This window comes from Poecile atricapillus, chromosome 2, assembly GCF_030490865.1.
Source record: "Poecile atricapillus isolate bPoeAtr1 chromosome 2, bPoeAtr1.hap1, whole genome shotgun sequence".
In the NCBI taxonomy this organism is placed as follows: Eukaryota; Metazoa; Chordata; class Aves; order Passeriformes; family Paridae; genus Poecile; species Poecile atricapillus.
The window spans coordinates 42102083-42174171 of NC_081250.1; the positions used below are offsets into that span (position 1 = coordinate 42102083).

A 72089-nucleotide genomic window follows, 5' to 3' on the forward strand; every position below is an offset into this window, starting at 1 on the left:
ACCTCTGAGATCATCGAGTCCAACCTGTGACCGAACACCATCCCGCCACTAGACCGACACTGAGTGCCACGTCCAGTCTTTCCTTAAACACCTCCAGGAGTGGTGACTCCACCACCTCCTTGAGCATCCCATTCCAGCGTCTAATCACCCTTTCTGTGAAGAAATTCCTCCTAATGTCCAACCTAAACCTCCCCTGGCACAGCTTAAGACTATGTCTTAAGGTTAATAATGCTCGATGTACACATTTACTGCATACACATTTATTGCATACATTTATACATCCATTTTTCTTCCAAGGTAGTTGGCGTCAAAATGCAGCTGATAGAGGGACATGGACCCTTATGGCAAAAATGTCTATTGCTGCCAGTGTACGAGAACAAAGGGATATTAACTGTTAGGGACTGGCGTTATTTGCATGCAATCTACTGCATTTCCAGGCAGAAAAGGTTAAAAAGAGAACTGCCAAGGTTTAGGAACTATCTGTAGTTCAGTGAAGCTTTAAATCAAGTTAACAGCCTCACAACCCTTGGGGGATTTTCATAATTTCCATAATGTACAGTGTGTTCTTCACTTCCCAATAGAAGCCAATCAGTTATGTAAGCAAATTGGCTGGACAATTATGCAAATGAAAAAATAAATTTAATTGATTCAACAGAAAAGCATGCCGTTTGTTTCACCTGGAATTAATTTTAACTCGTTGAGGAATGAACTGGGAGAGGTCATCAGCAAGTGTCAGTGCCAGATACCAGCTCCACTGCTTAGGGTACACATTTCCAAACAGAACACCCCCATCCTACCCCAGCACAGGAAGTAATTCCTGCTTTTTAGCTAAGATTCAACATTTATTGTGCTGGTGGGAGTACTACTGTGACTTTATCTGGACATGATATTCCCTATCCATACCCAGGACACATCCCACTAGCTCAGCAGGAGCTGCACAGATTTCCAAATGGAAAGCTTGTTTTATACCAGATAAAATTACCATCTAAAAAAGTTTGTATTTAGACTTCTTGAGCCCTAACAGAGAACTTTAAACAGTCTTGCTTCTTAATTATAAGTTGCTACAAGTGGCAGATGGAACTGTTATGTCATTGCTCGTTTGTTTCTGTTTTGATCCTTGGTCTGTGGAAGGTCAAAAAATAGCATCAGTTTCTCCAATCCCATCACATGAAAAAAAAAAAAAAAGTTATGTAGGAGTCAAGACTGAAAAATATAGAGCCGGATTTGCAAAAACAAAGCCTCCAATAAAACCACAAAGATGCAAGACGCATCTGGAGAATGCGAAAGGACGAGAAATGTGAATATTGGCTTTTACTGTGGCTAAATTTCACTAAGCTAAGGAGTATGACATTGAGACATTAGTAATTAAACTTCTACTACTATAGCAGAGACATTTAATTTTACTATTTCTCCTCGAGCGAAACTCTCACGAACATCAATATGAATTCTTCAGTGAACTGAGCACTGTAACCCTGGCTGTAGCCTCCACTTCCAGTTAAAGCTGGAAGCTGGCCATCTCCACAGCTGGGAGTTTCAACCCAATTTATTCACGGGCATTTGCTACATTTGTGTGCTCTGGTGTGGTGAAGAACTTCATAGTCTGACTCATTTCACACTTAACCAGCTCATGCCATGTATCATTCTCAAGTGGTTACAAGATACTAAACTCTCCATCTCTACTTTACTGCTTGCCTATCTTGCTGCGTATCTAAGAGGATTCATTACAGGAATCTGAAGAGAATTAAATTACTTAATGAAAGTACAGACTCAAATATTTTGAATGCTTTATATAAATATTAAGAAACTTTTATTAACGACTCCTCCAAAATGCTCGCTCTCCCTCCCCCACTGCTCTTTATAAAACACCATAAAACGATCAAGGTCCTATTTCCAGCTTCTCACCTCCATCCCACATTTTGAAACTCTCAAAATTATCAATATTTTGAAGTAAAACTGTGGTAAGTCTTCCAAACCACATTATTCTGTTTTAGTTACAAGAAACTGTCCATACCCAACAAAAATAATCCTTCCAAGAGCATAGTGTGTAATCAGTGAAAAGTGAAGAAAGATTTTCAGAGGGAATTTCTCACACATCTAACAACATACTGAAGGAGCACACCAAGCTACCGAGCTACTAAGCACAGCACAGGGAAGTTTTTATTTGCACATTTTTCTGTCTCTCTCTGCAAACAGGTAAGCATATATTTTATTTCCTATATGAAAAATTACACCAAAAAGGTGCTTAATGTGAAACATAGAAGTTCTTTCAGCTTAACTTACACTGGGAGAAAGCAAAAGTATGGCTATTGTCTACTGAGTGGCTGGCTCTGCAAAACTGCATTGCCTCTCTTGTACTTAACTTTATTCTTCAGGATATTTTTTCCATCTTTCCAGGCTTGTTTCCATTCCACAGTGGAGTTTTGTCCTGTTTAGCACATGGAATTTCTGTTACCAAAATACCAAGAATGTTACTCAAGAAACCTTTCTGGCCTTCTGATACACACCAAAATGACGATATTTGCATTGTATTTCATGTGGACCCAGACAGAACAAAAATGCGAAATACAGGACTTAACAGCAAAGTTGTTTCAACTGCATACTGGTTTATCATGGTGTTACAGGGAGAAACACTGTATTGACACAAACACCAGAAGCCTCTTGTAATAAAACTTCTGAGCAACAATGTGGGAAGCTTGCTTTGCTTGTTAATATAAAACATGACTGAGATTACATCCTATCAGCTGAAGATGATACTCAGGAGATGGAGCCAAAACATTGCAAAAATTTTACACGGTTCCAAGTTAAGCTTGAGGGTCAATGATTAACCTCTGTCTGAAAAATAAAGCAATATTTGGAGTTTTGTTCTAGGGAAGATCTAAGTGAAAATTCAAGGTTGCTTACAGAGGAAAAAATTCCACTGTCTCTAGAACATCCCAAGTTTTGAAGCCATACAAATTACAAAGAGAATTTTGTCATTCTGTGTCTGTCAAACACACTATTAGCCACATTGGATACCACTCACAGAAACATGGGATTTAGCTGAGGGTCAGATAGCCTCTGTCTAATTCCAATGGAGATTAAGACACAAAGGATCTTACAAGAACTAATTAGCAAAAATTACTCTGTTTTACTACCAGTTTGAGTTTGTTGGAACCTTCTAAAATTGCTCTTTTCACTAATGCTGGAGTGGCTGCAAGAGCATCAGTTTAGATCCCTCACCTGAAACCTGATTTCTACTTACCCAGTCTTTCAGCTACTGAGAAGCAAAATCAGCAGAATCCAGTTGGATTTGATCAGGTGGATACCCTTATAAATGGCAGAACCATCTTCATGAATGTGAAGGGGCAGAACCCCAAGTTTGTTTGGACCAGTGCCAACTGTACACTAAGACTGAGGTGAATGGCTCCTACAGAAATGCCATATGGTACCACTGGTACTGGATTTACCATTTTTTACAAGGCAGGCAAGATGATCTCTACAAAAGAATGATAGCCTGTGAGAAGACAACAGCCTCTATCCTAGCATTTTTCTGTACAGGTGGCACAGGAGCAAAGTAGTAATCTGGGTTGTCATCACATTCAATCCCCTCTCTTCCAGCAGTAACATCCTAACAGACTGGATGAGAAAAAGTATTAAAAAAGGTAAGGACCTTGCCCTGAGGAGGTCAGAAATCCAACAACTGATGATCAGATTCATGACATCAGATTAATGGCATAAAGCCCCAAGACTGAAGTGGCAACCTCCCCCAAAGAGAAAAACCCTGACACCAAAACCCTCCACACAACCATCCAGAACTAAGGTCATGATGGCTTTCATGATTTAGAGCTGCAAAGGACACCTGCAGTAATGCTGCAGGAACTGGGTAGAGACTTATGCTACCCCAAAGCAGAGGTATTTTTCAAACACTGAGGTCCTGTGCCACCATCTTAATCTCATTTATGATGGAACAACCTAAAAACTCATGAACTTTTATACCCAAAAGAGCTTAAGAACAAAAGGCTTTAAAATGAATGGAGAGCAGGGCCACAAGAGCTGTATTATTGCCAAGTTTGTGAAGGTTGGTGCCAGAGAACTAAACTAACAACACTACAAAAGTGGCAAGTACATTAAGTATCAATTTTGTATTGTTGTATTGTACTGTTGCTGTATTGTTTCACCAGGAGAGATTTTCTGGTATTAAATGTTTGGTTCTTCTTACTCAGGCTGTAGAGTTTGACTCAAGCAATTCATGCTCTGAATGTGATTCAGGATTTTCAAGTGGAAAAAAGCAGAAATCCTGAAGAACCAGGAATGGTGGAACAAGCTTGCTCGAAGTCTCCATCTCATCCTGAAGTTGGCAGACCCGAAAGATGGGCAAACCCACCTCTCTCTAAGAGCACAATCAAGGGAGAAAACAAGTTTTCCTTTCCAGTGGAAGTATCCATATATAGAAATGTGAAACCATACACAAGCTATTACCTATATCAAATAAATATCTAATTAAATTATCAACTAAACCTTCAGCTGTGAACAACATGTAGGCTCTCAGTTCTGTGAAGAAAGGTATCCTAAGTCAGGCATGTCTCAAGCAATTTTGAAGTTATTTTATTCTCAGTGCTTTTTATTGGGCTTTTGGACAAAAAAAAATAAGATCTAAGGTGCGAACAGTTGGGACAGTGACCTCACAAGTTACTGTGAGGCAGACAAAAGGAAACAGGTATTACTTGTACAGACTATGAATGAATGTGGAAAATGTCTCACTCAAGAACAGCAGATGCACTCAACCAATGCACTTACCTACACTTGTACCTATGCTTACACTACACTTATAGAATTACCTGCTGGGAGAAACAAGCTAAGTGTTAATTCTTTGTAAGAATGGTGAACGTAGGTTCTGAGGCTGCAGCTTCTTCATTATCTGGTGATGCCGTTGCCAAACATCTATACAGGTCAGTGTGACAGTTTATAAAAAAACAATTACTCTTTCTGTGCTACTATCTTCATTATCATCAATATAGTATTTAAAACCACAACTTGAGTTTGAAACCTTGCTGTAAATCAGCCAGGCACAATCCGAACAGAGTGGAAACTATTTAGTAACTACTGAAACAGCCAGACCTTCTCAGCCCATTTCATATTCTCTTGAAGCCATTTTAAAGCAGATGAATGCTCCAGGCTGTAAACTTCTTCCATATTAACGTTCATGGTCATATGCTTAAGAAAAAGCTTAGGATCAGATAAACGAGCTGCCTGGATCAGCCTCTCCACTGCCTCATGATAGACATTGTTATTCTGAACTGTATCTTCAGATCTGTAAGGGAATTTAAATGAATATAAAACTAGGTACCATACAGGCTCAGTGTCACTTACCTAACACTTTATACTGGCAAGAAAATTACAAAAACATGAAAATAATGCCTTGTATTTTTCACTAATAAATATGCTAATTTCTAGACAGATTATATTATTGTTCTGAAGAATTAAAAAGTTATACAAAGTGTATTTTTAACATATTTAATTGCAATGAAAAGTAATAGTCTTTAATGTCGGTGTAAAGTAGCTCTGCAATATTCACAGCACATTTCAGGAAAAATGTCTCTGGGCTGGAAAATTCAGTAAAGGAATGCAAACCATTTAATAAACTGGATACAGCAAAAATTCATGTACATGCTTGAATCCATAAGGTTTACTCAGTTCTGGCATGTAAACACTTCTGGAACAAGGCTGTGCCTAAGTGAAATGACTACATTTTTTGCAAGAGGAGAACTTCCTCTTTAAGAAAACAAACAGATATACAGTAGCATATACATGGAAACAAGAGGTAAAAACACTTCTCACTTATCTAAGGAAGAAAATGAAGAGATGTATTCTTTGAGAAAGATAAGGAAAGCAAGATCTATTACTTACATGATGACATGATATACAATCAAAATGGTACATATCTGACAAACTTACCTTTTCAGTATTATTTGAAGAGTCTGACTAATAATCCTTGAACTTTGAATATCACTAGCATTTGAAACAAGAAATATTTCAATGGTCAACAGCATCTCAACTTCAGATAGGTATGATGGAATCTTCAGAACTTTGTGATAAAAATTTCCCTGCAGCTCTGGGTAGCAACCCAGTGATAAAGCATCTGAGAGTAAATGCAGAAACATGAGGAATTAGAATTACCAATACTAAAGATAGATCTGTTTTCTTCTGTGTGATAAAATGTGGAAAAACCCCAACCCCTTAATGGATTTTACTACTTCACCTATGAAATGGCCTGATTTGAGAACACAGCACACAGCATTCACACGTAAAATTCGCAGTTGTAAAATGGTTAAATTTTATTTTTCAATGAGTTTCATCAGCTATGATTAAAAAGCTCTGTCAGAAGTCTGGGAACACCAAGTGTGTGATAAAGTGCAATTTAGGCAGGTCAGACAGGTGTAAACCATGGTCAAAGTGAGGGAACATTTGAACAGCATCTCCCGCTTTGTTCCCATGTCTTCTGCCAAGTGATCCCAGCAACCCAACATATACAGCATTTCTAAAAAATAATAAAAAAAAAAACAAGAAAAAAAAATAAAAAATGAGGAAGAGCAGTCATTTCAATGTTAACAAAACCAAGTACCTGTCTCAGAAAGGATGGACACTTAAAGCAGTCTGCTAACCTCAAAAATTCTAAGACAGAATCAAATAGTAAATAATGTGACAATATGGAGAGATTCTACGCAGTGGCACACCCAGTATAACCTTAGCTCAGAAATAGGGAGTTACAAACAATTACAGACTATTAGCTTTTTGTTGAAAGGAATTTTCTTATAGTTAGGATAAACTAATTAGCCAGACTTCTCAAATCTTAAATATTAATAATTTTACCACCACAGAGATGGTGGTACACTTCTAGACAGAATTATCAGGAAATCTAATTTGCCTAGATGAAAAAGTGAACATGATGCACTTTTCAACCATTTCAGGGCTCACATATCTGAAATTCTGAAGCTGAATGTAAAGAATTAATTTCATCACAATTACATTGATGTCATGCCAGGTAGTATGCACTGATTCTTATTTTCAACTCACCATTTCCTAATAAATATTTTGGTTACAAATAAATTCCTGAGAGTGACACAGAAAGTACTGTTTTTCTTTTTACTCATACTGAAATGTTATGAGCACGTTATCCAAAGAATGGAAGGTGAGGATATTGTTTAAGAAGTAACTTACTTTTGTAATAGGTCCTAGCTTTGGACCATAAAGAACTTCTTCCCAAAGCTGTGATTAATCCTCTAAGTAAAGCAAAATCAATAGCAATCTTTTTGGAAAGCATGAAGTCTACTGCAGAAGACGAGACCCCGAGGTTCTTGTTCTCAAAACAGGCATTTATCAGCTTGTTAAAAAGGCAGCTGTATTGAGAAGCATTTACAATATCTGAAATGAAATCAAGAATATTAACTAGTGAATTAATTCAGACGTAAATCTAGTTGAAGGATCATTTCTCAATCAGTACCTAAATCAGAACTCTTGCCTCTATCAGCAAGATGGAACAAGTTTGGGATAATATGAATACTTTATTCATCAAAAGTATTTTCATACAGTAGTTCATTCATATTGTGGAGGAGAAGTGTTAAGGTTCAAGTAATAATCTGCTGCCAAAACCAATAGAATCAGATTTGCTCAAGCCTATAAATACAATCTTCACCTGATCTCTCAGAGTTAACATTTCCAGCAATAAAAATCCCCTTGGTTTTCTGCTTCTGCTCTTACTTTGAACTGTCTCCTTATTGGCAGGACTGAGCAGCCTTGTTGTATTCACCTCATAACTCAAATAAGTAGATCCTTTCAGTACTCTCTAAAGTAGATAGACTTCCAACCAATCTCTCCTAACATATCTAAAAGCATACAGTGGCAGTAGACTGAGACTTACACTCAGGAATCAGTGGAGCCTAAGTAATTAGGTATCTCATTCTGAAGTACTCATTCAAAATTTGTCAGATAAATTGAGACTGAAAGAGCACTCGGTTCTTAACATGGTATGAAAGCAATGTTAGGTTAGCTCAGCTGAAGAAGAAAAAACCCCACCTCATTAATTTGAAATTAAGATGAAATGAAATTAAAATATCCCCATTTTATAGCACTGTATACACTGTGTATGATCCTTAAAAATGTAATTTTTCTTTCCTGTTTCCCTGTGTAACTGAGCAAAAGAGGATGGGTGTATGTGCACATCCAATGTGCATGCACAAGTGCAGCAAGAGCTGCAGAGCACAACACATTTTAACTGTCATTATACTATTTGGAAATCAGAAACAGGCTTGTATAAAACCATCTTACCTCTTCAACGAAGTTTAGCTAGAGAACACTACCGTTACACCACAGAATCATCTGTTATATTTTTAGCTCTTAACACAGTATCTTTACTTACCAGAATGTTTCTGCAAACCTGGTAAGTTCTGCAGAACTTCAAATGCCTGCCTGTACAAACTCTTCCTCAAGTATTTATGCACTATTGCACATAACAGATTATGTCGATTGAGGATGTCCATTTTATTACAGGGCCACAATGGTGCATCTGTGATCCACTCTGACTCTGTGGCAAACAACAGTTCAGTGTTATATCTAGGAAATGGAACTTCTGTATGTTGAGACTTTGGGCCATTAAAAATTTACCGTAAACTGTACCATGACACAAACTTCAGAACTGGACAGAAAGTCCAGCTCAACTAATTAATAATTCATTCCTTATAACCAATACTCCTTAGACTGATTCTCTGAACCTATATATTGTAAATCACCCCTTTTGTGAAATATAACTGCAGTAAAATGGACTATCAATGGCATATATAGATATGTATCTATGTATAGCTATAAAACTGAACAGCAAATTTACATCCTCAATATCACTTTACAGCATACATTCTATCCTTTATAATTCTGAATTTCTTCTCTTTTCAGCAGAATTCCAAAAAGCCATATGTAATATTTTCAGAAATATGGTACTGTTTTAAAGGAATTATATTAAATGTGGATACTGTGAGGGGCAAAGAAACACTGCATTGATCTAAGCCAGAAATGTGGCACTGAATGTCCCCTGGTTCAAAGGAAAACTACAAGGGATAGCGTCATTTTCCAAGCTGTACTCCTCCCTCATTATGGCAGATTTTCGAGTAGAATGGTGCTGACAGCAGAATACTGTGAAAAACTTCTGAAAAATGAGGCATTGATTGTTGTATTTCTTATACATATCAAGAGGAATACTAACCAGTAAGATGGATCACATTTTCTTTGCTGCCCCAGTATTATTAATGGTATTTGGTAATACAGATCAGCTTGTAACTTTTATCTGAAATTTGTCATAGATGTGAATTGTTCAAATTTAAGTCAAAATTAAGGTAATTAGTAATGTAGTAATGTAATTAGTAACTAGTAATGCAAGATAGGCTTACCTCTCAATACCCTTGTTGCTCCATCCAAATTTCCAGAATGAAGAAAGATTTCTGCAGCTTTAGTAACAATCTGACATCTGGATGCTGACCTCCCTGCACCTACAAGTCCTTTCAAGAGTGTAAAATCTATCTGTAGCTCATGCAGTTTATCCAAAACCTTCCTTCCCTAGTGTAAGAGGGAAAAGGGAAAGGGGAAGGGTCAGAGAAAGCAACAATATCAGTGAACACAGTGTGTATTTATATAAAATAGAACAGATTTAGTTTAGTGACACAGATTCATAGGCATCAATACAGTTATCCAAACTGAATCAGGGGTGAAGTATAGTAAAATGTCTAATGAAGAGTTTAGGGGTTTTTTACCATGTAGGCAAAAAAACTCTATCAACCTACTGTCAAAGTGCTCCCAATACACTATTACCTATAACATTGTTTTTATTTTATAATGTTCAATATAGTATTTTTAATATACTTTGTAATTAATTTGTATTTACTTATTTTATTAATATTTTTGTGATTCCATTCAGCACTACACAATCTACAAAATTCTAAAAGATTATACAAAGAGTTTTCATTTTGCAACAGAGACGTAATTCTTAAACTGAAATAATTACTCCAGCATAAGTCAAAGAAAACACTGATGATTGCATGCAGCAGGACAATAAACTGGAAGAAGTTGAGCCTATCTGGCCAACACTGTAACAACCAACAATTTCATCAGATTCCAGATTGATATTTAGACTGGCTTCCTACAGAAACTTCATATTGAAAACTTTTTGGCTGTCCCTTGCAATCAAAAATGGAAGAAAAGTAGCAGTCTCAAAGATAATTAATCTCTGAATCTAGAAGAGAGGATGACTGAGTCAAGGTGAGGTATCAAAATCATGTCCCCCAGCAAGGCAGGGTCAGGCAGTATTTGTCCCACCTGGCTGCACCTTGCTGGTCAAGCAACAAAGACAAAACTTCAAACCAGATGTGTTTCTGCTCTTGCTTGCTTGGGTGCATTCAATGATGAAGTGGCTTATTAAAAACTGTGGTCGTGTGTAAGCATGCATTGTGGTGGTGGAACAAGGCCCATGGAGGCAGAAGGAAAGAGAGGTTTAGGAAAACAGAGAAGTTGAAAGAAAGTCACTTATTAAGAAGCTAATTTTTTAACAAAACGCTTTATGCATATTTACAGATACACTGTGGACTGGTATGTGCTCAGAATTGGACACTTTTGAAGGCCGATAGGCATCTGCAACCTTTTATTTCAGCACAACCCATAAAATACGCTAACATTAACTGCACTTAACATTTAAGCTGTAAAGAACCCATTCAACTGTAGATTTATGTGGCTGAAGGGGAAAATTACAAACCAGAAAAACTCAGGTGAAACTTGAAATCTAAGTGCAAACCAGAAATGAAATACAAAATTAAGGAAGATCTCCATCTATTCCACACTTCTGGCAAAAGAAGGGCCCACTAGTTAGTGGTCTTTATAGGAAGATGAAAAGTATGCAGCTGTAAATAGAAAAATGACCCTTAAAGGAAGGGCACTCAATTAAAATGCAGGTGTGGAATGAGATCCTTAATTGGACTAGAACCTCTGTGACCAGTTCTCTGAAATATTAAAAAGCTGAGTGAAAAATAAACCACAGCAATGTCTTTCAAGAAAAGGATGAAACAGCTGCCAAAGGAGCACCGATGTTACAGAATTCTCTGCAAGTAAATATCCAGAAAGCAGTCTAGTGTTGCTTGAAGAGCTGTCTCCATGCAAGACATACTCATGTTGCATGTTTTTTTGAAGTACATCTGTTTTATGAACTTTTCTTACCTCTTACAAACAATATTCTCTTCAGGATGAAGAAGCATACATATTTTACCCTCAAGAGCCACCAAAGCTCTGCAATAAAGGAGTTTGATGTTCTTCAAGGAAAAACTATATGAAAAGCACATTTCAAGTTTCAGGCAGACTGACATACTCATAAAACAGCACAGGGCATGTCCTAAAGCCAAAATTGATTTGGGCAGAGCAGGAAGAACAAATCCATTACCACCTTATTTTCAGGACTACCTTTTGGGCAAAAAAGACATGATATCAAGTAGATACCACAGGATTAGTGATTTATCTGATACGTGTAACGGGGTGAAACTGGTAGAGAGAGGTAAGAATGACAGCTTCCTGAAGCAGAGATAAATTTGGGATCTGCCAGTTCTGATAAAAATAATTCAGAGCAGAACCTCATCCACACTCTGATATGGTCAACACAGGTTGTCTACAAAGCTGTTTGAGGATCTTGATCAATAATCTCTTGAGAAGCAGGATTGATACCTAACACACTCTCAAAGAAACAAAGGTATTTTTCTCTAGACATGAAATAAATCATAGCATTGTAAGAAGCATCTACTTTTAGTAGCTCATGTTGTACAAGAATAGCACTACATATGCTTTTCAGACCTTGCACCTCTGAAATTAGGACATGAAGATGAATCTGCTTGAAATACCAGGTGTTGTGCAATCCAAGATCAGGCTCTCCCTTAAGACGGATCTGGAAAACAGCTAAAATGTGTGAAGGCACAAACATTATATTCTGAAGAAGACAGCCAAAACCCAAGCCAAACTAAACCCTTCAGTGGGCATGTGAGCACTACCACTCCTCAACGCCAAGAATTTAGATTCTCTCTTCTGTGGTCGGAAGTATCTTAACTGTTCTAACTGCAAAGTTCTGTGGAATGAAAATGCCTGAAAAGTTCTAGTGCAGTATTGCTCAAGTGCTAGTGGAAAGACCCTTTCTCCTTCCCTTCACTCTTCAGCAGTACCACACTGTGCTGCAGCTTGAGAGGGACCTGCTGAAGGTCACTGCCATTCAACTCAAGAAGCCGATGCTACAAAACTAATGAATCATGAGAACAGGTATCCTGCCTCTAGACTGATACCTTAAGATCAGACTAAGCACCTCTATCAAGTATTTCCTGGGACTTGGCTTGACCCTAGAAACAGACTGAACAGTACACAGGATTTTTACATAACAGAATTCCTGAAGGTCATCCCCTAGAGACAATCGTACAAAAGACAACTTAAGTCCTCAAAGTGAACCAGAAAGGGTTCCGTGATGGTAATTTGCAAAAAAAGCCAAACCAAAACCTCAAGAGACAAAAGGGAATGAGAGTATTTGCTTCTGTTCATAAAAGTGCATGCTCAAAATCATCTTGTATGGGATGAGGAACATCCACATACAGCATAATTATTAGCTGAAAGGATCAGGCCCAAGTTCAGAATGTGATCACTGACCAAAACACACTCACTAGGGGTTTATATTACTTTGTATGCTATCACTTTTCATACTGCTTTCTGTAAGAAATCTGGTTTGGTATGCATTGGTTCCTTCCAGGATATAAAAGACAAATTTAACACTGAAATGGATCTTCCTGCTGTGAAATTATGACTAATACTGTCTGAGGCCTAAGTAAAACATCCAGTCAAAAATCTAGTCTCTTAGCCCTGGCCCTATGTAATATTTGACAGCAAAAGTATGATTGTAAAGGTATTTCTCTGTGATGTCTGAGTTTTGCAAGATTCACAGAACTTAGATTTAGTGGAATAAGAGCATTTCCAGCAGTGTTCTGGGGAACAGGCAGTTCACCAAGTGCAGCCTTGCTACGCTGCTTTTCTGTCTTTCTGGTCTTATTCCATTTGAGGTCAGATGCAGAAGCACCAGGGCAGCAAACTGCCCAAACTTCTCTAAATATCACTTGAGTTGGGAGGTCTCAGAATGCAGCATGATTGCCAGTAGGTGTGAGTAAGTGATGTTTCTGGGAAACAATCCCATCAGCACCTCACCCCGGAATCTCAGGAAGACCTGTCTCTTAGTTCAGATTCAAGCTCAGCTCAGAAAAATCATAAGATGAACATGAGCAATCAGTTTCAAGGTTGCAAGACCAAGTTATGATGGGCTCCACAGAAGACTACTGCTCAGAAAGGCACAATAAAATGCTTTATAAAATGTTTATATGAAATGGACAGTTAGGAAGTACTAAGATGGCAGAGAGGCAGGTAGCACACCAGTCATTCCATTAGATAAACACGGTTTAGTATCCAGAAGAGAAATTACTAGTACTTTTTTTCTTCCAGTCAGGTTCCTGTAGTTCTGCATACCTTTATCCACTGCAGTACTTTGTGATACGAATACATTACGCTTATCCCAGTCCTTCCAATGAAAAGTCTGTCTGCTTTATTATGGTGTGGATTTTTCACTACTGGAAAGAAAAAGAAAAAGGCTTTTAAGTTTGTTTTTTTAAAATTTTACATGTAAATGCAAATTTAAAGAAATTACACATTTCAAAAACACAATAATTGTGAAAATACTAAATACATTTTCCAAAATATTTGCCATTGAAAGTAGCAACTTCCTAAGTCGTAACACCAGAAGTAGGGTAAATAACTATAGTTTATTCAGACAATATTTCATAGCAGTCTAAGTCATCCATAAAATGCTTGGTCATGTAATGGCATAATTTAGTAACACCATTATTTGTAAAGTAAGAATTACATGTTCTGGCACCAAAAAGAAATTTTGGTAATTGCAGAACTGAGTAATTACAATCTCTTTGGAAGCACTGTGAGACTTTCAGAGCAGTGCTCTCAAAGCAGGGTAAGAGCACAACAATCCATTCAGCTGTGGGAAGAAAATATTTTTTTTGCACAATTCCAAAATAAAAATAAGTAAAATACTTTAAAATATAATGTTTGCTTTATACTGATCTCATATTTGCAATTCCTCTTTTTGTGTATGGTTTATAGTGGATTTAATTTATTGGTGTAATAGCACATACATACAATATATAAATAAATAAACTGTGGGTGACTGCTCAAAAATTTTTTACTGGTGGAGGTGCCTATCAGCTGGGAGACCACTGCTCCAGGGAAGACAGACTAAGTTCCAAGCTCTGACAAAATCTCCTCCCGGTGTCAGAACTGGAAGCTCTAACAGCTTTTTTATAATATAAAAGTCTACGGTCAGAAAGGATATGTCACATATCCGGAATAAATATGCATTATGTTTTAGTAGATAACACAGGTTGAAAAATATCTAAGTAATCCTTTATAAAATGATTTAACATCCCACTGATACTTCACCAAGCCTCGGTAATCTGCAAACTTACTAGGGAGAATGATACAGATATGCAAATGAAAGGGCATAGGGAAGAAAGAGGCAAGAAAACCTGCCAGAACTATTAAAACATTATGTTCTGGAGCACCATCAGCCCTTGCAGAAACCATTGGTTCTTCAGAGGGAAAAATAATTCTAAAAATCCAACTTAAAGAAAAAGGTACAAATTATATATATGATATAAACTGTTCAATGTATTTTAAAATACACAACTATATATGTATTTACAGCACTAAAGCTTATTTATGCTATTAACAGTGTGACACTTCACATGACAATACTTAAATACATTTGCCATTTTCCTGAGCATAGGCCATTTTTATTGAAAGATCATGAATTCTGGGTTCTCTTTTTGATTTCACAAAACTCTACTGTTCTCCTTCAGAATCTTCCTTGACTTTAAGTGTAAGCAACATTTTACTGCTACTGGAAAACAACTTTTACTGAACATTACAGTTGATTGTATTTACACTACAAAAAAATCAGAATATTGTAACACAAAATTAACTAACAAACAGAAAACTGTAAGAATTTATTTTTATCTCTTTTAAAAATTCCACAAAAAGCACTTCTTCCATCTTAATTTTACCTGCATCAGCAAAATCACAAAAAGGGACTCCTGGTCTGTCTGTCTCAGAATCTTTGGCTAGAATTTCAGCAATAGATACAAACAATTTCTGAAGATCATCAAAATGTTCACATCCAGTTCTTGCATTAAGATATAAAGCTCCTAGCTTGGTCCAGTCCCTTTTTTCCCTGCAGTGCTTTAAAGAAGGCAAAGGATAAATATAAGCAAACTTGCTTCCAGACCAAACAGAAAATATACTGAAATTTGAGATATGTACTTGTGATAGACTTAAAGGAGAAAAAAAATGGAAATTAAATGCTACTGCCAAGAACCTTCATGTTCATATGGCAGTTACGTGTTGGCAAACTTGCATGGACTGCTAATTACTTCTATCCCTCAAGAAATTAAATTCCTTTTTTTATGTCATCACCCCAATCGAGAAATCTCAGAACTTATTAATCTTATTTAGGAGCTGTCCTTTATCAGGGTTTTTTTTTTCCCATGATGCATGCTGAATTTATGGTTATCTTCTACATGAATTAGTCTTTTGCTTGCCAGATCACTTGATGACTTTGGTGTTAAAGGAGTAAAAAAATCAGTAGTGCTTTTTCCCTTTTTATAGTTCAATTTCTGAATCTGCACAGGATTTGTGATAATATGTAAACTATATTATATTTATGCATAATGAGTAATCCGACCTTGAATATGAAAGACACAAATGTCCAAATAAAGAATGTTTTACAATATTTTCTTACTCTTTAAAATACTGCTTAATGTTGTCAATTGCAGCTTTTGCAATTGCGTGTTTTTATATTAGATATGAATTCTACCTGCTAAATAATGTATTAAATGAATTTTTGGTGAGGAATGATGTACCACTACCAATCACAAGCACAACAAATGTAAAGCTGAGGAAATAGCTGGTTAAAGTTACAAAATCTTTGAATTTATGCAAAACTACAAGTATGTAAATTAAAATACTGACATTACAGAAAGGCCAAAGACAGTTTTCTCCTGCATTTAAGCCTTCCCAAACATGTTTTTGCATAAAAGTATTTTATCATAAGCTCACTAGACTTAATAATAAAGCTCACTAATTAAAAAATATCTAGAAATTGCTATTTCATGCAGGTTTAAAAGAAATCATGAAGAATGCACATACTGTACCTGAATTTCAGCCACAGCCAAGTTGAAGTCAAAAATCCATGTCTTTTCAAAATATCTTTCCTCAAATCTTCCATATGAAAAAAAATGAATACTTAAATTTTAACACATCCTACTGAACTAGCAGAAGGTGAATAACCAATTATCACATATGAACATTAAACTGATGTGATTTTTGATGCTATTTGCATCATATTTGCTATTCATGTTACACAAACTGCACACTGAAAACACTCATTCAAAATCTTGCCAAAGGAAGTTAGCGCATGTATTAAATAATTGAGCAGAGATATTTTCACAGATGCTGTGTATTTGGTTTCCACTAATCAATCCACTAAGAATCAAAGGTATGTTTATGAATCACAAATTTAGTTTCTCAATGTGTGTGTGTGTGTGTGTATGATGCAGATGATACAAAAATGAAAAAGGATCACAATCTTGTTCAAGAGATGGGGAAGTATCAGCAGTTTTTGAACAGATTTGACATTCTGCCCAGCATATCCCAGCAGTACTCAAAAAATGACCCTCTCCTCCCTAGCAGTACTGACACAAACGTTTATGTAGTCACACTGTAAAGGAAACTAGAAAACTACTTCAGAGTATAACTAATCCTAGAAGGGTTGTTTATTGCAGAAGTACCATTTGCTTATGTGGGCCTAAATGATATATTAAACCATGATGTTTCTAATTTGGCTAGCTATAAAAACTGCTGTCAAATTTGGCAGTAGATTGTACAATGTACAGATGATTGATATGGAAAAAACTAGTAATTGTGGTCAGAATCTAAGTTTTAATTTAACAATGTTTAATCTTTGAAACATGGTAGATTGACAGAACTTTGAAATAAAATTAGGCATGATATGATAGTATTTTCATCCAACACATCTTTTAAATATTCCACATAAATATGTAAAAATAGATGCTGAAGAAGGAACTAGGCACCTATAGTTAGAAAATAACTCCTTAAAGACATACCTGGATTTTATGTTCAAAACAGTAGTCATTTCCCAACTAGAAACTTGCAATTGCTGAAGTAACTTAATAATGTAATCAAAGTGTTCCAACTCAAGGAACATACCAGCACCAATGAGCTGCAATATCAAAGGTAAGAAAAGTGAGCACACAAAAACTTGTGATGACTTAACATATCTTCAGAGGTAAGTGGCAAACAACACATCACAGTGAGCATCAGTCAAAAATGAAGGAATAAATGAAAACTGATACAACAAATTCAGATTTTAGTATTATTATTAACATAATATCAGTATTATTAAATCATTTTAGTATCATTATTTAGTATTATTTAAAACTTTTAGTATTATTTCAGTACTGTTTTTAAATTGATATGTTAAAGTTTTAAAACAGGCAATGTTTTTCAGGAATTCCAACAAGCAGCAGTAGTACAAAAACGAAACATACCTTAGAGAAGGTATTGATTAATGTAGGCACAGCATTTCTTATATTCAAAGAAGCCACATGCTCAAAAACTTTCAGAAGAACATCTACAGCTGGCTAATATAGACAAAAACCCCACAATCAGTTTGCAACTCAGTTCAATTAGAAAGGTAAGAGATTTTATAATAGGGTATTCTGAATTACTCCCCTCACCCAAGATTTGAGTACCAGAGTGAAAACAAGCCTAGTACTATAAACGGCATAGTATTCAAAAAACTAAAACTATGAAACTAAGATTTAAAAAATAGTACAAAGTCACCTACCAGTATCTTGATTTGTACAATTACATTCAATATTTGGAATACTTCCTGCAACAAACAGTTGTTGAGTAATGAAACAAGAAGATCATTCAGCACTTCAGAAGCAAAATCCATACCAGGAGTAACTTCTTTGTAATACTGCACAAATATTTGAACTGAAAAAGCAATTAAACTGAGTATCACTTTGGGGTTAAGTGATGCTACCTATTTAAACAGGTTATTTCCTTATATTTTAGACAAAATGTAACAATGCTTAATTGTCCAAGATATTATGGGACAGGGATATGGAGAAATATGGAAGAAAGGATCCAGTTTGAATAGTGTTAACCTTACCAGAACCAGACTGACTATTCTGAAATATATTGTATCATTGAGCTGAGCACTGTAAGCCCTGTAGGTTCCCAGAAAGTTTAATTGATTTGGTGCAGCACAAGAAGAATGCACAAACCCAGGTTAGATTTGGTACATGCATCAAGGTATTAAGGCCTCTCCAGACAGGAAGCTCTAGGAAGGGCTGTGTTAAAACTTGTTCCAGTGCCACCCTTCCTTGATAAACTGGCCACGTACTGTGGCATGCTGGTATCCAGCATTACCCACATTAAGACTCACATGTTCAGCACGGGAACACTGCAGCATACGGTGCAGCTGAATTCCCCGTTCTCATTCTGCTACACTCTAAGAAGCTTTCAAAAACTTAAAGACTGCTCAGGACCAGTATAAAAGGAATCACTGTCCAGATGATTAAAAATTTAAAAACAAAACAAAAGCCCTTTCTGACTGAACTCAGAAGATCAGATGGATCTGAATGCAGTCCCTAAAGTGTGTTAATCATAATTGTTATGATCATAATCATAGTGTAAGGACTAAACTAAAGGTGTTGGGAGTGGGTGCAGTAGCAACACTTAATTTCAAGACCTTCCATTCTCAAGTTTTTGGGCTCTTGATGTTTGGCCAGAGTGCTGAACAGCACCTTAATAAAATTTGGGTTCTGTTAAACCGCCTTCCTGCCCTATTTACATATTTCTACTCCCAAGTCTAGTTACAGTCAGGTTAAGTTCATTTTAAGTGGAAGTACGATTTCTAAGAACCTCCTGAGGTAAGTGTGAATCTAAATTTCTAGCCTCATTGGGAAACTGAACCAAGAAAACCCAGGGATTGAATGTATTCCTTAATTTGAAGTAGAACTTTTTATTCACTGTTAAAGTGGCAACCACTTCTCTCTTGACAGCCTATTTAATTTGCTTTAAATAAGCTAAGTAACAAAGATTCATCAACAGCAACTACTATACCATACCTGCACGTCTTAGGAGGCCTGATTCTTTGATACTAATGTATGTCCTAAGAATTGCCATGCAAGTCTGTAAAAAAAGAAAAAAATTGCAGTAAAATGTAACTTCTATTTATGCCAAACAAAAAAATTACTCACAAACATGAGTTCTATTACATAATGAGCTTTACACTGCTTCCATGTAAGCCATACATACTGATAAATTATATAAGAAGGTAATGGGGTCCGTAGGCAAAGGCTCTGTCAAAAGGCCAGCAAATCAAACAGAAAAATAATGCAGACAAAATGTTTGGGAAAGAGGCTGCTAGGACCACAAATGCTTGCATGTGTGTGTGTATTCTCATAGCACACAAACAAAATCAAACAAACAAGATAATTTGAAAACGCAGTTACTACAGAATTTGTATAAATGTGGCAGACTGTAAACATAGAAAGGGAAGCAAAAATGTGAAAGTGAAACATTGTAAGCAAAAATTACATGAATGTACCAACTAAGAAGGAAAAAAAATCATCCAGAAATGAAGCTGGTAACACCTATTGTCACAAAGAATAATTTAAAAGCATACAGAATAAAAAATTCAGAACTAACTTGACTTAAAGAGCCATTTCACCACAGACTGAATTGACTAAAAAAAAAAAAAAAAGAAATCCACACCTACATATTTTAATGCTATTTAGTATTGGAATATTCTTGTCTTAACATCTTAAGCTTTCAGCTTTGTGATACACATTTTGCTCCATCTCTCCAGATGACGAAATAAAGACTACTGATATTATATCTTAGAATTGCAAGTTAGGGAAAGCCCTCACCCCCTTTCAGAAATTCTCTGTCACTTCTAGAAATTTACAGTCTTTCTGCACAACAATGTAAACTGGTCATATGAAATAAGATTTTGTGACACAGTTAAAACATCAAAAGACAGAAAATGCCCTAAAACAGTAGCCATGGTATTAAAGAACTGAATCAGGTTTATTTTTACATGCAACTTCAAAATGACACAGGATTCACTCATGAAGTTTGTTATACAGGAAATGAATTATTATCAAAGCAGAAGATACTGGTTTATGGCCAAGACATCTTTCTTATTTTAAAACCATTAACCTGTTTAGATCATCAAGCCAAAGAATACAAAAATTGTACATCTAAGTATAAATAAAGCTTAATGTTTTTATTTGGACGCAGTATCTCAAAAAATCTCAACAAAAAATGTTGAGCTATACTCCAAGATATGCCTTTCAAAAAATCATGTCAAAATTTGGATTAATATACGTGAAGCGTCACTTCTGAACAGGTTAACTCACTTGATCCAAATCTATACTCCCAGGTGGCTGAGGGCATTTCCAGAATAAACTTTAGCACATGCATACAGTATGGAAATTAGTTTGCTTTCTTTTGGAGTCCGTTTTTCTCCTTCTTTGGCCTGACTCCCAAAAAAAGCCAAGATTGCACCTGGGGCTCTGACTGTTCCAAGTATTAGTGAAATCGCTTGGACAACCATTTGTAGTATTCTTCAATCATGGGACATGCTGTATGACATTAATAAAAGAAACTAAATGTGTTATTCATTTACACCTTCTAGAAAGCTTCAGTTGATTTAGTTGTTCCAACTTTCAAAGGTGTAACTGCGCCCACAGACTATGTAAAAATGTGAGAATCTTCAAATTTTGAGTTAGCTGTAATAGATTTTGAATGAAGGTACATGAAAGAGATTATTCCTATTTTCAAAGGGCAGTATCAATCACACTATTCTAACATCTATCAGTTGATTCCATGACTCATTTAATATGACAATTTAATAAAAAAAAGTAATGAAGGCCTCTGGATCTTATACAACCAACCAACACTCCAGTGAAAACATGGTCCTACTACAGTAACACAGAGGCGCTTATTCAGAAGAACAAGCACCAGGAATTCACTAAATACTTCAGCATCTCCCAGTCAGTGTCCACTCTATTGCTTAATAAGGGAGAAACTCCCATATTGCAGCCTTTATCTCAGGGAGATCAAAACCAGGATCCTTCTTACAGGAAGTTTCTGTACACCATGGAAACTTTGAGATGCACAATCCCTATTCAATGTGGCTGAAACTGACCAAAAGGTTCAAAGGTCATTTAGTGACGGTTAGAGGCAGTAATAAAAAGACATTTCAAAAAGAATTCAAATGAATCAAAAGAATCTCATTTCTTTAGAAAGCCACATTAAAAAAACAAAACCAAAATCCACCATGACAGAAGCATATATCCAAGGCCTTGAAGTTGTAAGACAACACTAATGAAGGCAGAAATCCGCCTGTTTTATATCCTTTTTGTTTCTACTTAAGAAGTTCATAGGATCAAGGAAAAGGAGAGTACAAAGTCACAGAAAGTAAAAATTAATTTAATGGATAGGAGTAAAAAAACATTAATGAATAAGGTTCACAGAGCTAAAATAAAATCAAAGTGAAATACAGCTTGCATAACGTGTTTTGAAACCACTTATTTAACCATAAAATGATTGCATGTGCTACACCCTTAAGTGTCATTTGAGCAAAACAATTCACTGTAATTAGCTCACTGTCACTTTCCCTGAGGACCACCGAGACAAGTCCAGCGTCACCTCCTTTACCCTCTTCTCCATCACATATTGTTAATGCATACAATGCATATTGTTAATGTCCACCCTCCCTTCAAATACTTTGGCAAGTATTTGAAGCAGTCTTTTGTTTACTTTACCTAATACAAAACAGATTTCTCTGTTTGAAAACAAAAGGCATCTTTTAAAAAACCCCCAAAAAACTGGTAACTGGTACAACTTGCTGAGCTCAAGAGTATGCTGATTTTCAAAACATATGATGTTTTTGTGAATTCAAGCAATAGCTATGTGTGATCAACTACAACTTAAAGTGTTAAATACTAGGAAGTTATGCCTTAAAACATCAACCAGTTACTTAATGATAAAGAAAAAATATCATTATGGGGAAAGGTATCTCTCTCCAAAAACTCTGGGAACTATTATCACTGAGAACACAGCTCTAAGCAAGTGGACTATCAGTCTGCATAACAGCTCTCCTGAAGAGATTTATTCCTCCTGTATAAGATTAGATGCCTTTATCACTTCTTTACCTGCTTTTAATTTATGTACTTTGGTGCCACCATGAGGTGCTTGACCTATTATAATTTTTAAATGGACAGCTCTAAAAACATAAATACATACAAAAACAAAACTGAGGTATACTTTCAGACTATCAAGAAAATTTGGCTAGGTTTGGTGGGTACAACAGGTAAAGCGTGCTGGAGTGCTGCACCACAAAATAAAATCAAGAGGAATGGATTTTTAATAGTTTTAGGCAAATAATTCTTTAATGCGCCTAATAAAATGAAGCAATACAAACCACAATAATTCAGATAAACTAGCTGAAAATTACAAATATTCACTACAGTCTGCTAAAGATCCATCACACTTGAGAAGAAAGGAAAAATGTTCAATACAAAACTATTCTCGAATTATCTTAGTATTTTTAAGATGTTGTATAAATTTTCAAGGGGGTTAGAAAGCATTAACAAAAATATATAGCAGCTTTTTTATATACAGGAAAAGAGAAAAATTAAGAAAAATAAAACCAAATTACACTGATGTATTTCTAAAATTATGGTGCAATATATTTAAGATATCAGGAAGATGGACAAGTTCCCTTAGATGTCAATTTTTTTTAGCAATTATGTCTAACAGGTTAACTGCAAGTTATTTTTTATATTTTGATTCTGAATTTTTTTACTTACTGACATCAATGATAAAATTGCACTCATACCAGTAAGATGGTAGGTAAGAAATAAATCTTCTAAGACCTGATGAGGACAAGTTTAGGCATTTGTTATTGGTTACTTGTCTTGATGCTTTTGCTTGTTTCCAGTTAACTTACAAAACTTTCATACAGCCAATTTCAAAATCTTATTACATGTCAGGGCAATTAGCCTGCCTTCCACAGTTCTTGGAAGCATTAAACTCATAATGATTCTGTTACACTGTCTGAAAACACATTTACTTTGCCAATCACTGGAAAATCATTCTTGCTTGCAAATATTATGAGAATTATTGCTCCATTTAAGGAGATTAATGAATCTTAAAACAAACATGCCCATTGTTGCACAAAACATGCAGAAGGTAATATACCATAGATGTCTTTTGGTTTTAACAATACATTCAAAGTCTTTGCAAAGGTTTGCTTAAAGTCTCTGATGTTCAGGATAGAAATGTCTCAGAATCTGCCCACTCTGCTACTCTGTATTTGTACAGCCTAATTGTTGATGTGTGTTCTCTTAGAGCATCTACTAGCTCAAAATCACACCATATTTAAAAAAAACTTTGGAAGACTTTGAGAGAAAAAAATTCTGAACAATTTTTTCATCCATCAATCTCTGATTATTCACTTCCCATATATAAATGAACAAAGGAGATGATGATTTGGTTTTAGGAAGTTCACACTTACAATCTTTTCCTTACTTCAATAAATCTATTTACCTTTTCATCCCCTTGTCCTGGAACATGAGAGAACCAACACTTTGTTCTTTCACAGCCACGTGAAGTCATGAAATAGTATCTGCAGTATTTACGGGGCAAGTTAAGTGCATCAAGGATCTGCTGGACCGAATGAGAAGCCTGGAATAAAATAAAATTACAACAAGCAGAAAAAGCCAAATAATATTTCTTGAAAGTAAACATAGTCTTCGTTTTTTTAGAATTTCAAAATATCTACAAACCATAAAAAAAAGTGATCTATAATTAAGCCTCTGAAACAACCCTCATCTCTATACTGTACTTGAAGCATTTCAAAGGACACAAAGACCAATCCCTTCTCATGTCACACTAGTGTTTAAAACAACAAAAACCTGTCTTGAAGACCACAAACATGGATAATGCAAGAACTGCTAAATGAGATGGACAATGAGTAGAGAGGAGGGAGAAAGGCAGAAAGTTCCTGCATGGCTCTGAGTAATGACCTGAGAACTCTGGGGTATCAGTTTCCTTGACCCTTTATCAGTGCCCACAATCATGGATAAAGCAGGCTGTCCTAAACATGTGAAACTTTGTCTGCTTTTGAGTTCTACAAACACCAACAAACAAAAAACGTGATTTGACTTTGCTTAGGCTGAAAACAGAAATCAAGAAGACTTCACTGTGAATAGCAGTCCCCTCATCGTTGATTTTGTTCTCAAAAATTATACTTAGTGATAACATCTTTGAAGGTGTAGAAACACAAACATGTACAGATTCACAGTTTCTGACTTGATACATGGGGAACTTCTGGAGTATCTATAGCAGATTTTGTGCCAAATGATCAGAAATCAAAGATTCAACAACTCACAACTGCATTTTTCTCCATCTTCCATGGCTCAAAAACTCCACAATCCTTCAATGGCAGTAAAGTACTTCTTCCTGAAGATTTGTAACCTAAAAATTGGGATGAGGGTAGGAAATCACCTAACGAAAACGAGTCATACTGAAACCACTCTCATTTATCTTATTTTCCTTTATATTTATAATTCCTTCAAGTCACAGCAATGATTAATGAAAATTTGATTAACGCAGTGTAAAGCCAGTAATTTAAATTACAGTTTTCTTAATTATCCTAAAAGTGAGACCTTACACAAACTTCAAGAGTAAGCACATTTAAATTAAAATCTTCACTACTTTATCCAAGGTTCCTGCTCTAACTTACAGAGATAAGAAAAGGAATAAAAATATCTAGAAGTTTTAATTTCAAAAACTATTCACTTTATCAGTAATCTTTGCATTCCAACATCACTAGACCTAAATTTAAGCTATTTTCTCAGAATTGACAGAAAACCTTTTATACTCTTATGTTTTAAGCAGTGCAAGTAGCAAGTTTAAGCCCAGTGTAAGTTACTGGTGTCTTAACCATGAAACTTGGTTTTAGAACTTCATTACTGAATGAGTTTTCTTTCTTCAAAAAATGAATAATGATAACTAAAGATAAAAGTGCAAATTTTCAACTCCATATCTAAAGACAAATGAGAGCTTTTGAATGAAAGCATTCTAGGATTCCCATCTGGCCCCTTCAAAGAACTGAGTGTTCAAAAGACAGGGTGCTTAGCCCTTTCTGGCTAACTATAGTTACTAAAGAGCATCCAATAACAAATGTTCTACTGGAGACTGGCACTAGGTACACGGTTCTTAATCTCCATGTCTTCCTAACAGACAGGGCTATCACAGGATAGGAAGGAAGAGCATAATGTACAACAGTGAGTATTTAATATTATGTATTGTCATATTGCAAAAACTTGTGAAGTGACAGTGGACCACTCAATAAATTCAGGATTGGATGCATTTAGTGACAAGAAAAAGACTGAGGAAACAGCCAACTGCTAGCTACAGAAAAATGCCACTGGGAATTTGATCTTTCCTTCAGATTCTTGCCATCCTCAAGCACAGAGTTTCTGACCAGGTCCTTTCAAGAGTTTGTACTCTCCCTTGTTGACTGCAGGTCACACTTGTAGGGAAGCAGGCACTAAAGTGAAATAGCCAATCCTGCCTGCACAGTTCTGGGAATAAAAGCTGTTTTGCCCTGTGCTAGCACAGAAACCCTTGCTTTGGCAATTTTCAAATGACTTTAAGAAGAAAGACTTAAAAGTACTCTTTAGAAGTCTATGTATATGCTTTGAAGGCCAAAGACATGAAAAGTTTCAAACAATTGGATTCTGAAGACATTCAAAATTGCTTTTTGCAGCATGTATTTCTTGCACTACCTGCAAATATTGTTAAATGATGATTTAAAAAATGTTCTACAAGCTCAGACTGACAGTATAATTTGAAACTAAATGAGAACCCCTGTCACTGATCTTAATTCAAGAAATCCATGTTTATAAACGTCCATATTAATCAATAATTCTAAAAACATTGATTTCCAAAGCACCTGTTGCAAAGAAACAGAGCACAGTATCTATCCACAAGTAATCAATCCCTGTTTTCCCTATCTTGTATGCCAATCAAACCATGCATTTATGCAAGGCTAATGTCAGATTTGTTATGTGCAAATATACTGCAGTTCCATTATGATTTCTCTGGTAGCACAGACACTGTAGAGGTATCTGTCCCATGTGTGAAGTATACTGGGTCAACATGAAGTGCTACTTATTAAACCTATATAATTATTTGATCCAGTCAAAACCATTTGAACTGGCGTAAACAACAAAGTTCTGACCTTCAGCAAGGTGGGCAAACCATTCTGGCAAGTTTTATTAAGAACCATCAACCAACCAAATCTGCAGGCACATTCTCTGACCACAAATAAAGGAAAACATTTCCTTTATTTACTTGCTAATAACATGTCTCAAACACAGTATGTCAGACTACTCAGAATGCAGGCACTGCCGTACCATTAAAGCATCTGAGAGGCATAAATATCAGATAGAATTATTTCTATTTGACCCTACTGAATAGAATTCTGCTAAAACCCCAACCCCAAACCTCTCACTAACCTACCAGATGAGAGCTTGCAGCTCTGTTTTCAGATATGCGAAGTAAAATTTCAGGCAGTATCTTTAGGAACTGAAGATAGTTCTTAAGATTTCATAGGCAAATAAAGCACCAAAGAAACCCAAACAACCAAACAAACACAAAATAACAACCCAAAAAATTCTGAAGGGTTCACCAACACAGCATACAATACCATTTGCCCATGATTTCATCTCTGAAGCGTCACTGAAGAGATTTGCTTTTTGGTCATTCAATGGCAATTCTGATAGCAATTCACTGTCCACTTTGCATTTACAGTCACTGTTGAGTATTAAAATACAAAAATTTGTTAAAATTAGTTTCTTTAACCCATTTAAACAGGGGTTTCTTTCATGTACTGCATACCTAAAAAGAGGAATTAAGTGTATAAAAGATGAGAATTTCTTCAACACTTTACACAACACTTCAAACTTGCCATAAATTTAAATAGCCAGCAGTCCCAACAATTTCACTTTCATTACTCTCATTTGCCTGGTCCAATGTTATTACGATTTTAGCTGAGATTACTCTGCCCTAACACATAACCATATGAAATTCAGTAAGTAGAAAAAGCACCTGTGAACCACTTCTTCCCTCCCACCCCCATGCTGACAGGAAGACTGAGATGATTTCTGTCACCTCTGAAGAAGCATCTACTTTATGTTAGTCTATTATGTAATATCTGCCAAAGGAGTAAACCTCAAGGCTTTTCAAATTACATCTGAAGAGTCAACTGTTTTCTTTCCTAAAAACTGACTACTGGACAGAAGATTTAGGAGATTTCAAAGGGATCTCCAATTAAAGACTGTTCTGCTTTTATTCCCAAATATATATATTCCAGAAAATTAAACTACTAAAATATGGTGCTTTCAAAAATAAGCTAAAAATATTGCTAGCAAAAAAACCACTCGGTAATCTCTTTGGTATTTGTAAACAAAGCCACAGGAAAAATATGATCCCCTTTCATGAGATCTTGGTCCCCTTCCCCCTTTCAGTTAAGAATCCTGGTTCAGTACAAAGGACATTTTAAATTGTTTGCTCCTCTACAGACAGAAGTAGAGTTGCTACCTCCTATAAGGGATTCAAGATATTTAATATTTCTCATAGCCAGGATAACTCAAATAGTTCCTAAACTTCAGGATGTTTCAATACAATTTGAAACAAAAATGCTACACTAGAGAGGAAAAATTCCATCTAACAACCCCAAATTTTTCAAGATCAATCTTTATTCTCATCAATGCATTTGGGTTGGTTTCCAGAGGGAACAAAAGATCTGCAATTTTAGTTACTCAGAAATGTCAAATTACCACATAAAATCTTCTTATGCTTTCTCATGATGCCAGCCTCAGTTCTGACACAACAGGCTTTTCAAAACAATTTTCCTTCAGTTTTCTTTAATCTAGACATGAAACTACATACAATTTTGCCAGAACTGTAAACTACACAGTTCTACTAGCATTTTTTTTTTAATAACAGCATCACTAGAAGTGGAGTTTGCTAAATAAGAACAGCAACTTTGTTTTCTTCCAGACAAAACTTCGTAATGACATTTTTCAGTAAAACTAGAGAAAATAGTTCAACTCCAAATGGAGGCCTCTTCTCTAACCACAGAGTACTGTATTGCACAAACATATTTTATTCAGTACAATCTACTTATTCAATAATATAAAGAATTATTTATGCTACTAAGGCAAACTTAAATGGGTATTTTATAGCAGAAGGAGGAGCTTGGAGCTCTCTAGTGGATTAACAAAAAGCTGCAGTATTCTCTACTAACAGAATTCTGGCACACTGAAGTCTGTCACAGAAATGTGAGCAGTGCTGGAAAAAAAAAACCAGTACTCTCTACTATGTCAGTTAAGGTTTCTTGGTTATTTTGAGATTACTGCATCCTAGTTCCATCCAGGACAGCGTTAATTTTTGAAGTAGCTAATTGGTGATTACTGATCCTAAACCATAGCATTCTGAAATATGTTTTCTCTTCTAATTACTTAAGAATTCCACCTTAACTGTACCTTTCCTACAAAAACTAATTCTCCATCATTTCTGGACTGCTGATGAATGAAAATTTCTCTGTTTGACACTAATTCAGGCTTGGACAACCACCCACCATATGAAGTTCATCACGGAAAAGTGACAGATTCTGCATCCGGGATTGGGCAACCCTGGAAGTACAGACAGACTGGGAAATGAGAGGTTGGAAAGCAGCACTGTGGAAAGGGACCTGAGGGTCCTGCTTGATGTCAAGTTGAACATGAGTCAGCAGTGCCCTGGCAGCCACGAGGGACAAGCATCTCCGGGGGGCATCAGGCACAGCATTGCCAGCTGGCCAAGGGACAGGACTGCCCCACTCTGCTCTGCACTGACCTGGCCTCACCTTGAATATTTTGTGCAGTTTTGGGTGCCACAACATAAGAAAGGCATTAAACTATTAGAGGGTGTCCAGAGGAGGGAAATGGTGAAGGACCTTGAGGGGAAGCCTGATGAGGAGTGCCTGAGGTCACTTGGTCTGTTCAGTCTGGAGATGAGACTGAGGGGAGACCTCACTGCAGTATGAAACTTCCTTGTGAGGGGAAGAGGAGGGGCAGGCACTGATCCCTTCTTTCTGGTGACAAGACCCGAGGGAATGGCCTGAAGATGTCAGGGGAGGCTTACATTGAATATTAGAAAAAGGTTCTTCACCCAGAGGGTGGTCAGGCACTGGAACAGGCTCTCCAGGGAAGGGGTGACAGTACCAAGCCTCACAGAGCTCAAGAAGCATTTGGACAGTGCTCTCAGGCACATGGTGCTACTCTTGGGAATAGCACTGTGGTGGCCAGGAGTAGGACTTGAAAATCCTTATGGATCCCTTCCAACTCAGCTTACACGGTGATTCTGCAAATCAGACTAAGAAATTATGTGTACAATAAACACTGCAAACACAGCTAGAAGAACAGTAAAGTATGTCCTTAACTGCATGTGACATGTTTTTAAGCACCTTTTTCTACTGCTTCACAAATATTTGTCAGCCTGAATTTGAATGAGATCTTTCAATTCTTTCATAAGTAGAAAAGAAAAATGAAAGCTTCATGATTTATTTATTACAATTTTTTGGTTTTGTTGAGTTCTGGTAAGTGCTGTTGTGGTAAGAAATGCATCTTATGCTACACACACACTGAGATGCAAAAGTGAGACACTTTCATGAAGTTAATATATCTTGCCACCAGTCAAAAGACAAAATAAGCCCTATTGTCCTGTCAGGCTATGACTATACTTGTTCAGTACTTTGTAGAGTGAAATCATATTATTTCACATATTTATGTTCTTCATCACATAGTTACAGTAACATGGAAAATTGAATACTGGTTGTGTTCAATCATGTTTTATTTATATAGTAACTGTGGAACACCACAGGTTACATGAAGGACACACTATATGTACCTTTTTTCAGCTTCACTCTTGTTTTCGTCTTCAACATCAGGCACTCCATCTGCAAGCTTGAACTGTAATGATATTAGAAGTTATTTTCAGGTACAGCAAAACACTACTAAGCCTGTTATGCTTTACTCTACAGACTTAAAACTGTTAGTGATCATTGCAAGGTGTGATAAAACAGTCTTAACTGTAGAAACTAATTCAGTGTGCAGGATTACTCTTACAACATCTTTTTTAATGGACATACTGCCTTTATACCCTGTGTTCTTTAAAACAGTGATTTTTAATTGGAAAAAAAGGTCACTTTTTTTCTGTTGTGACTGTCTTCACTTCTCTTTGCTCCCATGATAATCTCAGCACTTTTTAGGCCCACTTCCCAATTTTAACTGTGCCTGACAGATGTGTGGAATACCACAAAAGTAATTCCATCAAGTTTAATGAAATTTAAAACTACACTGAGGAGGAATTTAGGCCTTTGCTCAGCTCTACACAACCATGAACAGTTAAAAAATCCCCAACGATATGGAGAAAAAAGACAGCATGAAACATATTTCGAGCTGAGAATCTGAAAAGACTAATACAGAATGAAGTCACAGAATCCTGGCTTTGTTTCGTCCATTATTTATGAAGTAACTTAGGACTTCACATTTCATCACAAGTTTATTACAGCCAAAGAATTAGAGATGCATATCCTTGCAGCAGATTTCCAAACTTTATTTTACCACTTCCTGAATACTTGTAGCATTTTCTCCATGGTTACTTTTTGCCCTTCTCACAGGATTATTAATCGGAAAAACCATCATAAAAGCAAAATCTGAAAAATCTCCCTGAACAGTAGAGTACCTGTAGTAATTCCCCCAGTGCACTGCTGCTCTCTATTCACATACAGAGCAGGCTTAGGTAGGGCTTAGTATGCATTTTGTGGTTTTGAGTTTGGGTTGGGTAAGATTATTTGTAAATATTTTCTGCTGTCCAACACAGCACAGAAAAGCAAACACTAGGATACTGATTTTATAAAGCCACAAGGCTATGAAACAACCCAGCTGGGACTGACCTGGTAATATTGCAACAAGTACTCCACCTTCAGCAAACCTTACAATTTGACAGACCCTTCTTATCTCTCCAAAAGATCAGGAAATAAAATGTCACTGTTAACTCTGTGAATCGCATGTTAGCAGCCCCAATTTCATTTGCTGAAGGAAATGTTTCTCTTCTTTTAAACTATTTTGAAACGGAAACTGATTCTCTGCTGTTTGATTAACTTCTCAATTACTTAGCAATTTTTAACCATGTGAATTTTACAGTTTTAACTTATCCAGTTAAAACCACTAGCCACTCCTGAAGTAGTGGAAAACAGTAAATGCTATCAGCAACTACGTATGAGTGGTAGAGAGATATAAATTTCCAATTCATTACCAAAGAAGCAAACAGTATAAAACTTCAGCAAATCTTAAAAGACCTAGACTTATTATGTAGAGGAGGGAAGACAGAAAAAGATCAGATAAAGTCAGTGAGCATGAAAATCATTCCCTCTGAATAGCTAGAAATCTGTATTTGAAAAGCCCTTTTTGCCTAACTAATGAAGACCAGAATGATTCTTCTTTGGTACACGATGGCTGTGCAGCTCCCCAGCTTTCCAACACTGCCCCATCCTTCTGATACTGAGAGGCATTTACCAGCAACATTTAAAATTAGGTATGTTATGTAAAAATGTCATAGATTACCTTTATAGTCGTACTATAGGCAGTACTCATAGGTGACTGGAACAGTAATTTTCATACCATTGGGAATACAGCATTACTGCAACAACTGATATAACAATATCCTGTTTCACTTCAAATTTGAAGCTTAAATGTTGGTGACAATTAAAATAAAATCAAGTTCTGTTAAGCAAAGATTATATTGCCAATACACAGTAATCTAGGAAATGCTAACACTCTCTTCATTGTAGGAAATTTTAAATTTTGTTGATAAAACAGCATTAGTAACTAAAATTAACCAATTATGTGGATTGTAATTGCCCAAACCATTTAAGGAGAGAAACCATAATTTCTCAGTACCTTTTCATCCATGTCCAAACTCGTCAAAAGTTCATCTAGTTTGCTCTGTTGCCTATCTTTAAGAAAGTCCTCAGTAACATCTCCTGAAGGACTGCTTCCTCTGGAAGAATTGTGGGTGTTCACATCTTCAGCTGAAAATGTACAAACACATTGCTTCACACGTTTCCCATGCTACAAGACAACAAAGCTTTTATTTCCTAGATATTACAAAAGCTTAGAACTAACAACATTTAAGCACTCCTAGGACTTCCTAAATGTGAAATTTACATGGAAAAATACCTCATGCTTAAGGCAGGAATCATTTCAAATAAGTATTAGGCTGAATATGCAATTAAAATTCTATTCAAGCTGTATGCTTTTTAATTGTCCCTGTAGAACAGTATAACAGGTTTACATACAAAATATTGAATTCAGTATTTTAGAAATAAATTCAGTTAAACTTTTTTATTAAAACACAGCCAAAGATATGTGTGGTAATTTGCTAACCAAAACGATTTACTGTTTGTTAGAAAAGGATGTAAGTAAATCATAGTGATGTGATGCAACCCTGAACTAAATATAGTTCTGAGAAACTCCAAATTCCTGTAATATAGTAAATTCAGTAAAAATTCAGAGTCAGGAAATTTCAGCATCTTTTGCAGGTGCCACAGGAAATGAACAACATACCTGGCTGCAACTTTCTGAAACAGCTGTTAATATACAACAAAATAGTTCTGCATAGAAAAGAAATTCACTACTGGATCACACAAATTACTTCCAACTGCAGTTGTCCAGATACAGGAAAAAATAACCATATTAGTTATTAGAAAGGCTTTTCTCCTACAGTCACCGGTCTCTATGATCACCAAGTACAAGACATCTGGCTGAAGACAACATACACAAGATTTCCACTTGAAAGGTGACTGATGTCATCCAGAATATTTTAACTGCAGCACTTCACCTTCTTAAATGATGAAGCCACTAAGGAAAGTAGCCATGACCTCACTAAATAATACAGGACACCAAAGCAGTAACATGTATTTCTAAATAAATACGTAAGAAGTCAATAATTAGCAAAACCAGGCACCCTTCTTTTGTTCTGTGTAGGCCTTTTTTAAAAGCCACGTATGAAACTTAAGTTACTGTGTGCATATTCATCTAAGATTATGATGTGGTCCTGCTTCTCATATCTGGGAAGGACTTTAGGCACCACAAAAAGAACCAAAGACTTCCAGCATCAAACTTTGCTAGAACATGAAGTAAATCAACAAACAAAATGCATAAGTTACTGAATAGTACAAAACTTGTTGCCAGGTTTGGCTTCAAACACCTCAAGACTGCAAATTCCACGGCACAGGTCCCAATCTCTTTACAAGACCAGAGGCCTAACTGTGCACCTCCTCTTGACTCCTCCTCAGGGAACTTGTATCTACTTCTTGGTATCTGAGCTCTTAAAAGCTCATTACCTTTTATTTTGCCTTCTAATACCCAAAGCCTGAAATCTTCTCTTCCCCTAATAGTCTTCAGTCACTCCTTTCCAGGAGGCATTATCTGCTGAAATCACTCTTTCTACATGAACATAACACATTAATGTGGAAAACCAGCATAAGAGGTACTGTCACAGACACCTTTCAAGCCTGAAGCAAAATCAACATGTAATGTCAGAATATCAGATTAACAACAAGCTGACAAACTGATACCAGAAGGGAAACACCATGAACCTCCAAAACCAGTCTCAGTACTGTGTGCTCACTACTGTCAGTAACAGGCTTCTAGTCAAAGCCAAAATCCTGCTCCTCCAACGTTATCAAGTAGAAACTTCTACACTAGGTATACCTCACACAGTAGGTCTGGTATAGATATATGGCAAGCCATAGGAAACCAAACAAATCACATTCATCTGCTGCCTAGCTGGACTGTTCTGCCTTAAATAGGAAGAAAAACCTCACTAAATAAGAAGTAACCTTATTTCATTAAAAAAGGGCATCCTTTAAAAACAGCACAATGTCTCTGGAACCCACAAAAACCCCAAAAGGACAACCTGGAAATAAACCTGATTACAAAATTTTGTGTGCTGATGAACACAACAGAACAACCACGTCTAACTGACCTAAACTCCAAAGCAGTATCACAGGACTCAGTCTTACTATGATCTCAACAACTAACAGAACTCTTTGCCTAAAACTATCAGAAATATCAAAAAAACACAGAATCAAAACCAAATAAAAAACCCTCACTCCAACCTACCAGTACTACCAACAGACTACAGAGAAGTACCCCGGATGACTCAGGCTTGTGTTGTTTTGAAAGTTAGTGACTCAATATGCATTAGGAAACAAACTGGTGTTACAATAGAAAGACAATACAAAACCAGACAAGTTCCTCTTTTTTTTTTTTTTTAATGTGGAAAGCAGAAAGCTTTGGTTTTGACACAAAACATCTTTTAGGTCTCTTTCTTCTTTTGACTATACACCAAAACATTTCCAGATAACCTTACCTTTTAACACCAAATTACAAGAATTTTCAGTATCACTTGACATTCCAGATTCTTGCATGCATCTGTTTTGAACAAAAAGTGTATTTAAGATTTCCATCTTGCACAAAAGCAAAAATAATCCATCAGTTACATAAAATCAAAAATTCTCAATAATACTTTTAGCTGTGGACAGAATCCTTACATCCAACACACTATTTTAAGACTCTTTTTAACTTTCTCTTTTGGCTTTCTCATGTCCATCCCTACAGATATACACCTCAACATGTTAAGTAAAACCAAGACATTTGAAATTTTCAGTAAAAGCTCATTATCTCATTTAATCTTTGCCTAAAATACCAGGCAGGAAAATTTTCTCTGTATAGCAAAACAAGAAACTACTGTGCTAATGAGCCAATTCATCAGTTTCTAAAAAATGTGATTTATAGTAATTTTATATTCAAGATCATTTGCATAAAAATGAATCTCAAAGAGAGTAACAAAAACAACTGCTCATCGGATACTTCACCTATTCCAAAAATAAGCTGGGGAAAAAAAATTCTCCTTAGAAAAGCTCAGGAGGGACAAATATGTATTTAAATCTTACATACAGAATATATAAAACATCATCATGATCATCACAGATTTTAGAAGCTTGTACCTGGTGAGTGACACCAAGTGTAATGGCAGCAAGCTGTCCAGTCAAGGCAACAGAAAACGGCAAACAAAAGCATATGTGAAAAATTTAATTTACTGCCCCATTCAGACTTCAGTCCAGAATGTTTTCCTCATGCCAGCACTCTATGTAAAATGCATGCAGCAGAGAAATAAACTGTTGAAGTCCCAGTTGTATTTGGTAAAACTCAACAAAATAAAAAAAAAAAAATAGTATGAACTGGCCACGATCTGGTATTATCTGGTGATATTGTAAGTCACCCAATAAAACTGGTATGGTCTATTGTCTTATTTCAATATTCTCATATTCAGTTCATTAATATGTTCCTGACTGCTATCAACTATGGTTAATCGCCAGCTAATAATCTTTGCATCAAATTACGGAAGGTAAAAAGCAAAATAAGAAATTTTGCCTTTTTCTTTAGCAAATTAAGAGGAAATTCTAAAAAAGAAGAACCATGCATTTTTATTTTCCTTGGATAATGGCAAACAAATTCAACAGGTATCAGAAAGAAATTAATACTCCCTCTAATAAATATACTATGCTACAGCCTAGCTGCTTCTCAAGAAGTTGGACACTCCTACAGACTTGCCCTGTTCTCTAGAGACTTGTTTTAGCAGAAATTTTATTCTATTAACATCTGAAAGTTTATTATTCTCATGTTCAAAAACGTGTTCAGCACCTCAAAGAAGATTTCCTTCCTGTTTTCCACATGGGTTTAATGAAAAGGAAAGGATAAGGAGAGAAGTGAGTAAATAAAAAAAAAAATTCAGTTACAAGGTAGTACAATCCTGAAAATAATTGAAGTGTGACTTAAAATACAGGTAACATAAAGTCACCTAGAAAGACTACACAAAGAAAATTAAAACACCGATCCCAATAAAAAAACTAATCTTCAGAGGAAAATCTTGCATTATTTCTATCTAAACTTTGTTTTTGTAAAATGAAAAATTCGATCTTAAAACTTTTTCACTGAACACAAGTATCAAAGCTTAAGAGAGAAGTCAGACTAAACAGTAGATGAGTTCATCCATTCTGAGAAGAACTATCTCATTTACAGAAGTTAGTTTCTACTTTGAATTTCTTTTCCTCCTCCTGTGACTTTTATTATCCTCTCAAAACCCAGTAAAAAATTAACACCTAATGATTTACACCAGGAATTTGCTGAATGAAGATGCAGGATCATACACGTCTACAACACCTTAGCCCAATCACATATCTGAAAAATATTCACACCTGGGGATAGGAGAAAAAGAGGGATGAAGAATGGTAGAATGGAACACTACTGTAGTGACAACCATCTCCTCTTAAAGATTCAAGATAACAATATGCTACATCTAAGAACTAAAAACACTTCTAAGTATTATACCACTTTACAACTAAGAAAATTGCTGTCAAAGGGATATCTGTTATCTTCAATCAGGTCAGATTAAGAATATTAATTTTAATTATCTTTCTATTTCCATATTTCACTTCATTTAAAGAAGCCCTTTTTGTCTACAATTATCCTACAATTCAGAGTTTATCCCAGCTCTTATGAAGAACAAGTTATCTGCATTCAGAATACTGTCATAGTTCAATCAAACTTAAAACACACAAAATCAAAAAAAGAAATAATTTGAACAGAAATTAGTAAAAGTCTCTAAAGAAGCCTGATCACTAAAACCAAAGTATACGGATATGAGATAAAAGTACTTAAGAATATTGTGATAAAAAGGAATGATATGCATACCTAAAATTACTCTCTACTGAATACATCTTTTCTGAGGTAACGGGAGACTCAGGCTTAATATACTCCTTTGTGTCTTTAATGCCGGTTGCAGGGGACGCTTTCACTGGACAACTTTCACAGCGTGCAGGCGCAAGTGCCTCTTCATTACTGGTTCCAAAAAGGTCAGGGTCATCCTGAATCACATCAATGACAAGAACATCTTGGTTGTAAGCTTCAAGGATATCTGGTAAATTTTGATTTTTGTGTTGTGAAAAATTCTGTGCTGATTTTCTATCATCATTTACTTCTAATCCAACAAGGTGGTTGACTGCATTCCAAGAATGATCAGGAAAACTAGATTTCAGCACACATTCAGTACCATAGAAATCAGGTACAGATGGCTCTGGTTGTCCATCAAGAAGAGGATGTGGATATGCAGAAAAACTTTCAGAGAGCACGGACATCTCATCAGAGAGATTCACAGAGCCATTCTGCTGGAAGTCCTTACTGTCGATCTCATCTGCTTTTTTCTGTATGGAAGGTGGAGATGTAGCATCACTCACCACAGGAAGAGGACCCTGCTCAGATTTTACCAAGAAAGTCTCTTCACTGGTCTTCTGCCTTTCTGGACTAGTGCTTTCAAGAAGCTCTAGTGGACTACAAGTTTTGCTTTCAAATGAATAGACAGATTCCAGTTTCTTGGATTCACATTTCTTTCTGCATAAAGGAATTTTGAATTTTGTCAGGTTTCCAGAGGTTAATGGTTTAATTAGGTTTAAATCAGATAATTTCTGGTTCACTACTGATACTTTAGGGCTGAAGTTTATACTGTTTGTGTCACATGTAGAAGTACCATTCTGGACTGTCCCAGACAGGTTTCTTTTTGTCACCTCTGCTTCATTTTTACCCTTTCGTTTTGTTGTATCATTCTGGACTGTCCCAGACATGTTTCTTTTTGTCACCTCTGCTTCATTTTTACCCTTTTGTTTTGTTGTGTCATTCTGGACTGTTACAGACAGGTTTCTATTTGTCACAACTTCTTCATCTTTATCTTGTTTTATTCTACCATTCTGGACTGTCACAGACAGATTTCTATTTGTCACAACTTCTTCATCTTTATCTTGTTGTATTGTACCACTCTGGAGTGTCACAGTCAGGTTTCTATTTGTCACATCACCTTCATTTTTATACTTTTGTTTTATTGTAGTATTCTGGGCTGCTACAGACAGATTTCTATTTGTCACATTGCCTTCATTTTTATACTTTTGTTTTATTGTACCATTCTGGACTGTCACAGACAGGCTTCTTTCTGTTACATCTCCTTCATCTTCATCTTTTTGTTTTGCTGTAAAATTCAAGGTTGCTTTAACTTCTTGCATATCACCACGGTTAAAAGCCATGGCACTTCTATCCGTATTAACTGGCGATTCCCTGTTCTCATTGTTCATTGTCAAAGTCTCATAAATATCCACAGAAGAGGATCCCGTTGTTTCAAGTGAAGCCCGACAGTCAATATTTGGATCAATCCTTTTATGCGTAATTTCTTTTGTAATTTCTGCCAGTGATGTATGCAAATCCAGCTGTCTCACATTCCCAATCACTGTACCATCTCCTACAGCTTTAACACTGCTGTTATCAGAAGAATCCTCAAAAGCAGCCTTTAAAAGTCTTTTTTCTTCTGACCTATGATTTTTAAGAAACCATTCAGAAGTCCTGGCACAAGATTCAACAGGCCAAACTTTTTTACCAGTCATGGGTATTGTTCTTTGACACGTAAACTGCTGCAATTTCTTATTAACTTTGTTCAAATTTCCTCCTGCCTTGCTTTTGTGACAATCAGAAACATCATGGATCTGAGCTAACACTCTCAGGCTATCTGAGGCAGCTGCATAATCTGCCACACTGCTTGAATTTTCTCCTTTTACTATTGCAGAGAGCACAGATGTCTTCTTAAAGCCAGTTTCAAGTGCAAGTAATTTGCTACTGTTCTTTCTCCAGGCTGATACTGCTTGAAGTTCATGAGTATTTTTTTCTGTATCAAAATCTGATGTATGATCGCATGAAGCTGAGAGAGTATGATTTAGTCCTGAAACTGCAAACGAGTTTGACATGGCAACTGCTGCTTCTGTTTGTAACTCACACTTCTTGCATTTACCAGCCACGTCTGCAGACTTCTCTGTGATTTTCATCTTTTTTCTATGTTTTCTACCAATATTACAGTTTTTCCCCCTTAAATACTTACTGTTTTCACTCACGCAGCATGAAACACAGCCTTCTTCATTTTCATTCTTTTCTTTATTAGATGATAAACCGCCTTTTATGAGTGATCTCTCATTTTGCATTCTACTAGTGCTGCAAATTCTATCATTCAGGTCTCCAGTACCATGGGCTACATGGAAGAATCCATTCAATTTATAACTGTTGGTAGTTCCAATAGCTGAAGGCTTCACTAATGTATTGATGTAACTACAGTCCTCTAATCTAACAAATGGATTCTTTTCGGTTGCACAGAGCAAGCCACTGCAATGGTGTAGGGCATTACTGCCATGTTCAGCATCACATTTTGCAGACATACTCATCACCTTTTCAGCTGCAGTCCCACTTAAACTTTGCAAGTGCTTCATTTGACCAGATCTGTGTTGCCTTTTTCTACACTGTGCACCAGGCTCTTCTGTTACAGGATGGCATAGAAAGCTCTTGCTTTCATTGTCACCTGAAGCAGAAACTGTGGAAGTTCCAGAATAGTGAGATTCCTTTTCCTTAGAATTTTCTGCCCTGTTTTGCTTTGGCTTTGTCTTACCCTTCTTCACAGCCTGTGAAGTACCAGAGTCTTGCTCAGTTGCTTTTAATTGTTCCTCTGCTGATTAAAAAAACCAAAGGAATGTCATTAAAGAAAACTCTTAAAGAAAAAGACAAGCCTATAAAGAGAACAAAAAATCCCAAACATTCAAGTCTGCTGAAGAACATGACACTGCATAAGGCTACAATATTTCTGGGAAATTTTATGATTTTTTTCTTTTCTTTTTAAATAAACACTATTGGGACACTTAAGAGTAAAAAAAGGACATATTATCTACAGAAACAGATGCAAAGAGGAACAGAACCTTATGGTGTCATAAGGACATTGGAAGTTGTGTATTTGTTGTATATTCCACATGGGTGGAAAACAAATTAGGGCAAATCTGGCAAGAAAATGAAGATGCTGCCTGCATGTCCAGCCTTAAAATCTTTTGTTCACGCAGCAGATTCTCTGTAGGACAAACATTTACTCATAAGAGTATCTTTCAGAAAAACAGTCCAACCAAATGCATCAGACTGACCAAGAAGATCCAGAAAAATTGAAGGACTTGCTCTTTTAGAGACTACTACTTTTTATCTGAAAGCAAATACAGATACTGTAAAAAACTGTATATCTGAAAATTTAGACAGAGAATGGACTCAAGAGCATACTAGGATAATGCTGGGGTTTTTTAGACCTTTGTTTTCAAGGTAAAACACAATGTTAATATTCCAATTTTTCAGAATATAGTTTTTACATAAAATATTAATAATCTACAGTATTTGTAATTTGAATGTATCCACTTAAAAAGTAAGAAGAATGTTTTTAGACAATCATCCTGAAAGAAAGACTTTTAAGACTCCTCTTTCAGAATTGTTCCAGTTTGACTCAACATTCTCTTAAAACATCAAAACACAATAATTTTGCTTCTATGTCTTTGGGGATTTTGCAGAATATAGCAACTATAAAGTTCTGAGAGCAAATCCCAGCATCCTATAAAGGCAGACACAGAAACAAGACAGAACCATATATAACCAAAAACAAACAGATAATAGACAGATGAATGAAGAACTGACTGCCTCTTATTCTGGCACTGCTGAAACTACTGCCCCCTTTCTTGCTTGTGGCTGACCACCACTGCAGAAATGAGGAATGCTTTTGAGGGAAACTCCAAGAACTTCCTACCAAAGGCTTGCCTGTTTCTGTCCGTACCCCTCCCTCCCTGCCTCCCTCTCTCTACCCCCTCAAATGGCTAACTGGTCTCCTCCCCCTGGTGTTAAATAAACTGCTTTTCTCCTTCAAAAAAAGCCTTTACTTTTTCTGACAATCTGTCTCCTTCTAAGACTGGTGGTATTCACAGTATGGGAAGCACACCCTAGCTTTTCTCAAACTAAATCAGCAGACAGTTTTTAAAGGGGTCTTACTGCAGGACCAATTTGGGAGCCCAAATTCTACACCTGTACATCTACATTGGAGCTCTACCAGTGCCTACCACTTTCCCCTGGGCTGTCTGGTCCTTTCTGATGGCTTGAGCTCTGCTGCTCTTCTTTCATGCAAAGCTTCTTTCTCCTGGTTGTTGGTTGTTCTTGTCCACTCAGATCCTGCAGCTTCTGTGACAGCGATGCATTTCTGTTCCTCATACTCAGAGCTCCTTTCCTGGACTCTGGACATGGTGTATGCTGTTCCAGCAAGGCAGAACTATTCCTCTCTCTGGGACCATGTACTTTTGGTTTCACCACTGATTTGACTTCCTTGCCCAAGCACCTCCTTCCTTTTTCCTGTGTCCCTAGTGTTCTTGATCCAACTAATGGACACTCATTCAACTTTTCTGCTATATCAACCTCTTCCTGAGGTTTTGGTTCAGGCATGGCTTTCTGAGCGCCCAAATACTTCCAAAAATCTGGAATTTGCATATTCTGCGATATTATGGAGTCAGTGCATTTCACTTCAGTACACCATGTGACCTTTTTGGATTGAAGACCTGGCTCTGGAAAACCATGTCTCTCTGTGCTCTCAATTTCCTCCTTTAAGGATGGGACTTGTAATTTTATTTCCACACAGGAACGTTTACCTTCTCTTCCTGAGCTCTTTGAACCCTTGTGGAAACCTGAGTAACTCAGCTCTTCTGAGCAAAGTTCATTCCTTTCAATCCCTGCTAGGAATTTATTCTGCAAAGCAGTTCCTGAGAAAAATAACTGTTGGCTTTGACCTGTCCCTCTTAGAGTCTCTTCCCAGCACATTTCTGCAGCCGTGGCTGCTGCTTGCCAATCTTCACACTCAGCTGTGTCTGAAACTGAAGCTATGCCATTCTTTCTTCTAGACTTCCTATGCTGGATTCCCTTGGTTTTTTTACCTGGGAATTTCTGTCTGTTTTCATCTTGCTCCTTCTGCACGGGTACAGGAAGAGCAAAACACTTAAACGGAGGGCCAGAGAGCCTGGCATGTTGTGGAAGGGAAGGTAAGGGCTGCTCAGGCTTCCTCTTCGGTGCCAGGCGAGGATTCTGCTTGACTACCAGCTTTTCCCCTGGCTCACACCCTGCCCCCGAAGAGCCGGGGCTGCTGACCTCCGAGTCAACCTGCTTCACTTCGCTGGCTGTCACCACTTTCCCTGACCTCAGCTGCGGCATCTCGGTCCCAGAGCAGCAGAGCCCACAAAACCCACTGGCCAGCGCACCTTTCGCTGCAACCTCGCTAGCCCAGCACCCACGACGGGTGCAGGCCCGACCTAGAGCGGGGAACAACCCCTCCCAGGCTGCCACCTCAGGGGACACCCGGGGGAGCCCAGACCGACAGAAAGGAAACCCAGGCCGCCCTGAGAAAAACCACGGCCACCGACAAGCCCTACCTGACACCGACACCCTCACTCCCGCCCCCGCACACACACCCGGAGCAACCTGCACAGAGCAGGGCGGGGAAGGAAGTAGCCCCGCACCTCTCCAGACTCAAGAAGGCCGCTGCCTGCAGCCTCCCGCTCCACTTTCCCACCCTCTCTCTCTCTCCTTCACTCCCTGGCCTCATCTACCGATCCGTCCCTCGACGCCTCGTCCAAAGCGGGGAGCCGCCGCCGCGCCGGCGGGCAATGGTGGAGCGGCGGCGTGAGGGCGGCTCCGCGGCGCGGCGGGCGAGGCGGAGCCCGGCGGGAACACCCGCCCGGCTGCGCTCGCCCGGTCGCTGCAGCGGTGCCACCTGCGCGCTCAAACCCCAGCGCTGGGGGTGGCGAGCGCGGCTTCTCCGGGCGGCTCTGTTCCGGTGTTGGCAGACCCCAGGCAGGCGGGCGTGTCTTGGTTTGGGCTGCGCAGCCGTCGTGCTCCCCCATGGTGCCCGAAGCGGCGTGCGGAGCTGCCGGGCCCGGCCGCGGGCACAGCCGCGGGCTCATGGGGTGCTGGGCTTCGGCGTGGAACTGCCAGAGCCTGTGAGCAAACGCCCAACGCGCCCCGAGCTCGGAGTCGCGTGGGCAAACGGCCGGGCTCGAACATTCGTCAGGTGTTCCATCCCCCTCAGTATTTCCTCCTTCGAGCACAGCGCTTCAGAAGCCCACCAACACTGAGGGGCCATGCGGTTGTTTCACAGAATCTCAGAATGGGTTAGATTGGAAGGGAGCACAGTTGGAGTCACCTGCTCCAACCTCCCTGTTCAAGCAGGGCCATTCCAGAGCACGTGGCACAGGATTGCCTCCAGGCGGTTCTTTCATCTCCAGTGAGGGAGGCTCCACAACCTCTCAAGGCAACCTGTTCCAGTGCATAGTTGTTCACACAGTAAAGAAGTTCTTCATCCCATTCCAGCAGAGCTTCCTGTGCATCACCTTCTGGCCGTTGCCTCTTGCCCTGTTGCTGGGCACCACCAAGAAGAGTCTGGCTCCATTGTCACCCCCCTTTTAGATACTGGCAGACATTGATGAGGTCCCCTCTCAGGCATCTCTTCTGGAGGCTGAACAGGCCCAGCTCCCTCAGCCTTTCCTTGTGAGAGAGATGCTCCCTTAATCATCTTTGTTACCCACACTGGACTTGCTCCAGGAGCTCCATGTCTCTCCTGTGCTGAGAAATACATCAACTTCGTATTTAAATAACACAGATTCTTCAGACTTGAGTTAGGGGGAGAAAATCACTCAAATAGATTATATAGTCAGAAAACAATAGAAGTTGGTGTTTGGGCTTTGAATGGGGTGATAGTTTCAACACCAAAGCTTCAGGACCATCCACTGTGTGACAATGTGAACATGTAGAAGTTAGCTTAAAAAAGCCTATGTTGTACAAAGACTGAATCTAAGTGGCAGGTGTTACGAAAATCCTGAATTATTAAACTTAATAAGATGGTACTCTAATGCCAATAATGCCGTCAGCAAAATTGCACATGGTTGGGAAATGACCGTGTCCTACATGCAGTCTCTTTGTGTTTGCCTCAGGTGGTCTCTGAGGGATGAAATACCTTGCTTAAATTCATTTCACCATGGCTTAGTGCTTTCTGGTGTTCACGTTTCATACATTCTAGTTTGAGATCCATGTAAAAGAAATAAGGCGCTTTATGTCACAACTTGCTAGAAGTGCAGTACTGTGAACGTAAAAGAGTATTTGGAAAGGTGTATTTTACTAATTGGCATTGGCTCACTATATGACTTCAGCCCACGTAACTCACTTTATCTCTGTTTCTCCATCCAGAGGTAGAGATAATGCATTTCAGTTCAAATAAAGACAGAGAACATTGGATTTTTGCTAAAATCACTCCATAGATGAAGAAAGAACAACAGGGAAGCTGAGAAACTGTTCACTTTCATTTGCTTATCATCTTTTTAGATTGCACATACATGCTTAAGTATAAAAAGTCAGCAAATGGCTAACTAAAGCTAATCAAAGCAGAAAATACAGATTTCTTAGGCAGCTTCTCCTGTGGCTCAGTATTGTCCTTCTGGTCTTTGGGACAGAAAGGACTCAATAAAAGGGAGTTAACTGCACAATATTTGTCATTATCAGTGTTCTGCAAGGCTGGTATTACATAAAACATTCAGCACTGGTGAAATTTAACCATTTACCCTTTCACTTCAAATTCTCTTCATTGTGTGACAGAGTCTTTTAACTTTTATAGCAAGACGAAGAAGAAGGTATGCTGAAAAGCAGTAGTAAGGGAAATCTGGAAAAATGACATGTGAATTATCTTACTGCTAACTCTAATTTTTAGAATTTTAGTATTTAGTCAGTTATTTGCAGTGATGAGAACTCTCCTCAGACCAGATTTTTTGTGAAATGAATAAAAATCTACTTGAAATGAATACTAATTAAAGGCATTCTTCATTAAAGTACTTTGAAAAAAGCACTTGAGCTTCAGAAATGACATTTTGAAGCAGCTGTGGATTATGTTAAAAAACAGATTGCATTCAATTTACAATACTGCTAAAAAGAGGTAGTATAAACATTGTCTTGCAAAGTGGATCAATTTAACCATCTTTTAAAAATACTTGAAAGATAAGAGAATTTTAATATATAGGCATATTTAAAGAAATCCTGTGTCAAGTGTTTATTAAAACTGCAGGTTATTAAAGTGGAAAAAAACTTCTAAAAATCATATAAACAGCTTCAAGATGAAAAATTAGTTATTTTCACATTCCAACAACATTTGAATTAGTAATACTGTAAGGAAATGTTTAAACTTTATTTTAAAATTATATCTTGTTTAGAAAGAAAGATAAATGCTTGTTCTTCTTGAATTTTATAGTTATCTATCTCAATGCCATATCTAAATTTTAGAACTAATTCAACTTTTGCTGATCCATTTCTTTATTTCACTGATTTCTTGCTCATTCTAGACACTTCAAGACAGTAATAGAAAGATGAGGTACCAGGTGTCTGAAAGTAAAAAGGGAATTGTGGTGCCCAAAATATTTTTTCTCCCAGAATTACCAGTATTCTTAGAGATGCCTGGCCATTTTCCAGTGGGAAAAAGGAACTTGTATGACTACATTTATGTAAAGTCCATAAAATTTTTCCTTTTTTTTTTTTCTTTTTTTTTTTCCTCAGAGGAGTGTGTCTACTTATCTCCCCAACGGATGTAATTTACATGGGTACTTTGGAGAAATTGTGGCTGCAGATCTAACAATACATTTGAGCAATCTTCCAAAAGTTTTTGAAAGATTGAAATTTATAAACACATAATCCAGCTAAATAGGTGAGCAAATCATATAAATTTTTTATTGGGCTGTATTTTAGACTTCGCTAATATACTCACCTAGCAACAGGAATTAAGCTGTCTTTTTTTCAGCTAGGGAACTGGAAAAAATTACCTTGAAAAGGAATCTTTTTTTTCTTTTAGTGAACCAATGTGAAAAATGTCCCCTTGGACCCCTTTTTTTTACACTGCTTGCATCTTTGTGCTTGGCTGAGGGATAGATTTGTTATCTCTAGCAAACCATGGTGAAAAGAGTTTGGCAGTGCTGTAATAACTGAGACTGAGCTCTGAAGAGTATGTCTAGTCTGTTACATTCTTAAAACACAGCAAATTAAGCCCTCAAGTGATAGAAATAAAAAGAAACAGAAAAGAGTTTCAGTCCAGTATGTCTAAGAAACTATCCTTTTATAACTCCAAGGATTTATTAACAGTTCTGAGCTATTGGTTTTGCAAAGTTAGAACCCAAAGATAGTAAATACTGATATGTTTTTAAAGTAACTTCTTTATCCCCTGCTTTCTGTTCAAATGCATGGGTGCTTTGGAAATAGGTATATTGCTAATCTTTTGAAGTAAGAAGTTGTTTTTTCCCTCAAGCCATTCATGTATATCTCTCCAAAATTGCTTTTGCTTTTCACTTCCAGGCTCTTGAGTCAAGATCCACCTTTGACATGGCATCTAATGAGAATGCTACTAACTGCCTCGTATTGGGCTTGAGGTACAATGTTTGTGGTCAGCTCATGTCCTTGGTAGCTCCCCCGTGTAGGTGTTCATACTGACAGCTGTTTCCTTGTCTGCCCTGACACTGTGAACTCTGTTACACAAGGACCAGTAGGGTGGTGAGAGGAAAGATACCTCAGTGAAATTACGTGATCTGTGTTGTGAAACTGCTGAGTGATTACACTGCATGGCAGACTAGGTGAATCCAGTGAGTAGCTGGATACCTCAACCTTAATTTTCCTGTCTGTTTTTATTATAGAGCTGTACAGGGCAGATTAAAGTAACTTCATTTTCCACTAGTTTAAAATGAGTCATTGGAGGAAAATGGACAGCTGCTGTATTTTGCAATGAACCATCTGGTATTTCTTGGTAGATCCTCTGATTCCTAATTTACTACTGAATTGTGACAGCATGAAAATCAAAATTACTGATTGTATGGAATCAGTGTTTCCCTCTGCCAATTCTGTTTCTGTCAAAGGATAGTCATAGAAGGCATAAGGATCTCTCACACTGGGTTTTGCAGTCATAGAAAGTAATCTGTAAAATTTTGGGTTTTTTTTGTAATTATGCTGCTTGAAATTTATTCTGGAAGACTGACTTTCCAGATGATCACATCTGATCTGAACCTTACTGAAAGTGGCACTAATCGGTTTTAAGGTTCCACAAGGGAATGCCTGTGTAAAGTTTGTATTCTGTTTTACTCCCTTTCATTCATATATCTTTAGAAGTTTAAGAATAAACTAGCTAGCTAACTGGAATTAGAAATTTAAAAAATACACAAGCAATAGAGTATTAACTAGTCAAGCAGAGGACTACACATTCAGTCTCAATTAATTTTTAAAATTCTCTAAATAAAACATATGTTTGCTTTCACATAGATAAGACATACCATGTACCTACCACTAAGTCTGCCTTCAGAATCAACACCTAGTGGCTGGATGAAAAAGATGGGAGTTAGGACAAAAGCATCTGCACACCAGCAAGTGCGTGACACCTCCATCTTGCTGCCAAAGTAAGATTATAAAATGTGATTTCTAGATGAGAAAGTTAAGAAATAAAGGAAAAGAGGAAATTAAAGTTGAGTAGATCAGAGCTAGAATGCAGTAAACCACTAAATAATCAGGGAAAACAGTGCCAGACAGAATTCAGACAAAAAAAACAAAACCAAATGGCTTCAGAAAACCACTCTTAAAAAACAGAAAGAAGTGTTGAAGACTGAACACAGTAATAGAAAACTTTCCTGTGGTTTAGACTGACTGAAGAAACAGTGGGGGATCGTCTTTAGCAATGCTCCTAGGAAAAGTAAAGAGAGCCTGAACTTTGAATAGTGACAGTGATCAATCGCAAACTGGGACCCCAATCTGAGACCTAATTCATCTTGCTGTTAGGCATTGAGAGTGACTGGCTCCTACATTCAATTTCTTGTGCATGGTCATCCATTAAGGCCTTACATCTTTGTCTGCTTAGTAGTGTCAAGGTGGCTGACACACTGAGTGTGAAGCCTCAGAACAACCTGCTGTGTCTTTTCTTCCTTGGGTGATTCATCCATAAGCATCGGGTCACTCCACATCCCCCAGTATGTCACATAGTTTGTATATATAATTTTGAACCTGAAGAGTGTATTCGCAGTTACTCTGTGTTTTTAGAGCTGCAGATCTAGGAAATGTCTGCTACTTACATATTTATAATTTTTTTGGGACAGTATTATTCTCTAGCAATGAAAGTACCTTCTACAGTTGATGAAACCATGCTGACTGTTGTGCAGTGCACTAATTATATAGCTTCTCTTAACCAAAGCAGCATGCAACCATTTTGGAATGTATACTGACTTAACCACTGAACATTTTCCCACTGACATATCCAGGGTAATCTACAGGAGGAGTTGCATGAAAGCCGACATTAGTGGTTCACATAAACAAGAGTGCAACAGCTTGCTGTGTAGTAAAGAGCAGAATAGAACAGAGATTTACCTACATTTGTATTCATCTGCTTACTGCTTCACATGTTATTAATTATGCCATTTGAAAACAACAGAAAATGATCTTCAGGTAAACCAGGCACATACTAGGTGCTGTAGTGAGGGTTGGAGGTAAAATTCTTTGATTCTAAGTCTAACCAAGGCACCCATTCAGCACAGAGTTGCATCCCGCATAATTTATTTGCTTAATATTGACATCACTTGCATATCTTCATGCTTTGGTGGGCTGAGTGGCTGGGTCATAACCTCTGAGTGGTACCTCAGCCATTTGTATTCTGTGTATGAGAAGACAGTTTCATTTAAAATCTAAATACTCCTTGCCTGTGTGTCCTACTGCTTAGCCAGCATTTGGGGACAGGCAATTTCTTTTTCACCTCTTCACCTAGATAAATATTTTTCTAATCAGCATGTGGATTGTTGATGTGTTTATGATGGCCCAGGTTGCATGCTGTGCTAACTGCACGACTGTTCACTCTTTGGCTTGGCTGTCATTTGGTGGGTCAGGCTGAGCATATAAGTAATTGTGGAAAGTGTGATTTCTGGAGTAATTGCCTCACAAACAACTACTCTTTTACTGTAGAGAGCTGATCAGAATGTCTCCGTGTTTGCTGGTGTAGACAAATATGTAATTAGTGAAGAAATTAAATGTTTCACTGTTACAGGAAGAATTATTTGCTGGACTGCCCTTCAGCCTTGCCACTTTCTGGAGCAATTCCTTTGACACAACATATAAAAAACATTCTTTAATAATATAACACAGCAGCTCTGAAACCCCATTACGAGTCATGACCCCACTGTAGGTTTTCAGCGTAATATTACTGTTACTATTACTATTATGTTGGTAGAATTCTTAAGTGAGTCGTATTCCTGATCCCCAGGTCAATCAGCTGAGGACAAATGAATGAGCCATCTCAAGTGCTAGTTTCATGAAGATGTGAAGACTTTCTGAGCAGACACTGTACATGGATGGTTTAAAGACTTCAATTCATGATGATAATTAAAACTGTAGTTTCACATTCACAACATTCGGCATGTTGCTCAAGATGAGAACTGGGGTGCTCTGCATTAATCATAGTGTGATGATCAGGTAGGAAATGAGGTTATGTGTTCACAGAGCACAGGGTACAGAAATGAAGAAGAGTAAGTCTTCTATAATATTACAGTATCTATGGAGAAGTACCTTCCTTGCACCTCAGGAGCCGTTCTTTTAAATGCTGTAATCTCTTTCACCTGTAAGAAGGCAGGCAATAACTGATAATTCTCAATGAATAGCAATGTTGCTGTCACCGTCCAACACACCAGTCAGAACAGCAAGGCAGTCAATTTCTTTCTTGGCTGCAGCAATTGTGTTGCATTCACTATTTGTGTGCCTGCTTATGTCAGTCTTTCCTTCTTGGTCTCTGAGTAAGTACTGGGGAATTTTGTCTAAATTTGACTGTCATGAGATAGAGACCAGGGCTGTTAAGTTCTTGCATATTTCAGGAAGATGGACATACATGTAGCTGAGAAATCATCCATGGAAAGAAAGGCTCACCCTTTATTAAACATGAGTGAATCCACAGAAAAGAGATGACAGATACCAGGTCTTGTCCCACTGCTTGGGACATATAAATGCTTGGGACATAAATACAGAGCTACGGATTATAAGATCTTGAACAGGGTTTCAGGCAAGACTGGGTGTCAGGGGGCATCTTGCTTGTGAGGGGAGAGAGCTTCCAAGGGAGTTAAAATTGCTGGCAGAGCTTTATGACCAGAAGGCCCTAAATGTTGTTCCCGAGGGAACAACTTCTTAAAGTTGGGGCACACAAGCTGTAAAGCAGTATTAACCCCTCTGTAGAATAATGTTTCCATACATGGCACATCCAGATGTTATTCAGGACTGTTCCTTGGTCCATGGGAATTTAAAGGAAAATAATTTATATATGTAGTTTATGTTGTGTAGTGAAATTTCAAATAAATGTAAACAATATATTTATTTACATTAGAATGATATAAATTGCTTTTGTAAACATGCAAATAGGTATTTATCGTTGCAGCTTATGCTTGAGTTTCCTACTCTGCTTTGAACCGTGAAAAAAAACAGGTATTTGTATTCATTTTGCATGCTCAACAGTCTGAAAAGAGACAACTGAAATCAGTCAGATGCCTTATGTGGGCTAAGAATGATGCTGGCAGGGATTCAGATGCTCAGGGCTGGGTGAATGCTGAATTGAAACCTCTTCTTGTGCTACAGGATACACTCAGTACCTTGTCTTTTCCCCACCCACCCATAACATTTGCACTTCATCTTCAGGTAGTAGTTTGTCACATAAATCTGCATTGTGGTCTTCCTGGGGGCTGTTAGCTTGTTTTTTCTGTCTGCTGACAAAATTAGTATGTATAGCCAAAGAGTTATTTCCAATCAGGAATCTGTTTGGATGTTTTTAACTAACATCTTCTCTTTGGAGGAGTTACAGGCTTCTGTGCATACATTTCCTTAGTTCATAGGCTGTATTTATTAAAATAGAAAGGTGAATTAACAAATTGCTGCCTCATTAAAAAAGTGAGGCACTATATACAGCATTTGCTTTTTCAGAGACCTGTTTTCTGATACCCTCATCCTGCTCTTTCTCTATATGAATGTTTTCTGTGGAGTGAGATTGGAAAGTTGCTGTAAACAGTTCAGGGGCTGCACTGAGTCCTTAAGTTCTGCACTTTGGAATTTGTTGGTGCAGCTGAACCAACTGCACTGCCAAGAGGCTACACATGGGGTTGTATAGAGCACTGTGATGGGTTTTCTTGGTCTTGCCTTTTTATGTGTGAGTAGATGCTAAGGGCACACCCCAATGTCAATGAGAACTGCTATTTAAACAACAAATCTCTCCATGCTATAACCTCACCTTCTGCGCGCTTGAACATTCAGCTTGTGTTTTGTGTCTGTTTTTCACTTTCAGGGTGACAGGTAAACCTGCTTCACCAGCATGTGCTGGCCCCATGAGCTGAAGAGTGTGATCTGCCATTGCAGCCAGGCTTCACACATGTACACACTTCTGCATTTTGGGAGAAGAAAAAGAAACAGGAGAAGCAGGAGACTATGGAAAGAGAAATCCTGGCATGCTCTATGAGGACACTACCATTTATTTTCCCTTGTTTTCTTGCTGCTCTACCATATGCATGAAAGCTTCAAGCCATATAATATGAATTAGTACACAGCCTATAAAAAGGCTATAGTATATAGCCTGTTTTTGCTATAAAAACTAAACTAAACCAGCATGCCTCATTAGTCAAATGGAGATGCAGAGGTACTGTTCTGAAAAGGAATTATATACACTGCAATAGTATTCACTAGGACACACAACCTATACATTTTTATTATCTCCTTCCAGATAACCCTTCATGTCGTATTTTTGGGGAGGCCTGCTGTTTAAACTGGAGGCTTTTGGGTCAGGGACAATTATTTTGGGTGTCGTTGATTCACAGGGTGAGGCATCAGCTGATAGAGCCTGCAAGTTGCTGCTGTGCCCTGTACATGTGAGATAACAGTGGTAACATTTGCAGGGGCAACTGAACAAAGAATTTTCTCATATATAGCCTTTAAATATTGACTAATTGATTTAGCACTTGAGAAATATTTGTGCTTGTGGATTTGTCTACTGGAACTATATATAGATGCTGCAAGCAGTCTCCAGCTGGATTCAGAGAATGCTGGTCACAGTGACCTTCCCTCCTGTTCATTTTTTGTTACTAAAAATAGTTGGAAAAAATAATTAATCAGGACTGTCGGGACTGTGAATTTGGATAATTCACATTATCCAAACTCTGTTAATTCCTATGTTAAAATGTACCTTTCGTGCAATTAAACCATTTTTATAAGAAGGAAACTAAACTGTTGAATTAAAATGCCAGAGGTTGTTACAGTTAGGTATTCATATAGTTTTATACAATCAATTTCCCCTGCTGTTTTATGAAATCCTCATGATAGAAATTGTTTTCCAGAATCATAAAATGTTTTAGGAGAAATAGAAGCTGTGGGTAGTAGATTGGATTTTTCAGGAATGAATGGCTTTCCTGCTTGCAAGTTCAATCATGGAGCAAATGACATGGTGGTGTAGTGAATTTACAAAGCTGTGGCCAGGTAGTGATGAAAACCTAGTAATATTTTGATTCATTGATAAACAGGAGCATTTATTTGAAAAACATGATGTATGACTCTTTTTTAATTGTTAATCCATGATGGCATTCTCAGTGAATAAAAAGTTACTTCTCACCAAAAGTCTGAACACACAAGCAGACTTCTCTGTGCTAACTCAGTCCACGTGGTTACCCAAAGAAGTGGAAGAGTTATTCAAACAAACTAGATGAATTGTCTCTCCTAAGATAATAAATTAAGATAATATCATTTAGTTCAACTCACTCTAAGCTACATCATACCAAGGGATCCTTAGCTTTGTGTTGCTTTTGAAGGAGATCCAAGAATTAAGGTTCTGCAAAAAATGTCCCACCCCAAAACTGTGGAACCTCCAGAAATATCACTCTGTATTTCCTTCTGTAAGCAAAAAGTTTGGACATTTTTCATTAATGTCTTCCTGGCTGTGCCTGTGCCACTCAATAGGATGGGATGAGGAGATCCCTGAGGAAGGACAAATTGAGGTATTTCCAACAGCAGCAGTACGGTTGTCTCAGTGTGTTGCCCATACCCTTAACCAGTCCTTCTGAGGTTGCAGAAATTCTGTCCTGCTGTATCCTTTCAGAGTAAAAGTTTTCTAATTTCTGTCAAAGGTTCAGACTCCTCCAGTGGATTTCTGAGAGAAAAAATAAAACCCTGCCAAAATTTTCCAGCTGGCTCTTGTTGTTAATGTAGGGAGGATGCATGGTGTTTTTCATAGCTAATAAAGATGTTGATGTCCTACTTTATAATGAAGCTTAGTTTTGACTGTGGAAATGTGACTGATTCTTCCACAGATTTAACACTGACATAATAATTCAGCAAGTGCTGTGCTCACTAGCTTAGATCTCTCACCTAGCAGCACCTTTAGCTGAATTAACCCTTGCTCTTTCTGTCTCAATTTTGAATGTCTGAAACCAGTCTCCTTGCAAGGTTTAAACACCCAAAACCTTTTCTCAGTCCACAGGGCCCTGCCTCCCATTCCTGGCTTCATTTTGGCATCACTAACCTGTATTGAAATGACTTATTGAATAGGACCTTAAAATGACAGCTTTCTGTGTATCCTATTGCTTTCTGCAAAGTCCTCTGAGCTGTCAGTTGCTCAAGTAATAGTCTGATTAGCCTGTGGTGGTTAATCCCTTCATATTTACTGAGAAGAAGGGCAAAAAAGCAGGGAGGTGGAAATTTTCTGTGTTTGTCACGTTTAGGACAGGTGGTGGCAAACGCTGGTGTTGGAAGGATTTGTCCAAAGTGTTTGTGTTCCCAGCAGATGGTGCTGCACTGGTGGCCACGAGCGAGGGATGTGTCCAGGACTGACAGCTTCTTGTTCCAGTACCATCCCTTCCCCAGCCCTTTGTGATATGCAACTTAAGATGCAAAGTTTATTGAGGGAAAGGGATCCAGAGGATGCTGGATGTTGCCACTGTGCAGTGTGGAAGTGGCCTGTTTACACGTGTGTATAGGTGCTGCGCAATCTGAATTTCCCTTTGTGGTGTTTCATTATGTTTGTGTTAATCTTTAGTTCATTTGCACTACTGGCTTTGTACTGTATTCCCTCAAGGTCTGCATAAATTGTATAAATATACAACTTACTTCTGGGGCTAGAAATTATGTGCACCTTCATTTTAATGGGCCAGGGCAGTGCTACTCTTTCATTCTTCACTAAAGAGTTACAGAACCTTTTGGTAAAGAAAGAAAAAAAAATCATTGTCTCACTTCCTTCTCTTATTTTGGAGTGATTTGTAAATGTGAGAAGCACTTAGCAGGTAGGTAAGTAAAACTGCAATTTTTATAGTTTGCATTATAAAAATCACATTTTTGCCACTGTAACCACAAGCACTGCAATCAGGAATTAACACTAAAAAAGGGGAGTCTTCACTAAGCTCTGGTTTCTGCTTCTTGAACAGGAAGAGACTGGCAACAATCAGAAATTATTTTGGAGATATCTTTTTGCCATGTGGAGGACCATTCACCTGTGTCCCATGTGGTGACTAATAGGGGACCAAAGGTCCTGAGCAGTGGGCAAGGGACCTCATAAGTGACCTCATGGCTGATAAGACCAGCCCTAGCAAAAGTAGCTTTTTACTATTAAAGTCTTCTCATAGATTCTGTCTAATAGTCTGAACAGACTAACTTTTCAGAGCAGCCTTCATACCATTGGCATCTTTTCTGCCTCATCTAAATATGTTTCATAGTGCTTAAATGCCGTATTTTAAGTATATGTGAGGAAGAAAAAGTATGTGCAAAGTGCTGTGAATTATCCTGTGCTTTGGAATACGACTTGATTTTTAAAGACCTTACTACAAAGGTCATAGTAACAATATGTTAAAATCCCTAGCATTATTTAGTAGTAATTTTTTATTGATTGTGGAGTCAAAAAATCTGATTGTTGATGTTGAATGTAATCAGGTAGAATGAGTATATAAGGAGTTTTCATAAGCAACAAAACAAACCAGCTCAATGTTTTTTCCCTTGCAAGGCCATGGCCTTTTCATCACATTGACCACGTAGATATAGCAAGGCTTGCAGTATTTTCTTCTTTGCCTTTGTGATTATCACTAAGCAACTGGCCCCTCACTGTTTCTGTGCTCAGATCTGGTTTAGAGAGATTTGTCTAATTTTGAACTTTTTCTCTTTTAGAAGCTGCATCAGGAATTACTGGACTAAAAGGAAAGTGCCTTGAATGAGTGACATTTCTTTGCTGAAGAATTAGAAATTACATTATCTTCTCCAGCCGTCTATGGAGAGAACATGGAAAGTGTCTCTGCCACCCCCACAGCATCCTACTGTTGTTGAAATTTAGCAGGTTTGGAGAAGGTGAATTTTGGAGGTGCCTACAAATATTATAGCAAATGTATGTGCTTGCACATCAATGTCCTAGTTCAGCACTTGAGTAAATCATATGCTGTGAGTGCAGTTCAGATGGTTTGCTATACTGCAGCACAAGACAGAAGATACTTCTATGGAGAAATCCAATTTATATAATCTGTTTCCCCCTGAGGATGAAATCTACTGAAAAAAAAAAAAAAATTCTGTACTGCTTCTTTTAGGTAATTTCCTTGGGGGAGGGAATCTCTGTATAATCACAGAGTTTGAACTGCACTGCTGGATAGAATCACAGAATCTTAGAATGTTAAGAGCTTGGAATGAACCTTAAAGGCCATCTAGTCCCAGTGCTCCTGCCATAGCCAATAAACCTTTCTGTCCTGCTCCAATGTATGTGTTGGAGACAGTGGGACATCACACGTTACTATGGGAGAAATAATTTTTAGATTTATGTCTGAGTTTTTCTTTCTAAACACTGGGCATAAAAATGAGTGCATGCAACAAGAAGTGCATGTCCTACACTAGCTCTATTCTCTGCTCACTGAATCTGCTTAAAAAGAGTGGTAGCTTTTTTTCAGGAGATGCTGAGCTCTTATATACTGCATCACAAAATTTTCAGGGTATCAGCTGAGTAAAGCCTTTTGTTAGCCTCTATTTAGTATCAACAAAGAGAGATAAAAGAAAAGGATGTCCTGGAGATTTTCCTAGGGCAGACTTCATCCCTTTTTATTCCACCACAAAATGAAGAGACATCCCTGAAGGTACCACACATTTATGATACAAGAAGCACAGACATGCTTTGTAGTAAAGCAGCAAGATGCAAAAAATTATGTGCAACCCCATCATTATGAAAAGGCATACATGTCATGTTTGTAAAATGGCTGTTGCTGACATGAGTTACATGGTTAGTTCCTGGGTGAAGCTGACCACCTTCAGTGTCAAATATCTTCAGGGAATAAAGGAAAATCAAGTGACTCGGCTCCTTCCTTTTTTTTTGTGTTTTAATCCACTTCTAAATGTCATGGAAATATGTGCTGCTGTGTAGCAAAAATCCATATTTTTAATTCAAGTTTTAATTCCATAAATGATCATGTTCTTCAGTTCATCCTTATACCAGACTTTCATTAATAAATAGTAGGAAATTATCTGAGAAACTTCATTGCTTGATACAGATGATTGTGGCAAGTTAATTGCTGGTTCAAAATCCCCCCCATGATTAAAGTTTCAGAGAGCTTCATGACACAGTTATGGGACAGTGCTTTTCTTTGAGATTAGTTGTCTTTCATTTAAGACTAGTTTTACAGCTTCTGGTACTGGGTATTTCATTTGAAGAAATCTAATTTTTTTTCCAAGCAGATAAGAGCCATTCTTCTCTCTCTGGTGAGACTGAATTGAAGGGGGGCATACTGTCTTGTGAAGATGGTATGAAAAATCCCATTTCTGGAGGACATGCATAATAGTAAATGCCATTCCCACATTCCACAGACACACAAGGGAAAGCATGCTTTGGCCCCAGACAATCAAACCTTTAATTGTAAAGCCAATGCTGATTTATTGCAGACTACAGTGTAATATTTTTTTTCCCTTGGCACTTACTCAGAATAGCCAGGTCTCTCCCCTTTCCCTTGTGCCATTCCCCGTGAGTGGCATACGCCATGGACTAAGGTAGGCTCGTGCCTGGAGTCGCAAAACTTCCCCTTACAGCAGCACAGCAAGCTACCATTTATTTTTAATTGCTCCCCACCGTGTAGGCCAATTAAGGATGAAGCCAGCAGGGCAAGGATCACTGGCAAAGCCTTTGAAGGGAGCAGACCCAGCATTTGCTTTGCCGGAAGGCTGCCATTCACACATTTGTGCAAGAATGCAAACAATTGGGCTCACTCAGTGGGATCAAGTGCTATCTAGTTCAGTCTGAACCACTTTCTAGTGCAGATGGCAGTGAGAGTGGCAGCACCACTGAATATTATCCTCGGGGTTAGAAACTTTCCAAATGAGATTTCCATTCGTGACCCTCCCCATTTCAGCAGGAAACACCTGCTAAAGCAGCTTTAGGAAATGCCTCTCATTAGCAGCTTCTGTTTGAGCTCAGGTTTTCCTAGCCATCCGAGTTCAGCAGGCTTAAGAACTTGATCTTTTGATAATATGAAAGGGAAAATATTAGAGGTACAGCCAACATTTTGGGCTCATGTTTTCTACGACCTTAGTTATTACTTTAAAATCCTTGTTTGACATATTTATTTTTCCTAGCTTTTGAATCTCCTAGAAAAGAGGATTGCTGGGCATCCTAACCACTTGGGCATTCCCAGGAAATCCTGGATGAAAGGTTTGCTGGCTGGATTAGAATTAGCAACCCAGTATATTTAATGGTTTGGGGAAAGAGTGAGTCTGCAAATTTGGTCATGAGTGTTGTGAGCAGTCTGTGCTTTCCTGCTTCTGCACAAAAGACCCAGGATTTATGTCCAGTTTCACACAGGGCTGGGAAATACCAACCAGCATGCACAAAACCCAAAAATCACTGCAGGAAACAGTTTTATCCTGGGAAAACTTTTTCAGGAGGGCTTGCTGTTGCTTGCAGTGGGCTTTTACAACCTGTCACTTGAGGCTCGCACATCAAGGTTGTGTCTGCTCAGTGTTAGGGACACACAAACACTGGCCTCAGGAGGGGTTTGACGTCCCTTCATGTCTGAATGCACAACATGCAGGTAAATGTTAGTCAAAAGAAGCCCAAATTCTCTTTGTTCTTCTTCTGTTCATTGCATGAGGAACCTGCTGGTGTCTCCATGAGGTGGTTTCCCAAAGAAGCTTTCCAGTTACCCACTGGTCGGGATGGTGAAAGCAGGGAGTGCAGACAGTGCTTCTGGCTAATCACAGTGACCTGCCCTGCTGATCATCTGCACATCTAAGTGATGCCAACTCCACAGTTTTCAAACTTCAAAAAAAATATTTCATTTATAAATGCCTCCATGTTTTCCAGTAGAGTAGAAGAAGACCCTGTATGAGAAATCTCAGATTAACAGCCAGCCTTTTAAGAGTCACTTAAAATTCTGGTCAAAGCTTATATATATGCATAGGAGTCTTTTCTAGATTAAGATAGCCTTCAAAGTGCTCATTAAACCTCTGACCTGGGTGATTGTTTAGTCATTAGTCTGGGGAAGCCCTGTATGACTGAAAGGGCTGATGCCAGTTTTTAAATGCTATTCTTTATACAACAGCAATGGAAAATGATGCAGCTGAACTGTGACTGCAGTTCCATCATGAGCAGGCAGGTTTCATTTCACATGTATACCATGCAGCCTGGTTTTGCATGTCGTAGAAAATAGCCACTCCTTGGTTTCTGTATTGGATTTCCCCACAGAAACTCCTGCGAACATCTATGAGGCAGAAGGCCAATGTGGCTTGGGTAATTCCCAGCTGCTTCCCACCTCTCCAGGCCCCTGTAGCACATCTCCCTCCTCCCTTCTCTGTCCTGCTCCTACTTCCAGAGCAGCCGCTGCAGCCCAGCCAGTGGAAAAGAGGAGGAATTTCATGACACATGCCAAGCCCCAGCAGCATCGGCTCCCCGGGCTGCTGGGCTCTCACTGACATGGCATTGATGCTGAAGATGAGAGGACTGGAATGTCTCTAGGGCTGGAAAAGAAATGGAGCTTCTGCAATCACTTCTGTTCTGATCCTAGTTTCTCTCTCCCTGTGTGACTGCTTTTTAAGATTTGCCTGCATGTAGACTTCTGGGGATACTGCAGCTTTCAGTGCCACGTGAAGTCATTGTGAGGATCACTTACTGATGGCTGTTAAATCAAGCCAGCTATTAACATTGCTGTTTTCCTTGTTGTTGTTACATTAAATATATTTCAGCAGTAATGTAAGATTTAAATTAAATTTTGTCTTTCATGACACCAAAAAAGCACTGTTGTTTTACAAATTGGTCACATATCTGATGGGTTTAACTTTGACCTAAATTTGAAAAGGTTAATAATTATATACAAAATATGTATAAAATAATTGCTGCATTTATGGTTTTTTTTTTTCTTTAGATACCTGTAACATTACTATGTTGTAAGGTTGAAAATTCTCAAGCATTCCTTTCTGGAAAGAAATTCAGCTTCTTAAAACTGTATAAATAATAACTGAAAGAAGATATATTTGTGCTTTGCTGATAATGGAGTAATCTGGTGCCTCTGTACACTTTAATCTGGCATTCGACAATTGTACAGCAGGGTGATCTAACAGCCTTCAGATTTCAGAGCCTGGATTCAGCAGCACATGCAAAATTGTTTTCAGCATGGTAGAGAATTGTAGCAAGGGAAGAGACAAAGCTGTTCAGTGTTAGACAAGGGTTTATCACACCTAATGCCAGTAGTGTATGTTTTGTAAGTTAGGATATGACTGAATGTCTATTTATGTGGTTGTTATAGAAATATATGTGTGTGTGTGTGTTTGGAATGTGATTTTTCAAAAGGAAGCTGGATGTGCATTCCTGTATGTAGTTAATCATTTTGCTGTGATGCTTATATCATGAAAGCTCAATAACTGTGTTACAACCCGCCCCCCCAATATTGCAATGGTTTGTCTTGTTTTCTCCACAGTTGCTAATTTCTATGTTACATCAATACATCAAAACCAAGTTTATATACTAAAATAGGAACCTGTCATTTCAGAGGAAAAAAAATCCCATTAGATAAAAGTAAACTGCTAACTTATATTCATGAGCACCTATCAGCTTTTAATAAAATAGCATCCAGTTCACACCAAAAGCCATATCCTGCCTTGTGTTGACAATGCTATCTCAGCTTGGGGATTTGACTTGTTATATTTGCTTCCCATGTTTTTGTAGTCAGAAAGTCTTTGAAAGAAAGCTTTTGTTCTGATTTCTTACTGAGATGAGAATCACATTTCCATCGACAGGGAGTGGCTGGGTCTGCAGGTGCTGCTGTAGTTTTGGATATTATTTTGTGCCTGTGATCTGGAAAGTCTCTTGCATCTCCAGAGCCTTAATATTTGTTAGGGCAGCTGAGATGAGAAGACAGAGAGTCAGCCTACCATGACTGTCCATTCTGCTAAAACGGAGCGTAGGAAGCATAGCAGGTGCTGGAGGCTTCAGGTATCACACCCATTGCGACTGAGTCCTGGCGTGCTGGGGAAGGAAGATGGCCATGGCAGTACAGGCAGGGATGGTCGGGGAGAGAGGATGGCCAAGCCACAGGAAACCAAGTACAGATGGAAAGAACGATCACACTTTGGAAACAAGAGATGGGAAGAAAAGCTGGATTTGGCTGTGATTTTGAGTGAGACTCCCAGGACCGGGGTTCACTATTTACTTTGGCTGGGGTTCCCTGTGTCAGTGGGCAAAACAAGTGCAGTATTTCTGTCTTTCAGTCACCCGTGTGCATCCAAGGGGTTCCTCGAGGCTTAAGAGGATCATAATGTAGAAAAACCTCTGGTCAGCAAGCTCCAAATGCCTTCATAGTGTTCTTTGTTTGAAGGAATTTCCTTGCTGGGATTCTGTATGGTTCAAGCCTCTACCACTTTTCCCAGGAGCTGTCTGTTGCTTTCAAAAGACAGGTTTGTCCTGTCTGGATACAAATATTTGTCTTTCAGTTTTCATCTGATTTCAGTAGATGGGCAACACCCACTATTCAAGAAATGTATGTTTTCTCTTCCTAGAGGGATTGCTTTTCTTTCCCCTGTTGACACCGATCACAGGATCAAATATGTTCCTGAACCCTTGCTCGGGTCACAGAGCTGTAAAACCAGCACTGCAAAGGAGCTAGCAGGAACCTAAGCCTGTGCTGGCTCAAAAAAACCAGACACGCTCTCCAACCTCCCTTTTACATGCACAGTGAGGGGAGCGAGCACAAAACTGGAATTACTGCATGTCAGTAAGTATCTGGAAAAGAACAAATGAGAATGTGTGTTTCGAAGAGTACCTGAACATCTAAATCTCCTGAGTGTTTGAGGTTTATTGATCTTTCGTGGTTATACAGAGAAGCAGTCGTATAGGGGATGGTCAGTGGTATGCTACAGGAACAGTCCAGTAAGACTTTTTTTTATCTGTGCATTTCAAATCCCCTCTTTTTATCACATAAACACTAAAATTAGAAGTGTCTTCTCAAAAATCATTATGCCCAAAATGTTCGCAAAAATTACTTTTGCTAACAGTGGTGCATTTAATTCTCCTAGTGCAGCCCAGCATCTATCTTACTAGCCCAAATTTGCATTTGATGTAACTGCATGCCATGGATTTTGTCACCAATTATCATTCTTTTCAAGGGAGGATGTTTGTGATTTGGGCTGAAATATGCTAATTACCGAAAACCACCGACACGTGAAGAACTCAGTATTTCAGCCTACTCCCGATACCAGCGAGAGCGGTGAATGTGAAATACCACCTGTCAAGCACTTGCGGCAGATACAGCACACATTCTGCAGTGTCCTGCGGAGTAAGAGATGCGGGAAATAAAACTGCTGGAGGGGGCGATGCTGCTGCTCGCCTCTACGATCCGTGCTCGGAGCAGCCCGGCAGTGTGGCATGTCAGGAATTCCTCCGCTGAGTGGGAAAGGCAGCATCGCAGCGAGCTGCTGAGCTCGGCAATGCTTCCCGCTCCAAAGGGGGAAAAGTTTGCGTGGGGATGTTTTTTTTTTGTTTCTTTAAAAATCCATACTTGCAAACCAGCGACTTACACACTAGAATAACACCGAGGATTATTTTGAAAGTGCTTTAAAAAGATTGCAGGAGAAGGGGACTGCTGATTGTTCAGAGCCACGCAAAGCTGTTGCTGCCTATTCATTTCATTCATCCTAAATACCCAGTCGCAGTTTAATTCCTAGATGTACTGTATGCCCTTTCGTGTATAATCAGCCTAATTTGTCTTCAGCTGCAAGCAAGTGAACCAAGATTCATTTAGTTAAGCAAGCTAAGCAAAAACATTCTTTGCTCACAGATGGGTAAGCCAGCCGATATCTTAAGATAAATGAAGGGAATTTTGTTTTCTTTTCTTAGCTACTGTAAGGACTCCTACGGACGGAAGAATGACAAAACAAATTTTGTCCCTCCATGTTTTTAATTAGTTAAACAGGGAAAGTCTAATAGATCTCATCCTGGAATCTGGAATCCTAATTTGCAATATTGGATGTTGTTTTGACTTCAACTGGCACTTTTAACAAATAGACTTTTCACTAGAGGTTTTCAGAAAGACCGCATGTAATATTAGATGAGAGGTACTTAATTAATGTAGGAAAGCGCCAACAAACTATCAGCCAGCACTGACTTGTCTTGGATTTGAAATAAAAGGTATTTGCTCTGTGCTGCCTGCCTAGCAATTACCATTAAATGTGTGTGGATTTAGGCCAATTCTTAATGAAAAAGGGGCCAGCTCACAATAAATGTCACTCGTGTTGTCTTGGGTTACCCTGATAGCGTGGTGAATGAGTCAAACAAAAATGCAAACATTAATCTGGCTGACCCCAGGGCAACCAGTGGGAGGCAGAGATCAGCTATGACCCCTCCTTATCCCTGCGCCCTGTCTGAGGGCACAAGGCAAGAGCCAAATCTGCCCATCACACTTCCCACATGAAGAGCAAAAAGATTTGCAGAATAGCTTCAATAGGACATCATGTTGTCAAAAGAGAGCGTATACAGAGCAAAGTGCTGGGAATTGAAACACTTTTAATCCCAGCAATCAATTTGCATATTAGCAGGACTTCCTACCAAGAGACCTGCACAACCATTTTTCTTCCATATCCTTCCTCCTGACTGCATGAAGGTGCAAAGCAGGTGGGGAGGGGAAAAAGGTGCACCTTTCCAGGCACTTACATTTTTTTGGTAGAGGAGCAAAGTCCAGGACCATTTGGAAGTGTCTCAGCCCTTATTCTGTGTTGCATCCTAACAGGGTCAGAAAATAAGTGAACATGAACAGCTCTTTCTGCTCATCTCTGTCTTCCTGAGACAAATTTAAGAAGGTGCAGGAGCAAGGGAGGACATATCCTGTTTTGCCCCCTGGAACCAAGGAGCCCCTCTAACTAGGGATGCAGGGGAAAGAGGAATGGTTTGCCCTAGAGTTGATGGAGAAGGAGGCCTTGCAATAAAGTGGTTAGTTTAGGAAAGAGGAGATGTATCTCCCCAAGACTATAGAGGGAACCCAAAGATTGTGCAAACTGCAGAAATTCTGAGAGCTCTCGTTGAAAGGATTTTGCCTGTTACAGAGCAGGGTGGTTGCCTTGGGACCAGTAAGAAACAAGGGAGCTGGATACCCTTTTCTGTCTTCCACTCTCTGTAGTCATGAACAGCCACCATGAAGGTCCACTCCCTGATTTCTCACCTGTGTTCACCCAACAGGCAGCAGGGAGCAGGTTTGCAGCTCCCTGGAGCTTCAACATACAGCAGAGGTAAAAAATCTGCTGAGTCCCCAGCCTGAAGTCTCTTGTCATCATCATTAACTTCCTTCTCTTATTTTTGAACAGTTTGTAAATGGCAGCTTAAGGTGAAGAGTTGCTTTGCCACTGTCCTCTCCTTGTCTTCACCTGCTCCTGGCCAATCTCTACGATAGGCACTACAAGAGACTCTTTTTGCATGTGAATATTTTTCTAATTCCAGCACTATGCAAAAGGGAGTTCAGCCCTGCCTGGGGCCAGGTTTCTGCATGCCCTGCTGCTGGATAGAGCCTCTTCTCCATTTCAAGCTCCTTCAGGTCTTTCAGCTCCTCTTGGAGCACCTGAAAGCCAAAGCACGCCCTGTATATTGCTCCCCCTGGCAAACGTGGGCTCATCCTGAAGCAGGTTAAGGTAATTACTTGGAAAATAAATTCTGTTTAGAGAACTTGTTATTTCTTGAGGTTAGTCAGGCACAGCAGTCAAATGGGGATTTTCTTCATAATTTTCAGATCAGAAGTATGGGATATGCTGCAATTATCTCGGAAGGTACAGTTATATTTTGCACTGGCCACTCACCGGTGTAATCACGCCTTCAGTCTCACAGCCTCAGCTTTTCTGTGGTAGTGGTGCTCAGCAAGCCTTTCTCTTCTGAGACAGCTTCAGATGCACCAAAGGAGCAACCTTTGGTATCCACCTGCAGCCCTGGTTGCCTCCCATTAATTCCCTTTGTCCCCCTGACATTTGGATGAGTTCTTTCTGTTATTACCTCTTTTAATCTCAGAAAGCAATCACATTTGTAATAAATTGAATTACTTTTTCAGTTACCTGGTTGTTTGTGTAATTGAAGGAAGTGGTTAATTTTTGAGCACAGTGGGTTATTCACAGCACTAAAATTAGTTTTTCTTTTGTTAGACCAGAGATACATTTGCCTCTAACACAGCTGAGCCACAAACCAGTATTTAGATGAGAGGTGAGAAATGAAAAATGCATTGATTGACCAAAACCTTCTGTGCCACTGAACACTGTGCAGTGATCTAACTAGTGGTGAAACAAATAACTTATCACAGCATTGGAATTACATTCACGTATTGGGAAATTCTCTTTTTTTTTTGTTCACAAAAGGACTTGATCACATGCCATTATTCAGAGACTAGCTGAAATCTCTGCAGACCTTTGCTCTGTAATCTAAAAAGCCCTTTGCTTTTACTGTGGTAGGCTTTGGCAGCTACAAGAAAATGCAAAATGATGGCTGTGCTTGTATCGATTATCATCCTAATTCTGCTCTCAGTGAAGTCCATCACAAACCTGCCACAGCCTCCCGTGGGAGTGAGTGCAGGCTGTGTATAATTGCAGTTACTTTAATACAAATTTACTTACTTGACACTTGAAATTCTGCATTCTTGCTGCAGTAATGCTGTGAGCAGCATTAAATGAACTGTCTCCCAGAAACAGGCTGAGAGCACTCATACTCACCTATGGCCCCGTTTTCCTCACCTGTAGTCCTATTTTCTGCTGGAGGAGTGACCATCCCTTGCCTGGAGCAGGTCCTGTAGCAGTGCAAGGCTTTCTTCTGCTTCCCCATGTCACCTGTGAGATCCCTGCGACGTACTGTGTCTTTGTGATGGATGCGCTGCCCACTGGCAATTGCTCATTTTGATGCTCTGCGTGATGTCTCTGCTTCACGTCTGGTCCTTATCTCCTTATTTATTTTATGACCTCTCTACCCACTCTGATTTTCAGTCACTCCAAATTCTCTTTGTTGCCTAATTCTCCTGTTTGGTTTGCTCGGTTAGTAGCCTGCATCTGGTTTTTGGGTCACAGGGAATGAACAGGTTCAGGATGAATGCCTCCTTCTTCAGCTGGCATGTATCTATAGTTTTAAAGCTGTTCAGTGCCTTTTATGAGTTCTTTGCATTGTCCAAACACAGTATGTATAGACATTTAGCTTTGCCAATAGGGCACCTTCAATGATATCTTTAATTCAGTCTGCACAAGAGGGAGTCACGAGGCTTTTTGCAGAGTCTATTTTAGGTTTGTGGGTTGGGCAGAGCAACAGAAATTGAGCAGTTTCTACCATCTCTTTACAAGGTACAGTGTAAATCTGAACAGCCCTGATGCTGTGTTACACTGGGGAGGATTCACCTGCTCACAGCTGCTCTCTAAGTGTGTCACTGGAGCAAAGCCTCTTGACAAAAACCCATGAATTACCTGCTTCTGCTGTGCCAGAGCAAGGTCATGACCTGGTTTTAACCTCCTATTACATGTTAGGTGCCTCCATGCACCCACTTCTTGCATACAAGAATCAGCAACTTAAAAACTGACTGTCCTTTCTGCCTGCAGTTCACCAGCTGCCTGTCAGTGTAATATCCAGGTTCTATAAAGAGCTGCTGAGGGAGGAGGCAGAGCAGTGTATCACAGCCTACTTAGTTTGCCTTTCAGAGGAATCTCTCTGCCCTAAAAGATCTGAAATACCTCAAAGCATCATTTGCAAATGTTAATATGGAGAGTGCTGGGTACCCAGGGGGTACAGGCATCCAATTAAGTCTTAAGAAAATGTCTGCCCCAAAGCTGGAGAAGTCTCAGATTTGTGTTCCCTATTGAACTTAGGACCTGTTGCAAAGAAATAAATACTTTAAAGATCTCCAGCCTGTCCTGATTTCAGCAGAGATAGAGTTCATTTTCTTCTTAGTAGCTGGTACAGTGCTGTGTTTTGAACTCAGTATGAGAATAAAGTTGATAACAGGTTGATGTTTTGGTTGTTGTTGAGCAGTGCTTACACTAAGTCAAGGACTTTTCAGTTTTCCTTTCTCTGCCAGTGAGGAGGTGCTCAAGAAGCTGGGAAGGAGCACAGCCTGGTCTGTTGCTTAGAAGTGGCCAAAGGGATATTCCATACCACAAAACATCATGCCCCGTATATAAACTGGAGGAAGCTGGCCAGGGGATACCAATCTCTGCTCAGTGAGGGGCTGGACATCAGCCAGTGTGTGGTGAACAACTCTGGTGTATCAAACACCACTTGTTTTACTTGGGATTTATTTTTCTTGGGGTTGTTTTTCTGCTTTCATTAAACAGTAACAATAATAATAATAACAAACAACAACATCACCACCATTATTATTATTATTATTATTATTATTATTATTATTATTATTATTATTATTATTATTATTATTATTTGTAGTAGTAGTAGTAGTATATTTTACTTAATTTTAATTCTTAATAATTTCAATTATTACTATCTCAACCCATGAATTTTTACTTTTTTCCAGTTCTCCTCCCTGTCCTACTGGGACTGAGAATATGAGTGAGGGGCTGGGTGGTGCCTGGTTGCATTCTGTGGTTTAACTATGACACAACTAAGTATCAACAAGTTACGTCCAACCCTGCAAAATCTTAGGGACCCCATGACTATTTTGGGGGAGGACTGTGCAAGCACAACTAGTAAGAGTTTTCAAAGCTGTGACCTTGTGGTAGGCCTCTGGTTCCCTGGGTGAAGTCCATACTCCACAGACTTGGTAGATGTAACCAAAGATGAGAACAATTCATGCAGCCGATCTTTTCATGGCACACATATGAGTGGACCCGATCCCATATATCCAAGCTCCAGTAGTCCTCTCCATGGAGATCCGCTGTACTCTCACAGCAATGGGAAGTGGCTGTATAATTATTTTTTTAAACTTGCTGAAGTAGTGATTTGGAGCTGAGATGATCACATGGGATCACCCTGGAAGCTTCCTGGGTGACTGGAGCAAGGAGAAAGGCTTAGGAGTTTATGCTTGCACAGAGAGTTTGCTTCACCACATCTCCTCCAGCCTGGGAACAAATACCACTGGTTAGGCTGGAGACAGCTATGTAGTAGGGGTTGTGATAAAATCCAGTTTAAACAAGGAGAATACAGTGCATAATTTGCACCAAACCATTTTTGTATCACAATGTCACAGAATAGGTAAGGTTTGAAGGAACCACTGGAAGTCACCAAGTCAAGCTTCCCTGCTCAAACATGTCAGGCTCATCAAGCTCAACTTGTCCTATGATCTAGGCTCAATTGTCTTGCAAAACAGAACTTCCAACTTTGCAGGTTTAGAGGCAGAGCCCCATGTAGACCTTGAACACAACTGATTTGCACCCTGGACTGGTGATGCTGCGACTTACACCAGCACACACTGACAAGCACTTCATGGTAGTCAATCAAAACTAACTTAGAGGTAGGTGTCTTTTCCTTCCAAGCCCCATATTTTCTTCTCAAGGTGATCAAATGCATAAATATTAATTTTACAAGACACTTCTTAAATCTGACAGGAGAGAAGAGTTTGAGAGTGAGTAGGTACGAGCCTTACTGGGGCAATTTGCAGGCAGCTTCTGGCCTGTAGCTGAGCTCTGGAGATGCAGGAGGGTAATGACAATGTGTTGTAGGGCTCTGTCCCTGCAGACAACCAGGAAAAGAAGAGGGATGTGCGCATATATGTATGAAATTTGGTACCTCCATAATCAGACTGGGGAGATTTTCATGTGTGGCTGAGAAGCTGGAAGCTGTGCTGAATCCATCCATGCTTACATCTGTTGCAAATGAATGATTTTACAAAGCCCTTGGTGAAATATAAGCCATGATGGTTTGTTTTTTTTTTCCCACTCATCATGAAATAAGATTAAGGGAGTAGCAGAAGACATCAGATGAAATAGGGGAGGGATTCCATCAGGGATTCCCCATCAGGGAAGGGCCTGTCCACTGGCTGCCTGCACTAAGTAAGGAGGTGAGGGTCCAGGGTCCCATGATCCCTGGTCTCTGGTTCCTATTCACCTGAGGTGTCTACAAGATCACTGAACACTGTAGAAACTACAGATGCTTCTCTGGTGATTCAAAATGCAGCATGTTTTATTCCACTTCAAAGTGGCCTACAGAACTCATTTTACTTGGCAGTTTCACATAGACAAGAAATTTGAGAGAAAAAACTTCCTGTTTCAAGTTTTCCACCCTACCCAAAGCAGCGTGCTTGAGGACCACCATCCCAGCCCTCTCTTTTCCGAAGAGCTGGCACTGACTCACCTGCAGAGGCTGACACTGAAGGCACAGCTGATCATCTGTTGAGGCTGAAGAAACTTTTTCTGGTTGAGACTTTTGGTTTTTGTTCAGCTGACAAACAGGAATTATTGGAAACTCATTTGCATTGCAAGTGTGCATTAAAATGCATGAAGCGTGTAAGGCTGGGGCTGGTAGAAGAAAAATGTGTGCAATTTGTGGAAACTGTGGATTGTTATGACTCCTGAATTGGCATATTTATATGCTTCATTGTTCTTAGATTTGGGATTTTTGGTTTGTCAAATCTAGTGTGTGTGTGTGTGTGTGTGTGACATACATACCATGACAGACTTTTTGTTGTTTTTCTTTCATGGAAGACCTTTCAGTACAACCGAGGCCATAGCATAGCCGTCACTACTGGGCAGTGGGCTAGATGACCCAGGAGAGATTCTATCCAGCTCAAATCATTCTTTTTCAGGAATACAGTTGCCAAGCTATGATATTTCTTGAAAATTCATCATACTACAAATCACAGTTGGGGAATGAATATAAATCCTGTGTGATGTCTCCAACTGAGACAGTATTTTTAATCTTCCTTTCTCAGTTGTCTAAAGGCAGTAAAATTGAAGGCAAGATTAAGACCTGTTATGCACAGGATCAAAAAGTGTTTTTTGAGGCATAACATTAAGAGGTGTTTTTTGATTTGGGGATCCCAAAAGCAGAGGTGCTTGGGAAAGGTAATATATGCAGACATGTACTGATAAATGACAAGCTCATTTATCTTAGTCCTCTTTTGCAGAACACTTGGAGAAGCTTTACAGACCCTGAAAAACTTCAGATTCTTGCAGGTAGAAAAATCATTGATGCAAAGAGAACAGATTTTAAATTCTTAACCACTTTTCATATGCTACTCTATGGGACTAAGAAGTCATATAATACCATAACATGTAAAACATTATGTCACTAATTATATAAATTGTATTTCTTCTGGTCTCCAAAATACACAAGTAAAATTTATGAGACTGTATCACAAGTTGGATATTGCCACATAAACATGATAGATGCTGCTTTTTCATTAGATGCATTCAGCATTCCTCTCAGAGAACAGATTTATTGGATAAGGCCTTTTTCATCCCCAGAATGATGCAGGGCAGCCTCACCAGAGCTCCAGGAGCTCTGCAGACCTCCACTGTACCTGCTGCAAGCTCCTGGTCCCTGTCATGCCTCAAACCACGGGGCTATGAGGTGGGTTACAGCACAAATCTCTAGTGCCCAACAGAGAATGAACTTATTGGCAGCATGAGCAAAGTGTCAGCAGAAAAGGAAAAAGAAATTTAATATCTTGTAGTTTTTCTCATGCAGGCAGCAGGACAAGCTGCCAAAGAAAAGAAGGATTGACTACTGCTGGTGCTGTCTAGTGCTGGACTTGGATTTCAGGAGCCAGGAATATGGCAGGTGTGTGGGAACTGTGAATGGATGAGGAGAAGGAGCCAGGGAAGTTCCTTTTGTTCAGAGCTGCTCTGAGGGAGGGGCCATAAATCTGGGATTCTCTTGTGCGACAGAGGTAGTGACAGAAACACCCCAGTTTTCGTGAGGTATAATAAAAAGGGAAGCTGTATAGCTTCAGGCAAGAACAAATTATCCCTTAAAAACACAGGGAAAATACACTATATTTTAATGTATGTGTGGCACTTTTAAGCTAGAAATTGTTATGAATGCTAAATATTATGTTCTCTAATGTGTAAAATGGTGACTAATACTATTACATTCTGTCATACAAGAGCCCTTGGGATGCAAATTCAAAGAGACACAATAAATAACATTAAAATAAAAAAAATAAAAAACAAAAAGGAAAATAAGGAGAACATAATCCCATTCTAATTTCTGGGGGAATGTACTGATTGACACGAGACTCATGGAGACTTTTCTCCTCCCTGTGTGGGCTGTAGAGCCTACCCCCTGTTCAGGGAGAAGGGGGTAGCAAGAAAATGGGTCTGGCTGGCCAGAGCAGCTGTGGATGGGCACTGCCTGACTGCAGGTACCCCCTGTGTGTGTAGAACCTGTGGTTATGGACCAGACTCTTCCCCTCATCTATTTCAAACCAATGAACTTAAGAAGCAATGCTGCCCAAGCCTTACGCTTCTGAGCTGTTAAAGTAAAGCTCTTGGTGGGTTTTTGAGAACCCAGCAGCAGCTTTTATTACAATAGCTCTGTTTGAAAACTGCTGCTTGGGGAAAGCGACGTCTCACTGCCACCCACTCTCCTGACTCCTGCTGGACACTGCCAATGCTCTGCAGTGAGGGATACAGCCTTCCTTCCTCCTACACTGTTTCTGCATTTTTTTTTTTTTTGCAGAGTTTTTACATCATTTGTATGTGCTGTTGTCAAATGAAATTGCTACAGGCTGGGGAAGAGTGGCTGGAAAGTAGCCCAGTGGAAAAGTACCTGGGGGTGCTGGTTGACAGCCAGCTGAACATGAGCCAGCGTGTGCTCAGGTGGCCAAGAAGGACAGTGGCATCCTGGCTTATATTAAAAATAGTGTGGCCAGCAGGACCAGGGCAGGGATTGTCCTTCTGTACTCGGCACTGGTGAAGCCGTATCTCAAACCCCGTGTCCAGTTCTGGGCCCCTCATGACAAGAAAGACATTGAGGGGCTGGAGTGAGTCCAGAGAAGGGCAACGAAGGTATTGAAAGGTCTGGAGCACAAGTCCTGTGAGGAGCAGCTGAGGAAGCTGGGGTTGTTTAGCCTGGACAAGAGGAGGGTCAGGGGAGACTTTATTGCTCCTTAGAACTACCTGAAAGGAGGTCATAGCAAGGTGGAGGTTGGCCTCTTACTTGCAGAAAACAAGCAACAGGACAAGGAAAAATGTCCTCAAGCTGTGCCAGGACATCAGAAGAAAATTCTTCAGTGAAAAAAATGATTAAACATTGGAATGGGCTGCCCAGGGAAATCATGGAGTCACCATCCCTGGAAGTGTTGAAGAAACAGCTGGGTGTGG

The 72089-nt window shown here is 38.7% G+C and overlaps 1 protein-coding gene across 1 annotated transcript; it reads right to left on the reverse strand.

The window, feature by feature from the left end:
• Nucleotides 1-5079: 5079 nt before the first annotated feature.
• TOPAZ1 (testis and ovary specific TOPAZ 1) lies at nucleotides 5080-39295 on the reverse strand. Its single transcript, XM_058831067.1, has 18 exons — nucleotides 37128-39295; nucleotides 34744-34805; nucleotides 32268-32398; nucleotides 30214-30275; nucleotides 28904-28958; nucleotides 23800-23937; nucleotides 19308-19371; nucleotides 18017-18168; nucleotides 17718-17810; nucleotides 17274-17389; nucleotides 16302-16368; nucleotides 15156-15330; nucleotides 13552-13652; nucleotides 9417-9582; nucleotides 8396-8560; nucleotides 7198-7401; nucleotides 5935-6118; nucleotides 5080-5290 (listed from the first exon to the last, which is right to left on the reverse strand). Exons 1-18 carry the CDS (start codon nucleotides 39293-39295, stop codon nucleotides 5080-5082), a joined length of 4314 nt encoding a protein of 1437 aa, XP_058687050.1.
• Nucleotides 39296-72089: the final 32794 nt, after the last annotated feature.

What these genes read in the sequence shown, in the direction of transcription:
- TOPAZ1 (XM_058831067.1), bottom strand. Translation starts at nt 39,295, where the DNA reads ATGAAAATCACAGAGAAGTCTGCAGACGTGGCTGGTAAATGCAAGAAG. An exon ending in GTTTTGAACATAAAATCCAG is followed by an intron (nt 16,369 to 17,273) that starts GTATGTCTTTAA and finishes TTCATATGGAAG; the next exon opens with ATTTGAGGAAAGATATTTTG. An exon ending in AGCTAGGACCTATTACAAAA is followed by an intron (nt 6,119 to 7,197) that starts GTAAGTTACTTC and finishes ATTTACTCTCAG; the next exon opens with ATGCTTTATCACTGGGTTGC.